Genomic DNA, 51,695 nt, shown 5'->3' with positions numbered 1-51,695 from the left:
ATTTTATTTCGTTTTATTTTTTTATTATTATTATTACCGTCATTATTAAGAATAGAAAATAAAAAGGATAAGAGTCGCAGCTCAGCAGTGCGCGTGTATCTGTTCTGAAAAGGAAGTTTTCAATTTGTTCATCAAGTGTATTGAAGCACATTAAACCAAAAGGGAAAATTCTCATTCACTTGCAAATTTGCTCAATCATCATTCATTTCAAATCAATCATGATTCAATGCAAAAACTTAATTCTATTGCTATATAAACCCAAGAATTCCACGCTAAAAACACACAGAGAAAAAAGAGGAAAGATCACACTCAGAAAAGAAACTGAGAGAGAGTTGCACGCATAAACAAAAAAAACCCAAACAAAATTCTAATCCAAGATCCTAGCTTCCAAATCTTTCACTTTCATTGCCGAGAGTCAACCTTGCATCGCGGACAAAGGCATCGGGAGGAGGAAGAAAAGGAGACGAAAAACAGCAGTAAGCTACTCTGGGATATCACTACAAGGACGGTTAGTATCACTTACTTCTCTTATTTTGTGTAGTCTGAATATGTGCTAAATGTTTCTGAAATTTCGATTGATTTTTGCTGCTTTGCTGTATGATTGATCCATGCAGAACATGTATGTGCTAGGTTGAATTTTTTTTTATTGTATGTTAAAAAGAGGAATTTGAATTTTGGGATTGTCAAAAAAGGGGTTTTTGACCAAAAAAATAAAATAAAATAAAAATCAAGGTTCCCGGCGCCGCCGCCGCGCCTGATTCTGGACTGCGGTGGTCCGGCCACCGATCTCCATGTGTTCTTCATGAACACTTTGAAGAAGATGAAGATGGATAGTGAGAGTGAGAGGACCGAGAGAGAAGTTGAAGGAGAGAGAAAAAACTGGGAAAATAAATTATAATCGGTAGTTTTGTGCATTTATAGGCCCTTACCCTGTGCGACACGCACACAGTACGCAGTTATCATCCTAACTGTTTGATCACATCAGATAGCTCACCATCACCCATCTGCGATCTCATCAGGGCTGTCTGATCAATCAGACAGCCCAGATCCCTTCCCTTTATTTTTTTTGTTTGGTCTAGCGTCCTTGGGCCCTTCCCGGGTTGGGCCTACTATGTCTGTCGCTATTTGTTTTTTTATTTTATTTATTTCTTTACCTTTTTCATTTGTTCATCTAATTTGTTTAATTTAAGTTCAAATATAGTAAAAAACGCAAAATAAAATAAATCATTTGTAATGTCAAATATGTGAATAAAATTAAATAATTTGGGTTGAAAAGGGGACCGGCGGATGTACATCCGCTCATACCTCAAACGACCGAACGCTGGCCATGCGCCTTGCCTATCGGTTGTTTGTCTTCTGTAACGACCCAATTTTCATATTATTATTTTTATGTGTTAAAATATTTTATTTAACGTGGCATTTTAATTAAGTTAATAACTAGAGTTATTTATCGAGTACTTTAGTTATTAAGCGAGTTGTGAGAGTTAACGTGTTATTGGGCCAAGCCAATTGGGCTTGAGGCCCAATGGGCCTTATGGACTTGTGAGGAGGGCGCCATATGGCCAAGGGGAAGAGAGGGAACATTTCATTTTTCATGTTCTTGTGTTCTTGAGAGAAGGAGATAGCTTGAGGAGCTAGGGCAAGAAGGAGAGCTAGGGATTCAAGAGCTTCGTCGTGTTTTCTTCGAATCCAGGTAAGAGAGTAGATTTCATATTCGTGGGTGACTCGAGGAAGGGGAGAATGTCGATTTCTCCTCACCCGAACTTCCTCCACCCCATTTTCGTTTTAGATTGGAATGGATTTTCTTGATGAAAATCGTTCCTAAGGTTCTTGATATGTTTAACATGCTTGTAACATGATTAATGAACGGAAATAATGGTTAAAACGAGTTTTCTAATGGATTAAACTCAAGAACTTTGTGTTCTTGAGAGTTTTGATGAAAAAGTGTCAATCTTTACTTTTTCGATGTTTCTGAGGTAGATCTGAGAAATGGACCGTCCTTTTGTGTTTATCTTATGTGTGAAAACAAACTATTTTGGGATTTATAACATGAAAAGTGGGATTTTGGGTGATTTTGAGTGGAAAATCATTTTCTGAAAACTCAAGAACAGATGTTCTTCTGGTGTGGTTCGCTACCTGCTCGCTACAGCGAACACGCTCGCTAACAGCTCGCTAACAGCTCGCTAACAGCTCGCCAGTTGAGGTGTTGGCTCTGTTTCCGTTCGCTACCTGCTCGCTATAGCGAACATGTTCGCCAGTTGCTCGCTACCTGCTCGCTATAGCGAACATGCTCGCCAGATGCTCGCTACCTGCTCGCTAATTGGATTTTGGCTCTGTGTCTGTTCGCTACCTGCTCGCTATAGCGAACAGCACTGTGACAGCAACTTTTTGATAGTTGTTTTAAGTGCAATTAGGCACTTGTAACATGGATTTAAGGTATCCTAACATGCAATTAGGTGTTTATAACCATGATTAATTGTATTGTGATGATAGTTGTTGATTATATGTGTGTAATATAATTGTTGTTGATTATGTTGATGATGTTTGTTTAAATGTCAAAGAAGTATATTAAGGTGTTAATCAACTTAATAAAGAAGGATATTAGGATTATGTTATTCTAATAAAGAAGTATATCGAATTATGTTATTCGATAAAGACGGATATTAAGGTATTGATTATCTTAATAAAGACGAACGTTGGATAGTGTTCCACGTTATTGTTGATGGGCTATATGCCATAATTGTTGATGAATATATTCATGAGTTTTGAGTGCATGCATCATGAATATTTAGGGATATTGGCTTGTCCAATAAAGAAGAATATCGAACTATATTTGTTTGATAAAGAAGAATATCGGAGGTGAGATACTCTGATAAAGACGATGGTACCACATGCATTAGAGGTGTCTAGAGGACATAACATGAATGTGAAGCATTAGATTGCATTAGGGATTTTGTGTGCATTTTATGATAAATGATGTTTGACACATACTTGGTAAATGTTGATTGTTAATCCGTATGTGAGGAGCAGAGTCCGTCATGACTATAAAATGAACAACGCAGGGTCCGTCATGACCATAATCTGAACAATGTATTTGTTAATGTTTTGGTATTGTCCGAGACGACGTGAAACTATATGTTTGGTGTATTTTGTGAATGATTGATTATGCGATAAATGAAGTATATGCATGATATATGAATATGCATGAATGATAGTGATGTATATGTATAATGTATGATTATGCATGTTTTATGAAGAAGTGTTTAAGTACCCTTTACTTACACTTGTATATTTTGAGTATGTTGTCTAACTCTCTTTTATGTGTTATGTGCTGGATCGTTGGGGGTCCAGATTTACAGGTTTTGTGGTATTCGATGTCGAGTCGTCGGTGAAGCTCTGCTCTGATTGTGACACGGGAAAGGGTTTTATATTGTATATAAAGTCTATTGTCTAGGTTGTTTTGTATAATCAATAAATACATTGTTTGATTCAAAGATTTGTATAAACACTATTTTTACTAATTAATTACATTAGTATTATTTTGATAGAGGAGTGTAATACTCGAACCGATATCCAATAAATTAAATGTGATTTTCCGTTGCGTATTTTGAAAAAGATTTTACTAAGGTAGAAATATATAAATAATGGGTTTGGGTGTTACATCTTCCAAAAATAGAAATTAATAAATAAAATTTGATTGAAAAGGGGACCGGCGGATGTACATCCACTCATACCTCAAACGACCGAACGCTGACCACGCGCCTTGCCTATCGGTTATTTTTCTTCCAAAAAGAGAAATTAATAAATAAAATTGGATTAAAAGGATGTACATCCGCTCATACCTCAAATGACCGAACGCTGGCCATGCGCCTTGTCTACCGGTTGTTTGTTTTCCATAACTTAAAATCAATCTCAACTCACTCAAACTTTGCTCACTTTTTGCGCTCATACGCGCACTTCTAATTATTACTATTTTCTCAAAAAACGGGTACCATCGTTCAAGTGCAAGTTCGCTTTTTTTTTTCAAACAAACTTTTTTCGCTAAAGCGCGACAAGTAAATTTTCACAAATAAAATCAACCAACACATAAACATTTTCTACTCAGAACTACGGGGCTTTGAGTTTCCCATCGCACCAGGAAATACGTAGGAGCAGGATTCAACATCTTGTCGAGCCCATTAATAAAAAACTAATTTTTCCCCCACTTGTAAATAATTCCGATAATTAATAAAAGTAAGCAAATAAATTAAAACACTCTTCTGACCCTAAAATTAACGAGAAGGTTCCCGTTGAGTACAATGGATGTGAGGGGTGCTAATACCTTCCCCTCACATAATCGACTCCCGAACTCGGAAATGGTTGCGATGATCATTTTTCCATTCTTTCAAGGTTTTATCGATATTTTCCTTTTCCTTTGAGAATAAATAAAGTTCGGTGGCGATTTTACTGTCTAAGCGAGTGTTTTACGCTCGCGTATTTTTCTAGCCGCTTCAAGTGTGTATGAATATTGTAAATATTTTAAGTATCAATTTTAGTTTTAATGATAAAAATATATATATAAACAAATTTTATACATACATATATCTAATGAGAATCAATATTTTGTAGTTATTTTTAAAATGTTGTTATAACTTATAAAGTAGACATCTATGGCATAATCATGAGATCTTATTCAATATCAGCATCAATAAAACTATTTTACAGATACGTACATCAATGAATTGTTTTAACTATTTTGCAACATATTATCACTTTTATAATTGCATATTAAACTTAATAGTATGAGATTGCAAGATGACATATTGTTACAAATTTGTTTAAATAGATTTCTTTTTTTCTTCATCCACCAAAGTCTAAATTGTTTTTCATTTCATTTTTATTAAAATAAGTGATTTTTTCATATATTTAGTGTTTCTCTTCGTGATTTTGTTGTCTTGTTGTGGTGTTATTTTGTTTTTCCGTCTAAGTGTGGTGTTTGTTCAGTTCAAATTGACAGATTAGATTTGACCCAATACATATTCAATCAATGACTTTGGCATTATCAACGTTGCAAACTCGGATATATGAGTATTCTGAGAACTTTTATTGTGTCATATTTGTAGGCTTTGTCACATTTATATGCATTTTTCCATTGTATGCTATTAACGTTGATGTTGTTAGTTTGTTCGTAGATTTATCATTTTCAGTTTTTAGCTATTTTGAATTTGTATTATTCAATGTATTCTATCAATTTTAATGAATATCGTTTTTAGTAAAAAAAAAATGTCACTAGCCACTATAATAACTTAGAGCACTACTAGGAAACATCTAGAGATGCTAGGAGAAAATTAAAGGTCATTTAAAAATTCACCCTTTAAATAAAATGAAAATTGCATATAAAATAAAGAAAAGTGGACTTAATTGTTTTCTATTTAACCCAATATTGTTAGATCACAAATCAGCCTATAAATACTTTTTATCATGTAAATTTGGACTCCATCCAATTTATGTCTAATGGAATTGAGCCAATTTGGTACAACCTCTAATGGACATCGAGCTTCTTTTTCTTTGATCTTTATAGTCATAGGACCTTCTATATCACTCAAAATATCTTTAGATCAGCCGGTAGCATCTTTATCATATCCATTCTACATTTTGCTAATACATAATATATCAATGATGTCTATAAGAAATTAATTTTATACACATGGATACTTTTCTGAAATTCTGACACACAGTAGACAAGTGTTGTTTACGATGTTCACACACTTGTCGTAACACTTGACTTACATAAGGTATGATAAAGCAATAAATAACAGTTAAGTAAATAACACAGTAGAGTTGTTAACCCAGTTCAGTGCAACGCCATCTACTCTGGATGATACCAATCCAGGAATAAATCCACTATAATAGCTCTAGTTCAAAGCCCTCAGCAAACACCTTGGTTTACGACATATCACCTAGACATTACCCGTGCTAATTCTACCTGGGAACTCCTAGATATGAGACCCCGTCCCAATTCCCTCTAACAACACAAACATCGTTGTTATCAATACAATGAGAACCAATGGTGGAGACACCCTCCTATGAAAACTAAGATTCACTCTTGCTTAAAAGCTTACGAGCAAATCACACACAACTCAAGAACTAACTTCGTACTTCAAAGCTTAGGAGAAGTTCACAATTACAACTCAATAAACTCAGGTCCTAGGCTTGCATCAATGAGATACAAGAAAGGCTCACAATTAACACTATAAAACCCTAGGACACACGCTTTGTAAGAACTCAGTTTTAGATGCTCAGAACCATATGATTGTCTTCGTATTTATAGCTGTGAAATAGCTTGGGCTCCAAGACAGAATTAGGTCTTCTAGAAGTGCGGCTGCAACAGACATATTTTCGTATTGCATAGTTATATTTTTGAATTGCATAAATATATTTTCTAAAGTTATTATTCCTTTAGAAAATAGAACTAAGGTTCGGCTGCCTTCAAAAAACTAATAGACCACGTGCTCCTTGTTGTATAAGTCACCACAAAATAATTCTTCAAGCAAATCTTCAAAAGATTGAATATAAAATAATAATGCTAGCTGACGCGCAGTCAGATCACACAGGTGTTGTTCCAATATGTGTGTACATCTGTCTCAACACTTGATGTAAGCACATATGTCTCAACACTTGGCTAAAATATTTTTTTGCAAAATGTAGCCAACATACAAAAACCCAATATTTTCTATTTTTTTTTTGAAGAAGTTAAATTAGCCCACCCAAATTGGCGCCAGAGAGAATCGAACCTCAGACCTCAAGAGGAGCATACTCCCAGGTCTCAAGCCAATACCAATGCACCAACCCAAGTGGGTTCCCAATATTTTCTAATTATATACACAATCAAATTAATTTTTTACTCTAGTTAGGAGAGGACCTCCTATATCATTCAAAAGATCTTTAGATTAGTTGGTTGCATCTCTAGCTAATACATAACATATCAATGATGTCTATAACACATGCTTACTTTTCTAATTATATACACAATCAAATTAATTTTTTACTCTCGTTAATGTAAAATTGTAAATGTAATTTTGTCATATACTTCATTCTCCATGTACTTTGAAATTTTGATCCATTTTACCCAACCAAAGATCAAACCATTTATCTACAAATTTATACAAAGGTATAACTTTTATTAAAAGGAGTTGGAAACACATATAATAGTAGTTGATCATTTTGACTCTCTATTGTTGTAGGATTCTCTCTTGCAACTGATGTGATATGCCTTTGCAGCGATCTTGGTGTAGAAGCATATAAGGTAGATGCTGCTAGAACTTCTCTTCTATAAATTTCTACCTCTAAAATTCTTTGTGCACGAAGTGTTGTTAGGTATAAACCAACAATTAAAAAAATTGTAGTCAAAGAAAGCACTCCAGCGGCTGAGAACAACCCTTCTTTCATTGTGTAGCAATCTGTTCTTGGCTTAGACCAATTTTTTAAATGGCCTGATTCCACAATAAGTCCTACCAACAATAAAATCTGCGCAACCGCAAAACAAATCCTACAACATAGCAAAAGAAATGTTAAAGTGCATTTACACCGTCCAACACATATCTGTCAAACGAGATGACACCAACACAAAATTTTATTAAGTGAGATGTCAATATGTCAATGTTAGTATAATGTTCAAAGTTTGTTTGTGTCCTTGGTTTTAAGTTAAAAAAAATTATATTTTTATTGACTGTTGAGCTAGTTGCAGAGAGACAAAAATTCGGTTACAAAGAATTACTCACATAATCTCATAATAATATAAATATGTTGTGTTTGAAATTTAGATTTAAAATTGGAAGCAATTTAATACCGGTAACTAAAGGTAAAAATACTAAGATATTACTTTAAACCTTTAAAATATAAAATTTACTAAATAAAAAATCTCATATTATGTTCCCAAAATAGTCTCATACTATATTATTTTCAAAACAAGAATTAATAAATATCACCTAAATTAATATTATCTTAATAAAAATTTAAACGAATTATCTTTATTATCAATTGTAAATGAATTATTGAACAAATTTGATTACATGAGTTATAAATGATCTTTGTATTTTAAATGTCAGAAATGTAAAATTTAAACAAAATTTAATAATTTTATTAAAATATTATTACAAGAGCTTTAAAAAAAAACTTCATGTTAACATTTGTTTTAAGCCCAACAGATATGGTGGGCTGAACCTATATAGAGGGTGATTTAGAAAGGAATTTTCTTTTGTCACCCTACTCAATTTCTTGCATGCCCTATAAATTTATAAAAATATCCATGTCCGTTACTTAGAAAGTGGAACATCTTACCAACTTTGTTTTTTATAAAATGTCCATTACTTAAGTAGTAGAAGAGTATAAATAGAAACCATAGGGCGTGAGAAATAAGTAGGGTATCAGAAGGCTATCTCATTTAGAAATTGATGTTTTTATTCTTTGCATTAATATGATTTGGAAATCATTGTTTTTAGAAAAGAAAAAATCACTTTATATTATTGGACTAGGATATCATAATTAGAACTAAAATTGATTTTATAAGATCGATTTTATTTAAAAGTGAGTTGAATATAAAATAGTTTATGATTGAATACTGACACATGAACACTTAATTTCCTAGGTGTTCGTATTTCATATTTTTATCCCCGATTTCTCTTTACTAAAAGAAAAAATCCTTTATTTCTCTGTTTTCTATAAATTGGCCTTTAAACCTTCTACTCTATCTATATAACTATATAAAATTATTAGACTTTCTCAAAATTTACAAGAAAAAATGTGAACAAGGAATTAAATATTTTGTAATAAATGAAGAACAAATTATGTTTCTTCTTACCAAGTTGTAATGTAGAAAACACCAGGCAATGTTAAGGACTTGGCAAAAGGAGAATCAGGATCCAAGTTAAGCAATGAAGGTGATGATTTATTCACTTCAATCAACATGTAAGCATGCTCCATAACCAAGGCAATTGCTAGTCCAACAATGGCAGAAGCAGCACAAAGCAAAGGCACTTTCCCATTCCCATTGTAAACACATTCAGATTTATCTTTTCCATCGATCCATGTCAACTATATATTATGTAGGTTAGAATATAAGAAAATATATTTAGTATTTTTTTAGAAGAATGCTAACAAGTATTTTGAAGCATTTTTAATGAATTAAATATAATAGTATTCGGATAAAGATTTCCTGCAGTTATTTAGTATAAATTTTAATAAATAAAAAAAATATCGAGAGATATATTTGATGTGAAAAAAAAACAAAAAATATTCTAAATAATACTATTAGTATTTTTATCAAAAATTGTGTAGTCAATTTTTTTTTTTTTTATCAAAAAAAAAACCTTCATTTTTATTTTCGTGTATTTAGTATGATCCATATATTTATACTAAACATATTTTTTTATATTCTAATTCTAGCAATATAAACCGCACCAAATTACATTAAACTTCATGAAAATTTATTGCACCTCTCTATCTTTTTACCGTAGTTCAGTAGTATGAGTTAAAAAGTTGAAAGAGTATTTAAAAGTAGGTCCAAAATTTGATTGGTTGACAAATTTATGGACTTGGATTACATGTAACTCAATGTCGCAACAATTGATTTTAACGGTCTGAACTTAATTTAATATGGTGGAGATTATTTAATTATAATTTAGTGAAGCTATATTGTCAGCCGTCCGATCTCAAATTAACAATTAAGATTAATTAATGCGTGAAACTGCAGATAGGTTTTTTTAATTGCAGTGGATCGATGTCCCAAATTTTCCCTCTCTAACAAATTGAATACTATTAACATTTACTTATAGAAAAAACATAATACAAAAATTGTACCTTAGAACGTGTAGCTTCTGCTTTGAGACAAAGGATGAAACATAATAAGCCTAATAGAATTGTGATAACAAAAAAAGCTCCTCTTATGCAACTCAAATTTGTTTTACTTGTTCTTGGTTCAAGGTCTGCATGAGTAACGGCCATTTTCTCTCTATGACCTTCTATTTAGGACTGTTCATTCAAAACCGCGAATCGAACACAACTGCCAAACCGTACCGAACCGAAGTTCTATTTGTTGGAGCTCACACAAGAGAGTGAGTGTGTGAGAGAGAGAAACAAAATTCCTAAGACTTAAAAGAAGAAGAGGGAATGGAACTTTAGTTCCAATGGTATAAATAAGAAAATAAAGGAAGTTGCTTAAAGGCCAAGATTCAAACCGTGTGAAATTTTATACTAAGAATACTAAAAGTGCTATTTGTAAGTTTATCTTTGTAAAGTTTGTGATGTTATGACTTATGAGTGATGAAGATAAAGATAGTGCTAATGTTTTTATGACAAAGTAAGTACGTTTACATGTACACTTTCACTCATATAGTTGAGTGTGTCATTCAGTTAATTCTGTTTTTTTTAGTCACTAGTTGTTGGGTTGGGTGGAGTTCACTCCCCAAGTGGGACACACCAATTGTAGAAAGGAAAAAAGAGAGAAAAGGAATAACAAACAAAGAACAAATGTGTGTGTTTTGTTGATTTTGGGCTTTGACCCATAAGCCCATGTCTTGTTCACACGTGAAGACAAGGGGAAGAGAGAAGGGGGTTGATCATTTTCCCAATTTCCATTTTTACCCTTGAATATAAATTTCGGAACGTAGTTTTCAAATTTTTTTCTTTGAATAAAAACTTCGGAACGTGTTGTTTTCCAAATTTGAACTAGAGAAACTTCAAAAAAACTTCGGAAAACACATTCCGGAATTTTTTCAAGGGCAAAAACAGAAATTCGAGGGAGAGAAAAGAGATGTTGGTGTGGGGGGAAGAGAAAAATCGAAAAGAGATTCTGGGTGAACACTCTATACACTGCTTATGTGGATAATTTTAATAAGTACATAAATAATGTTTAATATAAAAAATTAATAAACATTATTTATGAATCTATAAAAAATTGTCCACATCAACAGATGTACAAACACATATCTCAATAAGACGTGTACTGAAGAATTCAATTGCAAAAAGCAACACTATAGCAACGAATCAAAGAAAACACGGACTGAATAAAAAAGAAAGAATGTTGCGACGAGAGACAGAGATTTTGAGCTTCTAGGTGATAAAGAGTAGCAGAGAAACAATGCTTTGATCTGTAACTTGAGTTTGTGTTTTTTATCACTTAGTTAATTTTTACTAGTAATTTAAAATTTTCTCTTAGTTTACCAATTTGTGCGTGGAAGTTGTGTTGTCTAATTGATTTCACTTTGGTGATGGATATTATGAACACTCCGGTACACATGTGCATATATACCAGTACATATTCATATAATATGTATGCCAAAGAATTCACTTATTATTATTTCTCGGAAGACTTATATATACCATTATTATTTTTTTGGTAGATATTCCATTATTTATTCATAGTAGAAGATTAATTTCTACTATTCATAGTCACAAATTCACATCACCATGAATCCTACTTTCTCATTTGCAACCTTATCAAAATTGTACCTATCAAATGTGTGGACGTGTGGTTGATCTAGAATTTGTATTTAACCCCTTTTTTGACCATGTTTTTTTGTTGTGTTATGTGCTTATGTCGACCAAAATGAATAGTATATCGCACCAATTGAAAAGAAACACAACCATCACAAATATTTTCTAAAATTCAGAACTATTAACAATTAGCTCGTGGCCACAAATAAAAGAAAATCTTAAAGTGATCATATCAATGAAATAATAATCACAAATTATTACATTATATACACAATTAAATGATTTTTTTTTACTCTATAGTTAGTGTAAAACTATAAATGTAATTTTGTCACACACTCCGGTATCCCTTAAAAATTTGGGCCATTTGGCCAAACCAAAGGATCAAATATTTAAACTATACTCTATAAATTTATACAAAAGTATAGCTTTTATTAAAAGGAGTTGGAAAAACGGATAATAATAATTCATCATTTTGATTCTCTATTGTTGTAGGGTTCTCTCTTGCAACGGTTGCGATATGTCTTTGAGGTGATCTTGGCGGAGAAGTATAGTAGGTAGAAGCTTCTAGAACTTCTCTTCGAACAATTGCTAACTTCTCTGACATTCTTTGTGCACAAAGTGCCGTTAGGTATAAACCAGCCGCTAAGAAGACTGTTGTTAAAGAAAACACTCCGGCAGCCGAGAACAAACCTTCTTTAATTGAATAGCAACCCGTTCTTGGCTTAGACCAATTTTTTAAATGGCCTGATTCTACACTAAGTCCTGCCAATAATAAAACTTCCGCAACTGCAAAACAAATCCTATAACATACAAAAAGTATTAGATTTTTTGTAGTATCGATATTTTAAACTGAAAGTGTATCTAATGTCTGACACATCGACACAACACTAATACTTGTTAGTAATAGCTAGGTTCAAATCGTGTTTAATGTTTGTGTCTATCTCTGTGTTGTGCACTAATATATAAAACACAAATGTTAGTATATAAAATGTTCGATTTGTTCTCTACCAACAAAAAAAAAAGTTTAATTTGTCTCGATAAATATTTTTAAAATATCAACTTTTTAATTTTTTTTAATAATATATAACTAAAATTAATGATCAAAATTGTCTATTGTCAAATAGTCTATTGTTAATAATATATAACTAAAAATATTCTTAATGATCAAAATTGTCTATTGTCACTCATTTTTGTTAACAAATTTAGCCAACTCCACACTGTATAAATTGGGACATTTATTTTGGGACGAAAGAAGTATTAAAGTTTTTTGTTTTTTTTACACAAAGGAGTATTAAAGTTAAGACTTCAATTAATGATCTAATGATGGGACCATGCAATCAACACATGTTCTTTCTTCTCTTTGATCAATGATCACCTCTCTTTATCTGAGTTTCAACATATTGGCCCTTATATATATCAATTAAGCACTTAGTAAAAACTTTCTCAAATTTTCACATAAAACATGAACAAGAAAACTTAATTTTTTGTAACAAATAAAGAACAAGGCAACAAAAATATTTAATTAATATATTTATCTTACCAAGTTGAAATGAAGAAAAAACCAGCCAACCATGTTAAGGACTTAGCAGAAGGAGAATCAGGATCCCAATTAATTAAAGAAGGTGATGATTTACTCACTGCTATCAACATGTATGTATGCTCCATAACCAAAGCTATTGCTAATCCAACAAAAGCAGAAGCAGCACATAACAAAGGTACTTTCCCATTTCCATTATAAACACATTCAGATTTTCTTCCCTTTTCTTTTCCATCTCTATTTATCCATGTCACCTATCATATAAATTAAATTAAACTAAACTAAATTAAATTAAACTTGATGAAAATTTTATGCACCTTTTGGTGGTATTATGGTAATTAATTGCCAATTGTTAGTATTTTTATTTTTAAATTTTTATAATTTAACGAATCGAAGCGACAACAGCCAAATACCAGAAGATTGAATTGTGTTAGTTTTCTAATTTGTAAACATAACAAATGAAAAAATTGTCCACGAAAGTGTAGCCCAGCAGCATAAGGATGCTGAAAAAAATACTAAGACATAAGAAGTAGGTTCGGAGTTTGATCTCTGCTAACAATTTTTTGTTTTCTATGATAAATTAATTACTAACATTTGTCTATAAAAAAAATACAATAATAAAATCGTACCTCGGAACGCGTGGCTTCGGCTATGAGACATAAGATGAAACAGAACCAGCCTAATAAAATTGTGACAACCATAAGAAAAGCTCCTGTTTTGCTACTCAAATCAGTTTTACTTCTTTTTGGTTCAAGGTCTGCATGTGTAATTGCCATTTACAATGACCCTTTTGGTTTTTTTGGGCTTAGAGAGATTATTCTTAAAGGAAAAAAGAAGAAGAGGGAGTGAAATTTTTAGTTATCTAATGGAATGAATATGAAAAAAGAAGGAAGAGTAATTCTAGAATTGCTTGGAGCAAAGGTTGCTTAAAGGCCAAAGATTCTAAAATTTTATAGTGAGTAGTACCATAGGTGTTTTTGTTAATTAGCACCATAAGTTTATTTTTGTGAATTGTGATGTTATAAGTGATGAAAACAAAGGTATTGCTAATGTTTTATGACAAAGCAAACACGTGTAAATGATGACACTTCCATTCATAAAAGTTGAGTGTGACTTTCAGTTAAATTTCAGTTTTTTATCTACTGATTTACTTATTTGGATTAAGTCCAAGTTAGAGCTTACTCAATCAGTAAATTTGAATCATCTGGTTAAGATTATATAGTTTAAATTTAAGGTTAAATTTTAATTATTTATAAATATAAATTTCGTTCAGATTTTAAATTTACACTGTTTTATTTTAACTTGACTGTTCATATATATATATATCCGACTACATTACGATCATTATTTTATGACTACATACAACCTCAATCCACAACCGTTGATATTTGACTACATGATCCATGTTCTCGTCAACCATTCATCCTAACATCTTAAACTTTTAGTCAGCACGGACTCACAAATAATTTTATAAGGCATGTCTAATTTATTAATTTCAGCGATTAACTTAAACAATCATTTAACCGAGCTACAATTTAAATTTAACGACCGAAATTTGTCTGAATAATGGACAATTATAATGAATTCGACTTGTTGCTTTTTTGGTACATTATTCGAGGCTAAACATGGGTCATATAGTCAAATATTAATGGTTGAATCATGGTGTAATTTATATTTAACAACAAATATTTAAAGGGTCAAACGTCAGACCTCCTTTATCACTTCTCATCGATCCTCAGCTCAGGCATTAGGTCATTCTTTTATCTCAAAAAAAAAAAAAAATTGAATTGTATCCTATAATTATATTCATTTCTAATTCCAGATTTTTGTTTTTGTCTTTCTGACTCTCCTGCTAGAAAGGAAATGAGAATACTTGATGAGTAAGACTTTCTAAACATGGAAGGAGAAATCCAAGGTAAAAGAAAAGGAATAAAAATAGTTAAATATTAGAAATAGAATGAATTCTCTGCTTCATACTTGGGGCAAAGCATTGTATAAGAGATGAACGGTTGTTATTATTCTCTAGAGTTTGAATATTCTTCTCCAAAGCTCTAAAAAGTGTTACCTCAAAAAAAAAAAAAAAGTGTTATTCTGAGGTGAAAAAGTGAAGAAGAATGAGGACAAAAAATAGCCACAATAGACACTATGGCAATGGATTGACAAAAAATTATAATAATTGACAATTTAAAATTTTATATTCATATGATGTGCATGCCCTTGGTCTTTAATAATTGATATATTTTAAAATATTTTATCTATCTACCTAATTAGCTTTTCTACTTCTTCATGTCTTATTTGAAATAAATTTAAAAATATCTTTTTTTATTTAAGGAAAATTGAAAAACAACTTATCACCCCAAATAATTTAATGAACTAATATAAAACAATATTTTTTTCTTATGTAAATTATGTATATTTTACGTGGCAAAAATTAATGTCTTAAACTTTGTAAGATTTAAATACACGTTAAACCTTTCCTAAAATTTTTTTTTTCGGCTTTTCACCACCAGTTGAATCTGGTTCGGGGGTCAGTTCTGACATCAAGTGGTTCCAGCCCCCTCCCGATCGCAGTTGTGGGGGATCGAACCGCGGTCCTCCCTACCAAGTTCAGCACCAATCACCACTGAACCAACTAACGATTGGTAACCTTTCCTAAAATTTTAATGCTGTTATATATTCAAATTAAAAATTGAACTTAATTTTAAGTAAACAAGCTAACCATTTAAGTTCATTTCAAACTTGAGAATTGTTCTAAATTAAGATGTTGGATCCACCTAATCTTGTTCATATGTCATAGATATACTAGTTGTCTTGTCCCAACACAATTTGTACGGGCCATTTACAAGCAACATTTATCTTTAAAAATCAGAAAATGCAATCTGTGTCATTTCACTTTGTCTAATAAGATATGGTTAGTTATACACTCACTAGTTCAATTTGTACTACTGTACTTAGCTTTTTTCAAAAAATATAGGTAATAATTATCTAACAGAAATTATTAAATGGAGTTGTGATGATCATACAAAAACTCTAGAGTTAGCTAACAAATCAAAGAGGTTGGCAACCAATCATTGATGCTCTGCGTGGAAGACTACTCTCCTAGCAAAACCGATTCATTAGTTTTGGATTTATTATTGAATTATTATAATACTATATTAAACTCTCTCCTAATTTGATCATTTTATTACATGGATTAAAATAAGATAAATGAAATAAAGAGAATGACGTTAGTTTATTTTATGTTTTTTTTTTACACACAGTTTATTTTGTTTAATCCATTGATTTATTGAGGAAGAAAGTTATGATAATTTGGAGTTTGACCGTAAAATAAGTAAAATTTAGTTAAAAATAGTTTTACTTAAAAATTAAACTCTAAAAATTATAAAAAAATAAATATTACTACTCAGCCGCACAGTCTTCATATTCTTTTTTTCTTCTTTTGGTTTATCAATTAGAGAGGGGTGGTTTATGATCAATTTTGATTTGAAATCACCTCTCTTGATAGTTTTTTATTTCTTTTTATTTAAATAAGTGATATTAATTTTTAGGTTTCATTTGAGTTTTCTTAGAGTTTTTTTTTTATTTTTTATTTGGTCCCATCGTAATACGATGTTTGTTTTCAATTCCTGTCTTAGTACTGGTGTTTGTTTTTGTTCAAATTTGCAAGTTTGCTTCGATCCAATTTCAGTACAGATTTAATGACTTTAGCGTCGTCAACGTTGCAAATCTGGATGCATGACTATTCCGAACATTTGAATTTTGTCACATCAATTGTACGCAGGTTTTGTCATTGACATTAGAGCATTTTGTGCTATTAACTCGGATGCTTGAGCTTGTTCCCAGATTTATCCTTATTAGTTTTTAGCGAAATTGAATATGTAATGATTTTGATCGATGTATTCCTTATAAATTTGAATGAATGAATATTGTTGTTTTTTGAGTAAAAAAATAATCAAACATTTGAACTCTAAATCTTCCTAAAAATTCATATTTAGTGAAATTTATTAATCATTTAAGCGCATAAAATGATGATTTTATTTACTACTGATGTATTCAATTATGATAAGTATAAAATAAAAAATAATAACTTGAGAATAATACATAGGATAAAATTGAAAAATAAACGATTGAAATTGTATTGACAACGAAAGCCAAAAGAAAATTTAGACTATTTTTTTGAATGTGACAATTATGAGGAGGGTTATATTGACTCAAAGAGTAATTTTTAAGAGTTACTCCACATCTCCACCCTTGATTTTGTTTAAATCTAATGGACTAAAATTAATTCTCATTAATAATGATGGACTTCATCTTCCCCAATTATGTCTCATCACATTTATGATTTTTTTTTTTGACAGTTTTATAGTTTCCTTTTATTATACTCAATATTCATTAATTCTTTCCTTAATCATATTTTTTATACCACAATTAATAATTATTAAAATAAGAAAATAAGAAGCAATATCCACATATTCTTTCGAATCTCATGTGCATTGTGCAAGAATGATTTCTTAACCATGAAAGCAAAAAGAATGTGTCAAGTGACAATATTAAATCTCTCTATAAATAACAAGTTGAATTTGTTGATTTTTTTAACTGATTGAATTTGTTGATGATTTTATATAGGGACATGTAAACATTATCAAGAATGTCAAGTGTCATTCCTTAAGATTAATTGTAATCTTATATATACTAAACCTAACCCTAAAGAAGAATATGTCAAGAACCTTTCTCTTCTACTTCCTGACGATTTTGATCTAGAGACCTATGTTGTTCCTTAATTGATAGAATAAAAGAAAAGGAAAGTATTAATTTTGACAAAGAGGGAAACATAATGTTGTGAAGAATAATTAGTGAAGATGAGGTCTATGATTATTATTGAAAATTAAATTTAGTCCATTAGATCTAAACAAAATCAAGGGTGGAGATGTGAAGTAACTCTTTAAAGTTACTCTTGGAGTCAATATAACCCTCCTCGACAATTATATATGTCAATCGGGCGGATATTTTTAATGGTTTTTTCTAATATACTCCTTGATAATTTGAGATATATTATCTAACAATTAATGAGAAAAAACTAGATCTATATGAAATAAAAGTTGGTTACACGTTAGTTATAGGTATCACATGTAAATCTATTTATGTGACATGTTCATATTAGTTGTTGGATAAATACCCCAAATTATTAAGAGGTGGAGCAGGCTCACCATTTTTATTTTATTAGAGTTGGTGATGACTCTAATTAGGTCTTTCTCTATGTGCATATTTGGGAGTTAGTCAGTACAGGAGAATCATTCCATCAAAATTAGACAATTTAATTTTTAAAGCTGAATTTTAATTATTTATATGTAAAAATTTTGAATTTCAAAATTAGATTGTCCGATCTTAATCTAACAATCCATATATGTCTCCTTCACTGTAATCACTACTCCAATCCAGTGTTTTAAAAATCGGACCGGACATGCGGATCGTCCATGTTGTTGGACCGGCGAGAACCGGAAAAATCGTCCATGTTGTTGATTACACGTGTTTTTTTTTCTTCACCAAAAACGTCATCATTTTGTAATTTTATTTTTTTTGTCGAGAACTCGTTTTGTTATTGTTAATATTTTTTTTAAAAAAAAACATACGGTAGCATCGTTCATAAGTCATAAAGAAGCAAAAATTAGAAAGTTGAACCTAGCACAGTAGCCACATCGTCGTCGTCATAGAAGATCTGTCTTCTCCGCAACTCCAATGTTCGTCATAGCAGATCGTCTTATTAGAAGAAATTAATAAGAACAAAGGAGGTGAAGATTAGAACTATAACATAGATTTAATCCTGTAATTTTAGAGTCAAAATTCTCTATTTCATGATTATGTTATTAATTTTCTCATAAGTTTTAATGATATATGCTTGTAGGAATAAAAATAGCAGCAACATATAAGGTAGAAGTGAAAAAGAAATTTTGGAGAAGTAGAAGAAGATGAGGAGGTAGGCGGTTGACAACACAATGGTAACTAGGGTTGTTTCGATTGATAGTCTCATTTAAGAGATTATTTAAGAGATGAGTATTGGGATGTTACTTGTTTAACCCATATATTATTTTTTGAAGCAAAGCCCATCTACATGTTAAAAGAGGCTTTGGCTAAAATGAAAGAGTAAAACAAGTGGTGCATGGTGCACCAGTTGTCAATAACTCTAACGAATACGAATTTTATAAAATTCATCGTTGGATAGAAAGTTTATATCGTATAGATCATCCATATAAATTTTTAAAAAAATTGAAAATCATTTGATATGTTATTGAGACTCATCAAAATTAACGGTTTATGAATTTTATTACATACCGTTAATTTTGATAGGTCTCAATAACACATCAAATGATTTTCAATTTTTTTAAAAAATTTATATGGATGATCTATAAGATATAAACTTTCTATCCAACAGTGAATTTTGTAAAATTTGTATTCGTTCTCGGGTTATTGATAATTGTTAAAAAAAATTCTCTAGTAATAAAAATATGATTTTTTCTAATCTACTCATTCATAATTTGAGGGTATTTACCCTTTAATATAAAATAAAACTACATATAAAGAGAGATATAACCACAAGTGTTTGAGTAGGTGTTTACTTGAGTTAAGAACACATTTTATACTTGTACATCCTTGATAGATTTCCAAGTTTTCACAAAACTTTATAATTTTATTTGTTATTTATAATGTAGTAAACAATTTTTTTTTGAAATGTATTTAATTTGGTGAAGATAATTTTTTTTTTTGTTTGACAAATTTTGGTAAAGATAAATAAATGCCAAAATACGTCAATCATATGTCTTGTAGTAATGTATTATTTTCTAAGTGGTCTATTTCGTTTGTCCTTTGGTCCTAAATCTTTGGTATATGTATGATTTTTCTCCAACATCATATAACCAATTGAGGTTGAGTTTTGGATTGGTTAGTTTCTCATAGAGTTGTAAATTAAAGTTCAATTCGTAGTTAAAAGAAATACGTACTACTAGAATGTAATTAAAAAAAATAATACTCACATAATCACACACAATTGTCTTAAAAAAAAATTACTCACAGATATTCGCAAATAAAATCCTCTACGAACTTAGGATAAATAGTTTCTCAGATACATGTAGGGGTGGCAAAATGGGCCGGGCCCGTCGGGCCGACCCGTTTGACCCACCATTTTGGCGGGTCGGGCTGAGGTTTTCGGCTCGCTACTTTAAGGTGGCCCGCCCCCGCCTAACTTGCCTAAAAAACGGGGCGGGGCGGGTTAGCCGTGCTTTTTAATTTTTTATATTTTTTTTACTTTTATTGAAAATTGGGCTTGGAATGAGGAGCCAAAATTTCAATCCAGTAATATTTTTCTCTCATATAAAACTTCACGTTTCTTTTTTTGCCAAAATTAGGGTTGTTTGTTTCAATCATTAATTTCATCCGTCGTCATGCTCCCTTTATGCTAGTATTTATCCTTTTATTTTATATTGTAATGAATTACTTATTAACTTAGTTGATGTTTCTGTTAGTTTAATTAAGAGTAATTGTAAGTGTTAGTTTAATTAAGAGTAATTGTAAGAAATTACTTATTAACTTAATTAATGTTTCTATTAGTTTAATTATCCCTATTCTCTGCTGCAATCTTCTCTCAACTCTTAATTATCCATATTTTCTGTTAGTTTAAAAATAGGAGGTAAGAATGTTGGAACAAAATTTATTTAAAAATGTTTGCCCCTAAATCTATTAAGGTTTTGACGATAACAAAATATTAATATACAATTGGAAATACTAAAAATTTATTTTAAGTGTGCAGAACTCAGTTTCAGACAAGCTCTGAAGAAAGCTCAGAAGTTAAGTTCTCAGAAGTTCGCAAGAACTCAGAAGATAAGAATCTTCAGAAGTTACATGCATCAGAGGATGAAGACATCAGAACTTGCTAAAGTCTGAAGTGAATCAAACTCTGATGTATATCTTGGATTGTGTGAAGATTCGTATTTGAAGGTCAACTCCTTTACCAATGAAGAAAAGGACCTCTCAACCATGATCAGAACAGCTACTTACATTTTTGTCTGTCCACAAGGGAGAACGTGACTTATCTGACTCCTTAGCTGAATAAGGAAAGTCTTCTCTGCACATGGTCAAAGTTACTGAAACTCTTACTCTGTTTTGGAAACGACCAAACTGCATCAAGACAAGTTGCTTGAAGACAAAAGGTTATCTTCAACAACGGTCATCTTTGCAACGACTCTTTCTTAGTCCTATATATACTAGAAGAATCAGTTTGCAAGAGATTATCAAAAATCAACAATTACAACACGCGCTCGAACATTTTCATACTTACGAATACAAGCTCTGAACCTCTGAACAAGTGTTTTTCACTCTTAGTCCAAATACTTTGTACTCACTGTATTTGATCTTTAAGGTTCTCTTAAGAGCAGTTGTATTTTATTCAACGAACTTATTTACTTTGTTTGTTTGAGAAGTCTCTTGCTTGTGTGCTTGAGCATTGTGGTGAAGTCTCTTGCTTGTGTGCTTGAGTAATTGTAATCTTGTGTGATTATAGTGAAATCCCTTGGAAGTGCAAGGGCACTTGACTACTCTCGTTTTGTGAGAGGAACCAGTATAAATTGGTTGTGTGTTTTTCTCTCTCTCTGATCTTGTTATTATTTGTATTGTTTATCCGCTGCTAACTTAGTTAAGTTAAGAACTTTGAAAAAGTTTTAACTTGGTTAAAACACAATTCAACCCCCCCCCCCCCCCCCCCCCCCCCCCCCTTCTTGTGTTTTCACACCTTCAAAGAATTTTAAGGAATTGTGAAGTTATAATTCAACCTGTTTTTTTTTTTTATAAGAATATAATTCAACCTGTTTAACTTCACAATCTTCTCTCAATGCAATCTGCTAGTTTTTTTTTTTTTAATATCAACTAGGAGGTAAAAATTGTGAAGTTATAATTCAAACTAATAAAAATAAAAATAAAAGTATTTGGCGGGCCAGCCCGCCAACTCGCCAATAAACGGGCGGGTTTGAGTAGTTGAACCCGGACACCTAAGTTGCCCCGCCTCACCCCGCCTCGCTTTTGGACGGGCTTAAACGGGGCGGGCCTAAACGGGGCGGGCATGCCCACTTTGCCACCCCTAGATACATGTAAGTAAAATAAACGAATATTTCAACCGTCCATTTTTACACGAGTAATTAACAAGACAGCATATAATAATTCATATTTTACAAGTAAGAGTGATTCCTTTTGCACCCCATTAACTTCTTTGCTATCCAACACATATTCTCTTTGCTTGTGATGCATGAAAAGTGTCTATGAAACCATCTTAAAAAGCCTAACATCTTTGTTCTTTCTTAATCATATTTAATTGGTTCTATTCTTCATTTATATGTTCCAAAACCAAAATCATGGCTTCAGAGAAAGCCTCTTCTTCTAACCAAGGAATCTCTTCAGAAAAAATTTCTGACACAAATGTCACAAATAAATCCAATGTGGGGAAAGAACTAGCAAAGAGAGCTATATTGAGATCTCATCTAAGAAAAAATGGAAGAAGAAAATTTGCAAGTAATAACAATGTCAAATTGTTGCCTAGTAGGTTAAGTAAAGCTTCTTTGGGAGATCAAGATTCTTCAGAATGAACTTATATAGGTATGGCAATGTCCAAAATGTATAATTCTATATTGTAATAAGGCGCCGAAAATGCTTGTGTATTATATAACTCGTAACATGTAATAATGTGTATATAATTCTATATCGGTTATTTTAAATTTAGCAGTGAAACTCACACACTTCGTCTATGTATATATAGGCATATAGCAGTAATCAGTATTCATTTGCAACAAATCGAGTAATATTTAGTCCTACCCAAGGATCGATATGTATATATGTACACATCAATTTTTTTGTAAAATAGCTTAGAATATAGTATTATGATATAATTGATCAATTATTGAATGAAGAAAATGAATTATTACTAGTATCTATGAGGGTCTATTTTAGAGGTCAGAGTTAAATTCAAAGAAAAATTATAGAAATTATCACTGGAATCCCAGTTATTGTATTTCCATTCTTAAAATACTTTTAACAACTACTCTATAAGTGGTCTAGATAATTCAATTTTGTACAAAAGCTCCAAAAAGAGCTCATGTTATAACTTATTCAAATAGTTTTTTTTTTTTTTTTTGACTTTCACCGCAAGTTTAATCTGGTTCGGGGGTCAGTTCTAGCATCAAGTGGTTTCAGCCCCTTCCCGATCGTACTTGTGTCACCTAATGTAATTGTAAAAACTTTCAGACGCAAATTTTCATCAAAACAGAATATTAACTTACCTAGAATAACTTCACATCTGAGCTTCTAGGAATATGTTTTTCTATAAGCTCGTCTAAATAAACTTATCCAAACAAGACTTCTGAATGACCACAAAATTAATATAAATAGGATTGAAATATTTTCACAAGAGTGTTAGACAATTTGTGTATCACTGAATTGGAGAAAACAAATGGAGGTAAGAAAATAAACATTACAATAAAAATGCATTTATGAAACCCCTGAAAAAATGCATTTACTTTGTACACCTAGTTACTTCTACCGACTTACTGCATATACCCTAATGCATCTTCATTTATATTATCATCTGCCATTATTGAGCAATCAGATTCATCATGTCCATATTGTCCACATAATGGTGCTGAGAACTGCCTACATTTTCTACTGAGATCAACTCCGTCTCTTGCCCTTCTATCCTTTAACTTGCCTAAAGCCATAGAATCATGAGTATTTGCAATTGTAAAACCATGAATCATTTCGTCAGTATCTTCTACCTCTGGCGGTATCAATGAATCTGATGCATAATTAAATGTAATGTCATTTACCCCGTGTGATGATCGGGGAAGAGTTTTGATACGTGATAGCACCATGGAAACTTGGTCACAAGCAACATCAAGGCGTTCATCAGTTTCAACGGATTCCATTAGAAGTGTTGAAACCAATGATTCCAAAAATTGTATCCTTTCAGGCTGATCCCTGCTAGTTGTACCCTGAAAATGGTTAAGAGAAGACGAACCAATGCTTCGCCAACGGACTGGTAAATATTGATCCGGGATGTGAAAACAGTTATTAGTTGACATGACTCGTAGGACATGTTTACATAAGATGCCTGAAAACTCAAACAGATGGCAGGTGCAGCTGATGTGCTCTTGACAAGGAAGCCAAAGCACTTTGCAACCTCCATCAGTCTGAGAGTGGTGTCTGACCTGGAAAACACCTTCATCAACCAGAAATGATGCATATTGTGGTGCCGAAACTAGCTCTTCTTGAAGTTTGCTCAAGGCATAAGGAGTAAGTATAGTGGCAGCATGGGATTCTATAGGTGAACCTGTTTTGAGGCACACTTTCTGCATTTTCCTTTGCATCTTTTGCTTTGGTCCGGCTCGGTCATTAAAATCAACAATATCAGCCACCTGAAATAAACGACAGTTAAAATATCGAAATAGCATACCCATAAACAGAACTAAATGAAAGATATTATATATCACAGACTTGCTCTAAAAAGCGATCTGGTTGAGATTGTGCACTCAAGAACCGTTGAATGAAAACATTAATGGACTCGGTCTGACATGTACTGGTTAATCCTGCAAAGAAGTATCGTCTCAAGAATGGTAAAGCCCAAAATGTCCTTAATGAGTATAGGCTAATAATATGTTTATTTGCATGGAGTCCATATTTATTGACCATTAGCCTCCAGCCTTCTTCGAAATCATCCACCATTTCCAAATTGTAGAGCCGATGGAACTCAGCTTTCCACAAGTCATATTGTGATCCAAGAAGTATAGAAAACCAGTCAGAGAACTTGGAAAGAATATGCCATATACAAAACGCGTGTTTACTTTCAGGCATTTCAACAGCAATAGCGTCTTTCAGCCACGTGTTGTGATCCGTCAGTATTGTTTGTGGAGCTTTTCCTTTCATGAAGCCCAAGAAAGCCTGCATAATGTCAATAAGATGAAATGTCAAATCAATCAGACCTCGTAAACATAAACATCATATGAAGAAAAATTTTCTCAACAAGAATAATGCTAGCAACACACTCCAACACACTCTTTAACAAACACACTCCAACACACTCTCTTTTATTGGTTGAAATTCACATGGGTCCCATAAAAAAATGTGGACCCATATAACTTTTATGGGACCCATATAAATTTTAACCAATAGAAGAGAGTGTGTTAGAGTGTGTTTGTTAAAGAATGTTTTGCTAGCACTCCTCTTCTGTACAAATACTGGTGCAAAAACATCAGTCTACTGATTTCATATTAAGAAAAAAAATTAGACACATATTTTTGCTTCCTAGGGAATGCTTAGATTCAATAGACAAGAGATTATTCTTTCAGTCAGATTCACGATCCCATGCTCCGATTACTCAAGTCCTTTCCTCACGAACCAAGACATTTTTAAGAAATCACACGTTTAAGGAGCAAAGGATCACATTTTTCAAATAAACAAAGAATACAGAAATTTTTGTGGTTTTGGTATTTAGGGTTTTACTGATGTTAAGGAATTATTAAACATAGAAACTTTTAATAGTAAAATACACGCATTAATTACTTAGACAATCCTAGTATAGCATTAAATACTTTTTTCTTAAAACCCAAATATTTATTAGGCAAAATTGCACCTGTGCTTCTTTAGGTTATTTTATTGTAGCAGATTAGTCCTTAATTTTTTTTTTCCAGAGTTGATCCTTAACTCTCATAATGTGCACGCCATTGGCCTGTTTTACCTCTTCTGTTTCAAAAACATCTATGTGACAGTTACAAGTCTGATGTGGATTAAACGGCGTCGACATGGCTTCCCCATTTCACCTTCTCCAAAAAAAATGAAACCCTAGAAATCAAACGGAAGATGAAAAGCTACAATAGTTTGTCTAGAAAGCTATAATTGAATCCCTAGAAATATGGCGCCATTCGTCCTGGAAACCACAACCCATCACAGCTTGTGTGATCAATTTCATCAAAAGCTGTATTATCGAGTGTAAAATTGTGACCAACTGTCTCAATACAAGTCTAAAACCAGCAAAAGTCCATTATTTAAGATCAAAACTTTGCTGTTCCTAAAGTTATAAAAGTCCTTTTGAATTAAAGTTGCAAAAAAAAATTTGGCAAACAGATAACTAATTAGCAAAGGCTTGCAATGCCTGAAAGGGAACCATGGCCTGCAAACACAAAAAATTGACGAGTGAATTGAGTGAGAGTGGGAACGAAGGGGGATAGATGATGCAGTGAAGTGTACTTTATAGTCTTCCATGTAGTCACATCAAAGGAGAAGAACCCTTTTGGGAGCCTGGTGTGGTGACAGGGGAAGAAAGAAGATAATATGTGGAAAAACCAAAAATAAGGAAGGTGAAATGAGGATGCAACGTCGACGCCGTTTAATCAATATCAGACCCGTAACAGCTAGATAGGAATTTTTTTAACGAGAATTGTAGAAAAGGTAAACGGCATATACGTTATGATCTGATACAATAAAATAACTTAAGGACCACATGAACAATTTCTCCTAATTATCTATATGTTATTATTGAAAAAGGAAACTAAATGAAAAGAACAATACCATCATATTTTATCGAAGAAAACTATCAATAGCTAGTACTATGGCAGGTTTGGCATAACAATTCAAAGCCTACACCAAATAGCAAGCAAACAAGAAGTAAAGATGGTCAAGTTGAAGTTGCAACATCATACAGTTATTATCATACCTTTAAGGCCCATGAAAAAGACAGCATATTTTCATCACGTAGAAGTGCACAACTAAAGCAACATAGCATTCCATTATTGTCCACTCCAAGCCAAATTCCCAACAGCATATCATAAGCTTCTACTCGGTACGTTGTATCAAAAACCACAGCATCACCAAATACCTCGTATGATTGAATTGATGAGCCGTAGGACCATGCGATGTACTCAAGCCTGTTATTACTATCTATCTTGAATTCATACTTGAAGTTGTGATTTTCATCCTTTAATCTCTTACACATAGCAATCAGATCAATAGCATCATTATCTTTATCCACATTTCTGAAAGATTGCAACAAGTTTCTCACATCTATCTCTGTAAAAGGAAGACAACCAAGTTTGATGCCTTTCTCTAGCTCCATTAATCTTAGCATTTGCCTGACTGACATTCCAGCTTTAGCAAATATGCATATGCGGCTCTTATCATCAGGAGATATCGGACAGTGTGATGGAAGAAGATGCACCTCATTGGATTTTAACAACTCGTGATTGTGGATATTTCTAAAACCAGTAACACGCCATTCAGGAACATCAAAATCTACCCTTTTCACTATCCGCATGTATGCTTGGCAACCACAGCGAGATGATTTACGGTTCCTTTGCGCCTTCCCCCCTCCCCCATCTTCAGAAGGTTTATTCTGGGGAAATCCGCCGCGATGGCAAGTAAAATCCCTCCTTGTAACTCCTCGGCCAACCCCATCTTTCCCTCGGGTGCGGTGTCGTCTAATAGAAAAGCCAAATTGTTTAGCAAAACTGCAATAAAACTCATAAGCAGCTTCTTGAGAGACAAATCTCTGACCAATAAAAGGAACAAGGTTAACAGAAGTTTGTCTTGACAAGATTGTTTCCTCTGGTGTTTCCTCAACAGTGCCAATGTCATCCTGAGACAAATCTGTGCCATTTTCAGATGATTCTAGCACAAGACTGGCTCCTTCTGACATTCTGGTGTCCGTATTAACAGAAAAGTTGGATTACAGATATTTAAACCTGAAAGAAGAGCAATGAGAAATATATCAGCTAAAAAGTGATATCCGACTGAAACATGAATTAACAGGCTTATAGAAGCACTTTCAATGCACAAGTATGCAAAATAAAGAATAGAGAATATAATACTCAGAACTACACTTTCTTTCTTTCGTATGCACGAAATAAAGTATCAGATTACTTGATGACCAAAGAGACAAAGCAAGTCTAGAATGGGATAGCTAACAGATATATTTTAACACACAACACATTAAGTAGTTAGTTAGGATTGACTAGCAAGACTGAGATAGCTAAGGTGGTTGGCTATGAAGTATACAAATCAATGCTTTAAAACTATTTATACAAAACCGAATGGTTCAACCGGTTGAACCATGAACCGGAAAAATCTAATATTCGGTTATTTAAGCTTTTCGACCACAGTTTCATCCCGGTTTAAAGAAATTGAACCATGACCTAATAAAGGCCTTTTGCAGAGAAATTCAGACCCTTGAAGTTCTGCAAGTTTATATCTGTGATTGAGCTTTTCTTTTAATGACTAATAGGTTTTTATATCAGGTCAAACTCATCCTTACAAAATCAGCTCAGAAGGTGAGAAGAGTTCTCTTTGTACACTTTTTTCAATCCATATCTTAATTCAATATAGGTCTTGCCAATAACTAATGAGATACCAAGAACCCATCGAGATGTAATTCATCCCTAGAATTGGAAAGCAAGTATTAGAATTTTGGGTCAGGCCTAACTCAGTCTTCTACACCCACTTATAAAATGACCCGAGTGGCCCCATAGAGATAGTTTGATAGCAAGTGGCCCAACGAATTTTGGATAGACCGTAATACTATATTGGAATTTTGATTCGAGCTTAACTCAACATTACAAAACTGGCTTATAAGATGCAGACTACCCCCACTTATAAACATAGTGTCAAGCCGGGGAGGCCGAGGACTCTTAATGGTCAACAACAGCAAGCAACATCTTATAGAGATAAGAAGCACCCTCCTCCCCAAACTACCCCTCCTTCCCATCTATGAAAAATATAAATTTTCAACCTATGCAACAATAACACATCTATCTAAATTTGAAAAGAAAAACCAATACATTGGGCTCAAGTATTTACTGAGCCCCCTAGGATAAATCGTTCCGGAGAACCCGAGTTTGAAACAATTTTTTGCTAGACTTTACTTATCTCATGACAAAACTCAGAATTTGTTACTTAAATATTTAAAAAAAAATGCAATTTATACTTAAATACTTCATCATATTATAATAGGTTAAGTTAAAATTGATAAAATTAATAAAGTGAGAAATGGGGGCAAAAAAACTCAATTAAAAAGCACAAACCTTGTCACATATCCAATTTGATTCAGTTGAAGTGAGTGTTACTCGAGATCTGCTACGACGCAATTTTGTTCTGCAGCGGTGGCTATGGCGGCCGTAAATCGTTTTCCGGGAAGTTGAGTAGTTCACTGCTGCGTGTGACTCCAGCTTGATGATGTAGATGCTGACTGTGACTGAGTTGCTTTTCTTTTTTTTGTTTATTTTTTCTTATTGAGAAAAAACAAATTATTTTTTAAAATGTTTTTTATTTTTGTTAATGATGGGCCTCTTCAAAAGTAAGTTTATTGGGCTTTGGATTAGATACATAAAGTTGGGAGGTTCTTTTTCTGACAACTTCTTATTACACCCCCTCCCCAAAATATAGGGAGTTTATCAAAACCATGTTTGCTGTAGTTTATGTTAGAAGTCCCACATTGGCTAGAGATATGATAAAGATAGCCTTTATAAGTGTAGTGCAAACCTCAACTCTCAAGCTAGCTTTTGTGGTTGAGTATAGGCCTCTCAAATTCTAATATGGTATTAGAGCCTATCCTAGATCCATTTGTATATGATAAAGATAGCTTTTATAAGTGTAGTGCAAACCTCAACTCTCAAGCTAACTTTTGTGGTTGAGTATAGGCCTCTCAAATTCTAATAGTTTATTTTGACATATTTGAGCATATATCGGAAAAAACCTCATTTGTTAGCTAAGGCGGCTAATTCCTGAACTAGGTGCATCATTTTTTATTCAATTCTTTCTTGAGAATAATTTGATTAATAATATGAGTTAAGTTTATTTGTATGAAACATGACTATTTTAGTTGCAAACATTATACTTAATAAATAAGTTAACGTCATTTAATTCCCAACAAAATGAATTTTGACTTAATTTTTTTGTCAAGTAGCCTAGTGGTATTTTGACTTAATTTTATTTACCTTGTAATCGAACTTTAAATCATCGAAATTCTTTTCTCCTAATTACCAAAAAAATACAAACTTAAAAAATGTCTTACAAGAATTAAAGACTAAATAAAAATATTGAATATTGCTACAAATCAAATTGTGAAAGTCCTCAAAAATGTCGGCAATAAGTTGATAAGGATTGAACTATGCATTTCTTAATGAATGTATTGGGTTAGCCGTCCCCTACCACCATCTTTATATTTCACAATGTGTGTTTGTCGTTTTATTCAAAGAAATTTACGTACAACATGTACATGGTTGATCATGGATATACCTAGCTTTTTTCATACCAAAAATGTTTATTGTGTAGTAAATGTGAAATTAGAACTTGTATATTATTTTAAAAAGGTACGATTGAGCGTATACTAAAAATGAAATAATCTATAAATTTAATATTTTGAGTAAAAATACAATGTGTAATTTACTTATATGTTATTTTTATCCGATATAAATCATCTTATAAACTTTTCTTTTATAACTTAATTAATTGTTGTGATACATTGTTTAGGAAAGTGGAGATCGAATACTTTATAAATGAATGGACCTATAAACTTAATATCTTAAAATTTTGAGTAAAATTGTGATGTCCAATTTACTTGTATGATTATTTTTAAGTCCAATATTGATGATCCTTGTCTGCTCCTCGTGACCTAACACTAACAATTTTTAAATTCTTTTTCTCTACTTCTAGCTCATTATAAATTTACAAATAGTCTTCAACTTTAAAGTTATTGGAAGCCATAAAATACAAAATGTATAATGTCATGTCCTTCTACTACTGCTTGCACTCAAAGGCATCAAACAATATATAAGCGGTGATTGGATGGTATATTGATCGAGAGACAATGTTATTGCCCTTTCAAGCAGGGATATCAAAGATGATTTTGTGCTTTTTCAACAGTAATAATAATTATTATTACAAGCACTTGTAATAGGATTACATTTTTTTTATAAGCAAGATATATTATTACGATATTTACTAAATTTCGTACGTTTTGGATATAGCAAGTCCCTTTTTTTTTTTTTTATATGAAATCCACACTTTGACACCTGAAATTCCATAACGAGTAGATAGGAGTACAAGGGATATTCAATCTCTTACAACTCAAAGCAAGTTATTGTATGCTTTGGAAATAAACTATAGGATCAAAACATCAATCTGAAAAAGAAAAACAAGATTTTCTACCATATCGACCACTAAACTGTTAAGATTTGATAATTCATCTTGAATGTTAGTTTGTTAGATGTTTGAATAAGAGTTAGTTACAACCAACTTGTTAGTTAAAAAGTTTGTTAGTAACTAACTAGGTTAGTTAGGGAATTGGTTAGGCTTTGGGTTAAGCTTGCTTGTTACACAAGCTTCCCTATAAATGCAATTAGTGCATTCATTTGTAATCAATCTTTTGTGGCCCAATAAGGAAGAATAAAATTCTCTATTTTCCCTAAGTTTCATAATCAGTTCATAAGCCAAAATTAATCAAACAAGTTGTTCATCTTGCATAAGACAGCTTTTGCAAAAACTGCTAGTGTGCTCAAGCTCAAGTCTGCGTGCCTGTGAGCTTGCCCGCATCTTGCGCGCGCCTGTGCCTGCATAACCAAGCCTGCTGAGCCTGCTAAGCCTACAACTTGTGTAGGTGAACCAAGCCAATCTTTGCTTCTGCTGCGCCAACAATTGGCATCAAAAGCCTGGTTCAATCACAGGAACAAGAGTGAATTGTGAAGGAATCAAGTGGAGAAACACAAAGTGAGCTGTGTAGATTGATTTCTTGAAGATTCAAGATGAATACCCAAGGTTTTGGTACAAACATTCTGATTCTTGATGGAAAGAATTGGGACAGATGGAGTGCAGTGATGAAGTCCTTATTTGGAGCACAAGAGTGTCTTGAGGTAGTGGTGAATGGATACATGAGTTGGGAGCAAATCCAACTAATAATCAGAGAAACACATACAAAGAAAACAAGAAAAAAGACTGCAAGACTTTATTCTATATCCAGCAGAATTGTGATGCACAACATTTTGAAAAGATTTCAAAATCAACTAAGTCCAAAGAAGCTTGGGATATACTTGAGGGTTACCATGATGGTGGAACCAAGGTCAAGAAGGTGAAATTGCAGGCCTTTAGGAGGCAATATGAGTCTATGGTGATGGAAGAGGATAAAAAAATAAGTGATTTCTTCTCAAAACTTCTTGCACTTGTTCATCAAATGCAAAATTGTGGAGAGACTGACACTGATGAAATGGTAGTAGAGAAAGTGCTCAGATCCTTAACTCTAAACTTTGATAATGTAGTAATAGCTATAGAGTATGTGAAAGATACAGCTACTATGAAAATTGAGGAATTACAAAGTGCTTTGGAAGCACATGAGATTAAAGTCCTCAGTAGAGGTTCAGAAAAGAAAGATCAACAAGCCTTGCAAGCTCAAACCAACAAGAAAGAAGCTAATGGCAAGAATTACAAAAAGAAAGGCAAAGATAAACCAAAGTGGCTTAAAGATCAGAGTTCAAAAACTTATGACAAAGCTGAATCTTCTAAAGGAGGAGGTTTTGCCAAAGGTAAAAACAAAAAGAAGAACTTTGATAAAAGCAAGGTGAAATGCTACAATTGTGAGAAGCTTGGCCACTTTGCAGATGAGTGTTGGTACAAGAAATATCAACAAGAGGCTAATGTGGCAGAAGAAAGTGATGTCAAGTCAGTCTTGATGATGGCTACTATAGGAGATGAATATGAGAAGAATGAAGAATGGTTTCTTGATTCAGGGTGTTCAAATCATATGACACCACATAGAGAATGGTTAACCAATTTTGATGCAAGCAAAAGGTCTAGTATAAAGCTAGCAGATGGTAGAAAACTTGCTGCTGAAGGTATTGATAACATAGTGATCAAAAGCAAGAAGGGAGGCAAAGTGATCATCTCTGAAGTGTTATATGTCCCTGGTATGAATTGCAATCTACTAAGTTTAGGTCAATTGGTGCAAAGAGGGTTCTCTGTGAGCATGGAGGACAATGCACTGAAGCTGTTTGACAAAATGAAGAACTTGGTTTTGATGTGCAACTTGTCAAACAACAGAACCTACATGTGTAAAATCTCAAGTGTAGATATGATGTGCATGTCTACCACAGTGATTGATGAGATTGAAGCACTTTGGCACAAGAGGTATGGACACTTGAACTATAGAAGTCTCAGTGATTTAAATTCTAAGGAATTGGTGTATGGTTTGCCTAAGTTCAAGACAAAGAAGTCCATATGTGAAATATGTGTGAAGAGTAAGCATAGTAGAAAACCTTTTGTAGCTGAAATGCCTAAGAGAGCTAGTGTTGTATTGCAAGTTATTCATAGTGACATCTGTGGTCCATTTGAAGTTGCTTCATTAGGGGGAAGCAAGTATTTCATCACATTTGTTGATGAATATAGCAGAATGATCTGGTTATACACTTTGAAGTTAAAGAGTGAAGCTTTAGAAGTGTTCAAGAAGTTTAAAGTCTTAATTGAAAAAGAAAGTGAGAAATCAATTAAGATCTTAAGAACAGATGGTGGTGGAGAGTATACCTCAAGAGAATTTGAGAACTTCTGTACTAATCAAGGCATTACACATGAAGTTACTGCTCCATACACACCACAACACAATGGACTAGCTGAAAGAAGAAACAGAACATTGTTAGATATGGCAAGAAGCATGATTAAACAGAAGAGTTTGCCACACAAGTTCTGGGGTGAAGCAGTACTTACTGCAGCCTACATTCTGAACAGATGTCCTACAAAGAAGCTGAAAATTGTGCCAGAGGAAGCTTGGTGTGGGAGGAAGCCAAGTGTGAAGCACCTCAAGATTTTTGGTTCATTATGCTATAAGCATGTACCAAATGCTAGAAGAACCAAACTGGAAGATAAAAGTGAAATAATGATACTCATAGGATATCATCCAACTGGTGCCTACAAGCTATACAATCCAGTTACTCAGAAGGTTCACATTAGCAGAGATGTAATTGTGAATGAAGAAGAGAAGTGGAAATGGGAGAAAGAACCAGTGTACAGTAGTGAATTGCAGTCAACCTTCATCTATCCAAGTTAAGTGATGAATCTGATGGAGGTGATGAAGGTGAGCCAGCTGCTGAAAATATTCAGAATCAAGGTACAGAAAGTGATGGTAATATGAATTTATCAAGTGATGATGATGATAGAATTCATATGATTGCAAGAACTCAGAGAACCAAACGTGTACCAGCTAGATTGAATGACTGTGAAGTTACTCAAGACAATGCAGTGAATGATGAGGGTGATCTCATTCACTTTCCATTACTAGCTGATTCTGAACCATTGAACTACAGAGATGCTTTGAAAAGTAATGTGTGGAAGAAGGCAATGGAAGAAGAGATGAAGTCAATTGAGAAAAATCAGACTTGGAAGCTAGTTGACTTGCCAGACAAGAAAAAGAAAATTGATGTGAAATGGGTGTTCAAAGTGAAATTGAACCCTGATGGCACAATTTCAAAGCATAAAGCAAGGTTAGTTGCTAGAGGATTCTTACAGAAACATGGAATTGACTACAATGAAGTGTTTGCACCAGTTGCTAGAATTGAAACTGTGAGGTTGGTTGTGAAGGGATTTAAGAGGGGTTTTTCAAAAAAATTAATCCTCTTAGCGGAACAATCCCGATGAACGGATCTTGATTAAACCATTAATCACAAATCAACGAACACAAAACCACAAGTTTATGTGTTTACCTCTTGAAGTGCAGAACCTTTGAAGTAGAAACTATTTCTGATCACCAGCAAAGCAAAGTAGCGATGCATCTACTCAGTCCACACGAACAGAACTTCTCCGATGACCGGTGCTAGCCAATTCCACCAGAGATTCAGAGAGAATAGGGTTTAGAGAGCGGCGGCTAGGTTTCTAAATTTTAGGACTAACTCTTAGGTTAAAATTCAGCACATAAGTGTATTCTTTTTATAGACTTATTTGAGTATCCACCGTACCTTACGGTGTGCTGTATTTTACTTAAGTGCACCATACTTTACGGTGTGCCGCGCTTCTCTAATTAAATAATAAGTCATACTTAATTATTTAATTACTAATAAGTCCTACTTATTATTTTATAAATAAGTCTTACTTATTTATTTCTCTCATCTATCTGTCCTTTGTGTGTGACCCTATAGGTTCTCGTAACGTTGGCAATAATATTAAATCACATATTTAATATTATAAACAGTGAGCGGTATCTAGCAACACATCACTGCTACCCAAGTGACGAGAATGTCATGTGATCTGACGAAACCTTTCCATGATAACGATCGTGTGTATAATTACCCCTTTGCCCTTATATCTATGTTGAACACAAGGCATAGATCGTGTCATCCTTGTATGGTTCAATATCTTATTTCTTGATTCCAGAATATACTGACTAACGAATAAGCTCAATATCTCATATTGACTTAGTTCGGCGTGGCCACGCATTTTATCAGCCATATTCCATCAAGAGGCCCGTAGATATTACTCCTGTTATGCATGAGGGGCAAATTCCATCTAGGTCACTCATGTCCCTCAGCATGATTTGTGGAGTACCCATCAACCGACTTTATAGTCATCCTGTTACGAACAATGTTTGAACGGCAACTAAGTACTCTACTCCACATCTAGGGTCCATAGTGGTTTCAGGTCGAAGGGTGGTATACACCATTATCACTATGAGAATAACTTATGACACTTTTCATAACACACTATGTAGTATTCTCATGGTGGGTCAATCCAATATAAATATTACTCCTAATATTTATATCTATGTGAAGACTTGATATCTCATATCCATGACACGTGAGATGAGGTCATCAGTCTACTCACATAATAGTCTCTATGTTTTACTGTTATCCCACATCACAGTAAAACTTGACTACGGATACTTTAAGAATAGTGTCCTTATGTTTAATGGAGTCTCACTATTAAGTCACATTTAATGTTCCATTAATTAGACTAGCTATTCTAGGGACTTTATTAGTTTGAAACAAACATAATAAAGAAATGCCTTATTATATATATTAAATATATAAATCAAAGTCATGATACAAAAAAAGATTCTATCAAAACAGATTGGCTTTTAGGGCTTACTCCAACAATCTCCCACTAGCACTAAAGCCAATCAGATATTAACTCAACATCTATTGGACTAGCGTGATCATCAAGCATATTCTATGCAAGATTTTCAATTAGTGGATAAGGAACTCTTTCCTGTGTTGGTAACCGACACATCTTCCAATTTACACTTTCGATCTTCTATCAAAAGGAAATAAAGTGTCAAAACTTATATTTGAATCGTTGGTGAGATCTAGTTTTCCCTTGCTTGCAAGATTAAACCGTTACCATCTTTAATGAGGTCAAGGGAATCTGCAACGTAAGGAAAACAATTTCCTACCTCATCTTATGAGATAGACGATTCAAATCATATATTTGACCTTTGTAATAGATATATCAATCTTCTGAAGCTTGTAAGCTTGCAGAGTTGACATCGGAGCATAAAGTTTATTCCAGACTACAACCTGGGTATACTGTTCTTCGATTTGGAAAATCAGTATCATTGTAACTCATTTACAATGATCCTTTCCAGATCTGATCAAAAGTCCATCCTTAGTCCTTTTAAGACATCCATGGATAATCTTATAATTATCTAGTGATTAAGACTAGAAATAATTTTGGTACCTAATCTTTATGCTAATAGCATATAAGATATCTGGTCTAGTACATATCATGATGTACATGATCAATCCAATTGCCAAATCATATGGATACTTCTCATGTATCCCTTTCTCATCCAATGAGGTTGGATATTGTCTTTGAGACAAAATTACATCATGTGACGTATGCATTAATTTCAATAAAATTAAGCACATGAGGTGTGTATACTTCATCAAATATGTACATAGGCTAAGGTTGAGATATGTCAACAATCTATCTCTATAGATCATGATTCCTAACTTTTAGGAAGTCTCACCAAAGTATTTCATCAAGAAACAATTACCTAATCATGTCTAACATGTGTAGCGTATGAAAATTGTCTTGATGATTAATATGTCATCCACATACAATACCAGATTAATTTAAATACTCCCACTAACCTCCTTGTGTGCACAAGATTTATTATTGTCAGTTATTAATTTAAGTTTTCATAAAACTTCATTAATAAAAGCAAACAATTTAAAACATCAGGAGGCTTGCACTAATTCATAAATGAATTTTATAATTTTATATACTTTTCTGACATCCTTTAGATCAACGAAACCCTATACATATGTCAAATACATATACAAGGTCATTCCAATTAAGGAATATAACCTCGTTATCTATCCGCCATAAGTGTTATGGTGAGGCCATGTCCTTCAACTTTTGATAGGACATATTAGACTCATCTAGTTCTTGTGCTACTCGAACCGATAGTCCAACAACAACCTTGTGGAATTGATTCGTGTTCCAATTTTGAAAGGACATGTGTTTTGTGTTACTTGAATTTACTCAAGTTTTACGTCACTCCCACTGTCTCTTTTAGAGACATATTTCTTCTAAAGAAATGTTTCAGTTCATGTAATAAAACAACTTTTATCCTAGAGAGTGTCGTAAAATTAGTATCCCTTAGGTACTTCCACAAATACACATTCATTCAATTTGGGATTAAGTTTATCTAATAAACCTTTACAATCTCAAACTATCATAAAGTCAAATCAGGTACTCTTACCTCCATATCAAATATGGTGTCTTTATATTTATTTTATCGGAACTTGTTGTGGGTAAAGAATAACTGTAATTAAAATAATTTTCAGAAAGAGCCGTTGGAGATATTAACGAACTATCCTATTTGTAAACATGTCAAACATGATGTAATATAAATAGTTATTATTATACTCCTTATTTAAGTATTTACCATCACGACCTGCTCGTACGGTCTTAATACTTTTCAAAAAAATTTTCCTTTACTTCATTCATGAATTCTTTGAACAAATTCAAAGAATCATAGTTTGTGTCCAATACACATATTCACATCTACTAAGCTTATTAGTAATGTAAATGAAGTAAGAGAAATAAAATTATATCTAGCAAATAAGTTTAGTGGTCCATATACATCTCATATGTATATAGTTCCAATAGATCAAATGTCACTTCACCTTATTTGGTAATTGACATACCGAGCTATTTTCAAAAGTGGAACTCACATCTTTCAAATGATATAAATCAAATGAGTCCAAAACTCATATCCATGGAATCTGGAAATGTCTGTCTCACTTTATTAGTACTAAACAATATTGCCACTAATATACACAAGGTCCAAATCTAATTTGATCCTTATTTATGCTTGTTATAGATAAGGTTATCAAGTTGATGAAACTCAATTTCATTACTTGATTAGAACACTGGAATAGAAAACATTTTTGGATAATGAAACAACATTTGTCTATTATTCAAACAAGTGGTCCTTTTTCTTGTCAATACAAGGTTTAGGTTCAATGCTTCTATTATTAAATGAAACTTAATAACAATTATTTGGTTCCATGTCAAACTCAATTTCTACGATCAATGAAACTATTTCATTCTAAACGTAAGTTGACTTTATCTATAGTCAATTTTTCACTTCTTTCAAACAACTTCATATTTCAACAAATATGAAATTTGCATTTGGTATCATATACCTAAGATGCAAAAGTGAATAATTTAACTTTCTATAACAAAATGTATGAAGAAGTCATACTTCTTTCTTTCATTTTGACTCTTTCAAAACTATTAGCAGTTTTTCTCGTATTTGAGAACAATTCTCAATATATATGTACCAATTCAGAAACTCTTTTCTGAACCTTATGTCCTTCATAAGGACCTTTTACAGTAAAATATAAATTATATGCCAAATATATCTAATTACGAAAATAATAATATTTGTATCATGATTAAAACATATTTAACTAGGTCTTTAATTAAATATGCTCCCACTATTTTACTCAAACCAAATGACCCTCAACATTTGATTCGGAAAATTCCGTTGGAAGATTTTCTAGTGGGATGAGATCCATATTTCACTTTGTTTTAAGTCAGCGTTGGGCTGATTACACAAAACGTAGTTATTTAGGTAGGAAACTGTTTCCAATTGTATCTCATACAACTCTCATATCCTTTCCGTTGGGTGAATAACACTTATTCTAATCCATCATATGGAATGACCCAACATTTGCTTCTAAAGTCATATAATCATATTATATTTTCTTTAGTTAAGTTAAACCCAATAAATAGCAATCGGATAAACTGGTTATCTCACCGCAACTTATCAATATTGACAATGCACTTTACGTTGGCAAAACCTACATTAATCGATATTGATCTTGAAGGGTGCTATTCTTTGGAAAGCATAAAACTTAATATAGACACATCTTACTAGTATAGAAAATGCACCTTGCGTTGGCAAAACCTACATCTTCAATATTAGTCTTTATGAGACCTTGAAGGATTTTTAATTAAATTTGATCTCACCGACATGTGTATCTTATACACGCGTTTCACTTTACATGACATTCATGTAAATATGCGTTTAATAATTATATAAAACATACATGGCAAATATAATTAAAACATACATCTCATGCATCACATACATAAATAAACTAAGGTAGTATAGTTATGGCCTCCTAAAACGAAAGAATTAAATAAACTAATTTATTACAATTCTTTGACCCTCGAGCGAACTTCTCAAGTTTCTCCATCGACATCCTTTGTTTGGCTTTGTCTCCCGTCATCACGAGCAATTACAATTATTTAAAATAAATAAATAAAGTAAATAAATTGTCACGACACGCAGGCCGTATTTTAAAATAAACCACGACACACAGGTCGTATTTAAACCAAATAAAATAAATGCCAAACACGCTAAGGCCATAACTATATACCTCTATTATACTATTTAATAATAACTCTTTATACTATTAATTAAATATAAATCCAAATGCTAACAGTATGTATACGGGATAAAAAATTTGAATCTAGCAAAATGAATACAAATATTATTCTCTAAAGCAACATAAGTGAACGAGATATTTGTTTCTATATTTGGATCCTTCCAATCAAATTCATGACATTTAATCATATTAAACTCATGACTGATAAAAATTATAATTCCTATTGAACGATTTCAATTTGATTTAATACCGAGATAAACATGCCTTTTAAATAAAATTATTTCCTTTTAACCCGAATCATATATATTCAGCTCATATCCGATATTTTAGAAATCAAATTAATTCAAAATCTGTTTTGAAAACAATGCGTAAATATCCAATTTTGATTTTGAATTAAATCTTTGACAATTCTCCAATTATCAAATATGAAGATTTATTTGATCAAAACACTTTTGACAAGAATAAAGCGTGTATCATACTGAACCAATATTATCCACTAGCTTTTGAATCAAATTCAACACTTTCAGGAATAAATCATGATGGTTAATAATTTATAGTTTATAATGAAATAAACTTGTTTGATTATCGGATAATCAAACCACATTAGTAACTCTTACTATATAAATTATTATTAAATCAATCTCACAATTCAACATATTGAATTCATATGGTATACAATTGTTTTAGAACTAAAAGCGATGCACTTATATCTTTTAAAAAGCAAATATGACTTTCATATATAGCACACTCTTGCAAATCATAGTCGAATGCAGTACACAAACATACGAACGAAAACATGTATAGCATATTTTGAACAAATTCAAAATTCATAGCCCATACAAATTTCGGATAATAAAATTCGAAACACGTGATTAACGCATTCAATCAAACAAACACATATAAACATGATCATATCATCATATAACCATCGATATGCATAAAAGAAAATTTGAATTTAATGATTTAATCGGAACCGATGCTCTGATACCACTGAAGGGATTTAAGAGGGGTTTTTCAAAAAAATTAATCCTCTTAGCGGAACAATCCCGATGAACGGATCTTGATTAAACCATTAATCACAAATCAACGAACACAAAACCACAAGTTTATGTGTTTACCTCTTGAAGTGCAGAACCTTTGAAGTAGAAACTATTTCTGATCACCAGCAAAGCAAAGTAGCGATGCATCTACTCAGTCCACACGAACAGAACTTCTCCGATGACCGGTGCTAGCCAATTCCACCAGAGATTCAGAGAGAATAGGGTTTAGAGAGCGGCGGCTAGGTTTCTAAATTTTAGGACTAACTCTTAGGTTAAAATTCAGCACATAAGTGTATTCTTTTTATAGACTTATTTGAGTATCCACCGTACCTTACGGTGTGCTGTATTTTACTTAAGTGCACCATACTTTACGGTGTGCCGCGCTTCTCTAATTAAATAATAAGTCATACTTAATTATTTAATTACTAATAAGTCCTACTTATTATTTTATAAATAAGTCTTACTTATTTATTTCTCTCATCTATCTGTCCTTTGTGTGTGACCCTATAGGTTCTCGTAACGTTGGCAATAATATTAAATCACATATTTAATATTATAAACAGTGAGCGGTATCTAGCAACACATCACTGCTACCCAAGTGACGAGAATGTCATGTGATCTGACGAAACCTTTCCATGATAACGATCGTGTGTATAATTACCCCTTTGCCCTTATATCTATGTTGAACACAAGGCATAGATCGTGTCATCCTTGTAACGACCCATTTTTCGTATTCGTATATTTTATTAAATGTTATTTTATTTATTAATTGGCTTTTATTATTTTAGTGAGCGACGAATAATTATTTAGCCGAACGTAAGTTATTAGGCGCGAGAACCTTTATTTTGGGCTTATTAGGCGTGTGAGACATTGGGCCTAAGCCAATTGGGCTTGGTCCATGACTTTAGGGAATGGTATAAGTAGCAATATCAACCTTGAATAGTATCATAAATTCATTTCCTTGAGTGAGCTAGAGCTAGAGCAAAGCTAAGCTAGGGTTTGATCAAGAGAGAAAGCTTGAGCAAGAGAAGGCTTGAATCATCACCAAACTTAAGGTAAGAGATTAGAATTCATGATTCTTGAGTGGCAAGGAGAGGGGAGATTGTCTATGTCTCCATTCCCGAACTCTCCCACTCAATTTCTTTTAGACTTTTGATTAAGCTTTTGTATGTGAGTGTGATGTTCTTCATCATTACTTTGTATGTGTTAATCACTAGTGTGATTTCATGAAAAATATGCATGTATTTGGATCATGTTGAAAAAGTTTGTGAAAGTTGCTTAAAACTCAAGTAATTGGCATGATTTTGATTGTTAGAGGTATTTGGATGTTTGGAAGGGATGATTAATGTTCCTTGATACCATATATGTTTGGAATGACTGTTTATATGAATTTATAACATGTTTGAATGAATTTTTGAGTTGATTTAATGTTAAACCGCCTTAGATAACTCAAGAACAGATTTTCTTTTCTGGTGTGGTTCGCTAAGCGACCAGGAGTTCGCTGTAGCGAACATGTTCGCTGAAGCTCGCCAATTCTCGCTAAGAGCAGGTGACTTCCGGGTGAGGTTCGCTTAGGCTCGCTAAGCCTTCGCTCAGCGAATAGTTCGTTGAAGCTCGCCAATGCTCGCCATGAGCAGGTGACTTCCTGGTGAGGTTCGCCATGTCTCGCTAAGGCTTCGCTTAGCGAAGGCCTCTGTGACAGCAATTTTTGTTGATGTTTGTAAGTGTAATTAGGCACTTGTAACATGGTTTAAGGGTATCCTTACATGATTATTGATACATGTTGATACTGTTAATGCTTATTGTTAATCGTTATATGAATGATAAACGTGTATGCAATAAGTTGTAGCTTAAAATGAGCAATGTTATGTTTTGGCATTAATTTGCAATGTTAAGTGAATGTGTTAGGATTTGTGTTCCCGCATTCATAAAAGAGTAGCTTCGAGCTAGAGAATATCATATGGTTGATATGTGTATGCATACATGCATTCATGATTGTATGTGAACATTGGAAACTTGGGTTCCAATAACGAAAATGGATTATGTGTCCATAATGAAGCCGAGGATCGGATTAGATGAATCCATGAGTCCGGAGTTGCTATCCAACAGGATATAAAACTGTGTTGGCTTATCCAAGGGAGATAAGATGGTTCGGTAAGTTCCGACATATCCAGCAAGATATAAAACTGTTCTTGGTCCACCGTTGGTGTGACATCTTGGTACCACATGCATTTAGTTATGTCTAGGGATGGCATGACAGTGAATTAATTGGCATTAGATACCTTAGGGTAAATGCGCATATATTTGATAAATGGTATGTGACATTATCTGGTTGAATTGTGTTGAACTTTATTAATTGATAATCGTTTAGTGCGATGTTTTGGCGTGAGTTAGAATATGTATGATGTAGTTCGAAAGTGCAAGACCTTTCTTATGCTCGTATGATATGCGATTATGTTTTTCTAACTCTCTGCTTTGTGTTATTTGCTGGACCTTTGGGGGTTCAGATATTCAGGCTGAGGACTGTGCCGACGTTTAGACTGCTGTTATAGCAAGGTGTTGAAGTACCTTTTGGTGAGGAGACTTAGCATAGATTACTCCTCTTAGTACTAGCTTTTGGTTAGAGTTTGTAAATAGTAAATGCTCTGGTAATGTAACATCGAGTCGGGGATTACGCTTGGATTTCATCGTATACCGGTGTTACCTTTTGATATGCTAGTTCTTGTATAAGTGACATCCTTAGGGATGAATTTGGCTTATGTATATATATATATATATATATATATATATGCATGCTTGGTGTGAATGAATCCGCTGTTGCTTTTCATGTTAAATTTCATGACGCTCTGTGTGTATGCTTGTGTTTTAATTACCGCGTGGCACTCTGCCTTTACACTTGTTAAAAAGTTTTTAAAATTACGTTTTTAAGGGTAGTATGGGTTAGGGTGTTACAATCCTTGTATGGTTCAATATCTTATTTCTTGATTCCAGAATATACTGAGTAACGAATAAGCTCAATATCTCATATTGACTTAGTTCGGCGTGGCCACGCATTTTATCAGTCATATTCCATCAAGAGGCCCGTAGATATTACTCCTGTTATGCATGAGGGGCAAATTCCATCTAGGTCACTCATGTCCCTCAGCATGATTTGTGGAGTACCCATCAACCGACTTTATAGTCATCCTGTTACGAACAATGTTTGAACGGCAACTAAGTACTCTACTCCACATCTAGGGTCCATAGTGGTTTCAGGTCGAAGGGTGGTATACACCATTATCACTATGAGAATAACTTATGACACTTTTCATAACACACTATGTAGTATTCTCATGGTGGGTCAATCCAATATAAATATTACTCCTAATATTTATATCTATGTGAAGACTTGATATCTCATATCCATGACACGTGAGATGAGGTCATCAGTCTACTCACATAATAGTCTCTATGTTTTACTGTTATCCCACATCACAGTAAAACTTGACTACGGATACTTTAAGAATAGTGTCCTTATGTTTAATGGAGTCTCACTATTAAGTCACATTTAATGTTCCATTAATTAGACTAGCTATTCTAGGGACTTTATTAGTTTGAAACAAACATAATAAAGAAATGCCTTATTATATATATTAAATATATAAATCAAAGTCATGATACAAAAGAAGATTCTATCAAAACAGATTGGCTTTTAGGGCTTACTCCAACAGGTTGTAGCATTGGCCTGTAAAAACAAATGGAGCCTGTACCATCTGGATGTGAAATCAGCATTTTTGAATGGTCCACTTGATGAGGAGGTGTATGTGTCACAGCCTCCAGGTTTTGAAATAAAAGGGAAAGAATCAATGGTGTATAAGCTGTATAAGGCACTATATGGCTTGAAACAGGCTCCTAGAGCATGGAACAAAAGGATTGATGACTTTCTGATTCAGATAGGGTTTAAAAAATGTGCTGCTGAGTTTGGTGTATATGTACATTGCTCATAACTGGAAGTAGAGTTGCAGAAATTGCAAAAGTGAAAGATAAGCTCAAAAGTGAATTTGAAATGTCTGATCTTGGTGAACTTTCATTCTTTCTAGGAATGGAATTTATGAGAAGAGAAGATGGTATAGTAATGCACCAGCAGAAGTACATTTGTGAATTACTTGAAAAATTTGAAATGGAAAGCTGCAATCCATTGTCAAATCCATCAGAGACAAACACAAAAATTGATGAGTGCTCAAATGAAGAGAAGGTTGATCCAACCGTGTTTAGACAAATAGTTGGCTCATTGAGGTATGTGTGCAACAGTAGGCCTGATATATGCTATGTTGTAAGTGTTATCAGCAGGTTTATGCATGATCCAAGGAAATCTCACATGATAGCTGCTAAGAGAATCCTCAGATACCTTAAAGGTACTTTGGAAGTTGGCTTGCTATTCCCTATTGGTACAAACAGTGCAGGGAGTACTTTGATAGGGTATTCTGATAGTGATTGGTGTGGAGACATAACTGATAGGAGGAGCACATCAAGGTATGTTTTCAAGTTCAATAATGCTGCAATCTCTTGGTGTACAAAGAAACAAGCTGTGACTGCTCTCTCATCATGTGAAGCTGAGTATATAGCAGGCACATTTGCAGCATGTCAAGCAATTTGGTTGAATTCAGTGATGATAGAAATCAAGTGTGAACCAGTGAAGCCTCTAATCCTAAGGATTGATAACAAGTCTGCTATAAGCCTTGCTAAAAATCCAATCTCACATGGCAGGAGCAAGCACATTGCTACCAGATTTCATTTCATTAGAGAACAAGTGACAAATGGAATGATTGAAGTGCAGTACTGTCCAACTGAGGTACAACTTGCAGATGGTTTTATAAAAACTGTGAAACTTGACATGTTTGAGTTCTTAAGGAGGAGCTTAGGTCTGGTTGTGTGTAATTCAAGCATGAATTAAGGAGGAGTGTTAAGATTTGATAATTCATCTTGAATGTTAGTTTGTTAAATGTTTGAATAAGAGTTAGTTACAACCAACTTGTTAGTTAAAAAGTTTGTTAGTAACTAACTAGGTTAGTTAGGGAATTGGTTAGGCTTTGAGTTAAGCTTGCTTGTTACACAAGCTTCCCTATAAATGCAATTAGTGCATTCATTTGTAATCAATCTTTTGTGGCCCAATAAGGAAGAATAAAATTCTCTATTTTCCCCAAGTTTCATAATCAGTTCATAAGCCAAAATTAATCAAACAAGTTGTTCATCTTGCATAACACAGTTTTTGCAAAAACTGCTAGGGTGCTCAAGCTCAAGCCTGCGTGCCTGAGAGCTTGCCTGCATCTTGCGCGCGCTTGTGCCTGCATAACCAAGCCTGCTAAGCCTGCAGCTTGTGTAGGTGAACCAAGCCAATCTTTGCTTCTGCTGCGCCAACATAAACCACATCCAAGATGAGACTTTAATATCATCCAAGAGGGAAATAACATTCGGGATGACTCCATTGAAAATCACATTGTTTCTATGTTTCCAAATATTTCACGTAGTAGCCAGCCAAATTAAGTAATGAACGCATCCACCTTTCTTCATTTTTACCAAGTCACCAAACAACAAAAAATGGTTCCAGCCTACTAACTCAGTTGGTAAACTCTTTCGCAACAACCTAAAAACCGCTTCTCCCACACTCCTTTACTAAACGAGCAAAGAAAGAAAAGATGGTTGCAGTCTTCATTATTAAGAAAACAAAATATACAAGACAAATCATGCGGGTCAAGGAAAATACCTCTTTGTATAGTAAAAATATGCTATGTCAATTACTACATATTTGATTATATTCCATCTTGTATCCTTTACAATAACAAACTCAATCTCTTTTCCCATTTCAAATGTTCAGTAAAGAATAAGAATTCACAAAGAGGAGAAATATAGTATATTTTAAATTAAGAATCATACAAAAAATTACCTAAGAAAATACACATAAATTTTATCATTTTATAAAACTTCATATTTTTATCAGTAAATTCAATAGCTAATATTATTAAACATTTCTTCTATTCAATTAAGTACTTTTTGTTTTTCAATCTCTAGTTAGATTCTCAACTTTTGACTAATTTGTCCTAAGTCATAAAAATATATTGATAAAAAGATATGCTATGTTTGTATAGTAAAAGGTTTTCCTAAAAGACAAAAAATGCATCATAAGAATTTGAACAAGTAATAATTTGTGCTGCCTTTATCCCATCATCATCACCTAAACGTTTGCTAGAAAAACGTCCCCTACATTGGCATCTAAATTTGCTTCTTTGTGCTTAAATTGTTTCAAGCTATAGCTTCAATTAACTGTGCTTTTTTTCGTCGTTATTTGTAACTTGGTGGAAGTTAATTTGTTATTTTAACTTATATAGCTCTAGTGGGAAGTTAGCACTTTGTAGCCTAAAATAAATATTCCTTTTTTGAGAGATCATAAAAAAAATTGTTTGAAAAACTGATTTCATTAAACCTAAGGTGTGACAATAAAACAAAAGTCACAATGTAGAAATATTAAGAGAGATTTGTTCGCTACAAGATAGTAATGCAAATTTAGCTAAATAATGAACGGTTTGATTTGTCTCTGAACAAATATGAGAAAAAAAAAATCTAAATTATGAAAACTTGATGTGAAACTTTTGCGGTCTTCAACAATCGATCTTAAAAAGGAGTGGTGATAATTGTTGTGGCAAGTGTGAGTGGTTAAGTCTCGCATTGCTTAGAAAAGTGGAGGTTGAACACTTTATAAGTGAGAGGACTCATAAACCTAACACCTTAAGGTTTTGGGTAGTGTGGTGTCCAACTCACTTGTGAAGTTGTTCTTTAGCCAAATATGAATAATCCCCCTGACTGCCCCTCGTTATGACCCAACAGTAATGAGGGCGAATTCCAAATTCTTTAGTAAAGCCAAACCTTATCTGAATCGGGCAACACTAGCATGCTCCAACACCCCGTTGCAACCACCACACCCTGTACATCTCGGATAACAATTGCTAATCCCCATTTTCCTTCACCACTCGGCCGACACTAGTACAAAAAATGCTTTTTATAAGTTAGTTAAAATCAATTTTTCCTTCGCGTACGTGCAGTGGTTTTTTTGGGATAGTTATGCGGTTACTCTTGGTTGTTTTGCTAAGAATCTTGGTCAGTGTTATCTATATATGCATTAATTTCAGGCCGAGATTGTTGGGGTGATGTTGGCTATTGTGATGGCTAATAGGAAGTCGTGTTTTTAAGACTCTCGATGGTGGGACACGATTCATAATGGTATAAGTCATTTTTTCACTAGAAGAAAAAAAATTGGTTTGTCGGAATATAGATTTTGTTAATCTCTTTTAGAGTACTGCACTCTTTTTCTTTTCACAAGATTTTTCTTACGGGTTTTACAAGTATGGTTTAAAAAAAGGCTTAATTAATAAAATGGTCCCTTAAAGATATTTTTGGTTTCAGATTGGTCCCTTAAAGAAAAAAATGTCCAAATAGGTCCCTTAAAGAAAAAAAAGTCCGAATAGGTCCCTTAAAGACATCTCCGTTAATCAGTTTGGTCCCTAAAAAGAGGTATAAATAGGACCAAACTGATTAACGGATATGTCTTTAAGGGACCTATTCGGACCTTTTTTTCTTTAAGGGACCTATTTAGACCTTTTTTTCTTTAAGGGACCAATATGAAACTCAAAATGTCTTTAAGGGACCATTTTATTAATTAAGCCTTAAAAAAATCACACTATGTTAGGGGGCATGAGTTAAACTTTAGAGTAGGAGTATTTTTGTTGCTATATATATGTGAACATAATCATAGATAGATTGATATCCCGCCAACACTCAAGTATATATCCACTTACATAGCAAAATCACCATGAGTGGTACTTCATCTAATAATCATATGCACAACATTGAAGAGAAACCTTCCTCTTCTCCCTCATCAACATTGAAGCTTTTTGGTTTCTCATTAACACCATCTAAAACCGTTCCTTGTCATCATAACAAGAAATTCATATGCCACTTCTGTCGCCGCGAATTTTCCAATTCTCAAGCATTAGGCGGCCATCAAAATGCTCACAAGAGAGAACGCCAAAGAGCGCATTTTCATTCCATTCTTCCACATCATCAACGCTTCGTACCATGTTCACCTTATCGTCCTATGATAGCACCACATGGAGCACCAAGAGTAGTGTTTTTGCATCCACGCCGCCAGTCACCGGATGCAATATGGAATAGACAACATTATGAAGAGGAGCCTAATGAGAATCCTTTGAATGCAACAACATCCACAAATAATGAACCTTCCATGCAAGTACACAATAATATTATTGATGGTGATGTTGATCTTAACTTGACTCTAGCTTGTGCACCTTTAAACTCCAAGGACAAAGAGTTTGGAAGGGAGTGAACTCGAATTTAGACAAATATACTATCTTCTCCTTTTTGTGCACTTTAATTTTTCTCGTGCTTAGTTTTGGAAACGGATTTACTGTTGTAACTGCGCTCACACAGTTATAGTATGAACCTAGGGGTGGCAAAACGGGGCGGGTCCGTCGGGCCGACCGGTTTGACCCACCATTTTTGACGGGCCGGGCTGAGGTTTTCGGCTCGCTACCTTAAGGTGGCCCGCCCCAGTCTAACCCGCCTAAAAACGGGGTGTGCGGGTTAGTCCGCGGACTTTTTAATTTTTTATATTTTTTTTACTTTTACTGAAAATTGGGCTTGAAATGAGGAGCCCAAATCTCAATCCAGTAATATTTTTCTCTCATATAAAACTTCACGTTTCTTTTTTTGCCAAAATTAGGGTTGTTTGTTTCATTCATTCATTTCATCTGCCGTCGTGCTCCCTTTATGCTAGTATTTATCCTTTTATCTTATATTGTAATGAATTACTTATTAACTTAGTTGATGTTTCTATTTGTTTAATTAAGGGTAATTGTAAGTGTTAGTTTAATTAAGGGTAATTGTAAGTAATTACTTATTAACTTAATCAATGTTTCTGTTAGTTTAATTATCCCTATTCTCTGCTACAATCTTCTCTCAACTCTTAATTATCTCTATTTTCTGTTGGTTTAAAAATAGGAGGTAAGAATTTTAAGGAATTGTGAAGTTATAATTCAACCTGCTTAACTTCACAATCTTCTCTCAATGCAATCTACTAATATTTTTTTTAACATCAACTAGGAGGTAAGAATTGTGAAGTTATAATTCAAACTATTTTTTTAAAAAAAGTATTTGGCCGGCCCACCAACTCGCCAATAAACGGGCGGGCTTGAGTTGTTGAACCCGGACACCTAAGATGCCCCGCCCCGCCTCGCTTTTATGCGGGCCAAAACGGGGCGGGCCAAAACGAGGCGGGCATGCCCACTTTGCCACCCCTATATGAACCATCTGATCTCAATGAATGGTTGAGATCATTTTATAATTTAACCAGTCCGATGTGAAATCAATGGCAGAGATTAATTACTACATAAAATTGTGGACTTTACCAACAGTAGTAAATCCAAATCCCTTAATTTCAGTACTTAACTCTCTAACTTGCCACAAATGGAAGACACATTGAGTAATTCTTATATGGTCACAAGAATTTAGACGCTCTATTTCGACATTCGAATTCCAAACAAGAAACTAGATAATTAGACATAAAAAAATTAAATGTTAGAGATAAACATATCAGAATTATGAAATAATTTGTTGATAAAAGGATATCGTTTTTTTTTAACAACAAAGGAACATATCTCTTTGTATCTTAACCATTTCCACGTGGAGCTTGAATTTCTTCTATCAATTAATCTTGCGATCTTTCTTTATCTCTGAAAATGAGGAGAAGTTACATATCTCTTTGTAACTTAACTCTACTAATGCCAACTCAGGATTTTAGTAAACTCTACTAAGTCCACAATATTTGTTTTAATCAAAGTCCAATAATCGTTTCCTATATTAACTTATGTGTGTATCTATTAGGAGATTTTTATTTGTTGGTCCCATAAAAATTGATTTGTTGTTCTAAAAGAAATTTGTGTAAAAAAAAAAAAACTCAATTTGAAAACGATATCAAGTCATGATACATTATTTGATTCTACAAATTTTGTTATGCTCCATCACATGGTTAATTCCCCACATGGATTGCAAAATATGTTGACAACATATCTAAAATTCATGAAATCGATTTCAATCAGCGGAAGGTAGTGAAACTAGGGTATTTGGATGAGTTCGTTTCAATTGATAATTTTGTGGGAATTGTGTTTTGAAATTAAAGATCGATTAAAAAAAAATCATGATTGCATAGCCTCATTGAATTTCAGAATATTTATTTGTTGAATCACACAGAAAAAACACCCAGGTTTGTTGGTATGAATGAGGAGCTGATTGTATCGTTGAGAATTGGAGATTGGTAAGAACTAGAGCATATTCAGAAAATTAAGGGACTACACAGTTTGATGGAAGAAGCACATGGATATGGTGACCAACGCTTTAAGATAAGCACCAGCTTTCAGCACAAATTGTTTTCAAGACATATTAGAGGTATATATATATATATATATATATATATATATATATATATATATATATATGGGGGCTGCTAATTTAGACCCAGTTGGGTCTAAATTAGCGAGGTGCACCTTTTGAGTTGGACAAAAATACCCATTTTTTAATTTTTTGGAAGAATAGAGCAACAGGGGCATTTCTGTAATTTTACGCAACAGTACACGCGCCCCCACT

At 33.2% G+C, this 51,695-nt stretch overlaps 4 protein-coding genes across 4 annotated transcripts; 1 reads left to right on the top strand and 3 right to left on the bottom strand.

The window, feature by feature from the left end:
- Window positions 1-7,016: 7,016 nt before the first annotated feature.
- LOC123885338 (protein MODIFYING WALL LIGNIN-1-like) lies at window positions 7,017-10,547 on the bottom strand. The gene is made up of 3 exons (XM_045934611.1): window positions 9,838-10,547; window positions 8,840-9,072; window positions 7,017-7,528 (listed from the first exon to the last, which is right to left on the bottom strand). Exons 1-3 carry the CDS (start codon window positions 9,979-9,981, stop codon window positions 7,141-7,143), a joined length of 765 nt encoding a protein of 254 aa, XP_045790567.1. The 5' UTR covers window positions 9,982-10,547; the 3' UTR covers window positions 7,017-7,140.
- Window positions 10,548-11,633: 1,086 nt separating this feature from the next.
- On the bottom strand, window positions 11,634-14,027 carry LOC123887518. Its single transcript, XM_045936844.1, has 3 exons — window positions 13,639-14,027; window positions 13,013-13,263; window positions 11,634-12,272 (listed from the first exon to the last, which is right to left on the bottom strand). The coding sequence occupies exons 1-3, from the start codon at window positions 13,783-13,785 to the stop codon at window positions 11,882-11,884; spliced, it is 789 nt and encodes a 262-aa protein (XP_045792800.1). The 5' UTR covers window positions 13,786-14,027; the 3' UTR covers window positions 11,634-11,881.
- A 9,376-nt stretch (window positions 14,028-23,403) lies between these two features.
- LOC123885023 (protein FAR1-RELATED SEQUENCE 11-like) lies at window positions 23,404-29,315 on the bottom strand. The gene is made up of 4 exons (XM_045934250.1): window positions 29,110-29,315; window positions 26,751-27,774; window positions 24,536-24,979; window positions 23,404-24,456 (listed from the first exon to the last, which is right to left on the bottom strand). The coding sequence occupies exons 2-4, from the start codon at window positions 27,726-27,728 to the stop codon at window positions 23,590-23,592; spliced, it is 2,289 nt and encodes a 762-aa protein (XP_045790206.1). The 5' UTR covers window positions 27,729-27,774; window positions 29,110-29,315; the 3' UTR covers window positions 23,404-23,589.
- Window positions 29,316-48,846: 19,531 nt separating this feature from the next.
- Window positions 48,847-49,470, top strand: LOC123887517 (zinc finger protein 7-like). Its single transcript, XM_045936842.1, has one exon. It carries the CDS (start codon window positions 48,847-48,849, stop codon window positions 49,378-49,380), a length of 534 nt encoding a protein of 177 aa, XP_045792798.1. The 3' UTR covers window positions 49,381-49,470.
- Window positions 49,471-51,695: the final 2,225 nt, after the last annotated feature.

The sequence above is a fragment of the Trifolium pratense genome, linkage group LG5, assembly GCF_020283565.1.
Source record: "Trifolium pratense cultivar HEN17-A07 linkage group LG5, ARS_RC_1.1, whole genome shotgun sequence".
NCBI classification, from domain to species: Eukaryota; Viridiplantae; Streptophyta; class Magnoliopsida; order Fabales; family Fabaceae; genus Trifolium; species Trifolium pratense.
This window is presented reverse-complemented; position numbering and strand designations above follow the sequence as displayed.

What these genes read in the sequence shown, in the direction of transcription:
- LOC123887518 (XM_045936844.1), bottom strand. Translation starts at nt 13,785, where the DNA reads ATGGCAATTACACATGCAGACCTTGAACCAAAAAGAAGTAAAACTGAT. An exon ending in CCGAAGCCACGCGTTCCGAG is followed by an intron (nt 13,264 to 13,638) that starts GTACGATTTTAT and finishes TTTATATGATAG; the next exon opens with GTGACATGGATAAATAGAGA. An exon ending in TTTTTCTTCATTTCAACTTG is followed by an intron (nt 12,273 to 13,012) that starts GTAAGATAAATA and finishes TGTATGTTATAG; the next exon opens with GATTTGTTTTGCAGTTGCGG.
- LOC123885338 (XM_045934611.1), bottom strand. Translation starts at nt 9,981, where the DNA reads ATGGCCGTTACTCATGCAGACCTTGAACCAAGAACAAGTAAAACAAAT. An exon ending in CAGAAGCTACACGTTCTAAG is followed by an intron (nt 9,073 to 9,837) that starts GTACAATTTTTG and finishes CATAATATATAG; the next exon opens with TTGACATGGATCGATGGAAA. An exon ending in GTTTTCTACATTACAACTTG is followed by an intron (nt 7,529 to 8,839) that starts GTAAGAAGAAAC and finishes GCTATGTTGTAG; the next exon opens with GATTTGTTTTGCGGTTGCGC.
- LOC123885023 (XM_045934250.1), bottom strand. Translation starts at nt 27,728, where the DNA reads ATGTCAGAAGGAGCCAGTCTTGTGCTAGAATCATCTGAAAATGGCACA. An exon ending in CTTTTTCATGGGCCTTAAAG is followed by an intron (nt 24,980 to 26,750) that starts GTATGATAATAA and finishes GACATTATGCAG; the next exon opens with GCTTTCTTGGGCTTCATGAA. An exon ending in CAGATCGCTTTTTAGAGCAA is followed by an intron (nt 24,457 to 24,535) that starts GTCTGTGATATA and finishes CGTTTATTTCAG; the next exon opens with GTGGCTGATATTGTTGATTT.
- LOC123887517 (XM_045936842.1), top strand. Translation starts at nt 48,847, where the DNA reads ATGAGTGGTACTTCATCTAATAATCATATGCACAACATTGAAGAGAAA.